We start from the raw sequence: 69,347 nt of genomic DNA, 5'->3' as shown, positions 1-69,347 counted from the left end.
GCAGGTGCCTGTAATCCCAGCTACTCAGGAGGCTGAGGCAGGAGAATCTCTTGAACCCAGGAGGCGGAGGTTGCAGTGAACTGAAATCATGCCATTGCACTCCAGTCTGGGTGACAGTGCTAGACCCCGTCTCAAAAAAAAAAGAAGAAAAAAATTATTGAGCATCCCCAAAGAGTTATCAATACTCACCATATTAGAAATAAAAGCTGGCTGCAGTGGTCACACCTATAATCCCACAACTTTGGGAGGCCGAGGCAGGAGGATTGCTTAAGCCCAAGAATTCGAGACCAGCCTAAGCAATATGGTGAGACTCCCATTTCTACAAAAATTTTTAAAAGTAAAAAAAAAAAAAAAAAAAATTAGCTTGGCATGGTGTCACACGCCCATAGTCCCAGCTTCTTGGGAAGCTGAGGTGGAAGGATTGCTTGAGCCCAGGGTTTGAGGCTACTGTCAGCTGTGTTTGCACCACTGCACTCCAGCCTGGGCAACAAAGCAAGGCCCTGTGTGTTAAAAAAATAAAAAAGAAAAATTAAAAATTAAATGGAGGTGATGTCCTTGATATAACAATAAAAATTATTAGTTAAATCTCAACCTTGGGAACGGGTCTTTTTTTTGAGATGGATCTTGCCGTGTCGCCCAGACTAGAGTGCAGTGGCACAATCTCGGCTCACTGCAACCTCCACCTCCTGGGTTCAAGCGATTCTCCTGCCTTAGCCTCCTCAGTAGCTGACATTACAGGTACATGCCACCATGCCAGGCTATTTTTTTTTTTGAGACGGAGTCTCGCTCTGTTGCCCAGGCTGGAGTGCAGTGGCACAATCACAGCTCACTGTAGCCACGACCTCCCTGGGCTCAAGTGATCCTCCTGCCTCAGCCTCCCAAGTATCTGGGACCACAGGCACAGTATCTGGGATTACAGGTGTGAGCCACTGTGCCCAGCTAAATGTAACATCATTTTTATTTGAAAGAACAACTGATAGCCAAACTGTGGTTTTAAAATTTTCTCCATTGTAACTTTTTTTTTCTTTTTGTTCTTAGAGTCAGGTCTCGTTCTGTCACCCAGGCTGGAGTGCAGTGGTGCTATCACAGCTCACTGCAGCCTCAACCTCCTGGGCTCAATCGATCCTCTCGCCTCAGCCACTTGAGTAGCTGGGACCACAGGCACGTGCCACTGTGCCTGGTTAATTTTTAAATTTTTATTTCTTAATATTTTTGTAGAGGCAGAGTCCCACTATGTTGACCAGACTGCTATCCTGCCCTTAAGTGAGCCTTCTGCCTTGGCCTCCCAGTGGATTGGGATTAGAGATTACAGGTGTGACCCACTGCTCCTGGCCTCAAGGACATTCTTAAGTAAAACTGTTTTTGTTTTTTTACTTTTAGAGCAGGGAGGTGAAGCATATAATAACCACATATGTAGTTTGTGCCACTGCCTTGTCATACCATGGAGCCAGAAATTTTACCTACAATTATTTTGCATCATTAGTTTAAATGTCAACACAGGGAAAAAGACAAATAATATCTTGGTATTATTGTGAAGATAATTTTGACTTTGCAGTTCGCTTGAAAGTATCTCAGGAACCCTAGGAGTCTGCAACCCATACTCTGAGAATTGGTGCTTTAACATTTGGTAGGAAAACATTATTTATATATTTTCAGTTATGTTAAATTTGTTGGTTGGGCCCGGTGGCTCATGCCTGTAATCCCAGCACTTTGGGAAGGAGAGGTGGGTAGATCAGCTGGGGTCAGGAGTTCAAGACCAGCCTGGCCAACATGGTGAAAATCTGTCTCTACTAAAAATACAAAAATTAGCCTGGCATGGTGGCGTGCACCTGTAATCCCAGCTACTTGGGAGGCTGAGGCAGGAGAATTGCTTGAACCTGGGAGGCAGAAGTTGCGGTGAGCTGAGATCGCGCCACTGCACTCCAGGGTGAGACTCTATCTCAAAAAAAAAACACAAAAATAAACAAACAAATAAATAAATAAATAAATTTGGCCAGGCGCGGTGGCTCATGCTTGTAATCCCAGCACTTTGGGAGGCTGATGCAGGCGGATCACGAGGTCAGGATATCGAGAACATCCTGGCTAATACAGTGAAACCCCGTCTCTACTAAAAATACAAAAAAATTAGCCAGGCGTGGTGGCGTGCACCTGTAGTCCCAGCTACTCGGGAGGCTGAGGCAGGAGAATGGTGTGAACCCCGGAGGTGGAGCTTGCAGTGAGCTGAGATCGCGCCACTGCACTCCAGCCTGGGCAAAAGAGCAAGATTCTGTCTCAATAAATAAATAAATAAATAAATAAATAAATAAATAAATTTGTTGAAGTTTGTTTTATGAGGCAGGACATGGTCTATTTTTGGTGAATATTGCATATGCACATAAAAACAATGTGTATTCTGCTTTGCTTGTGTACTTGAAAATAACGTGTATTCTACTTACTGTGGAGTGTTCTGTAAACATCCATGTCCATTAGATCCAGTTGGTAGCTGGTGGTGTTCAGTTTTTCTATATTCTTGCTGATTTTTTTTCTACTTTTCTATCAATTGCTATAAAAGGAGTGTTGTAGTCTCATTATAATTGTGGATTTGTGCATTTTTCCTTTTAATTCTGTCAGTGTTTTGCTTTATATATTTTGAAGCTCTGTTGTTAGGTACATACACATTTAGGATTGTTATGTCTTCCTGGTGAATTGACCCTTTTGTTGTTAGGTAGTGTCCCTGTTTATGCCTGCAAATTTGACTTGTTCTGAGACCTAGTTTGCCTGATATTAATATAGCCACTCTTTCTTCTTTATTTTTTAAAAGGAATAAAAAATAAAATAAGGCTGGGTGCAGTGGCTCAAGCCTGTAATCCTAGCACTTTGGGAGTCCGAGGCGGGCAGATAATTTGAAGTCAGAAGTTTGAGGCCAGCTTGGCCAACATGGTGAAACCCCATCTCTACTAACAAAATACAAAAATTAGCCGGGTGTGGTGGCGCGTGCATGTAATCCCAGCTACTCGGGAAGCTGAGGCACGATAATCACTTGAACCTGAGAAGCGGAGGTTGCAGTGAGCTGAGATCACACCACTGCACTCCAGCCTGGGTGACACAGTGAGATTCAGTCTAAAAAAAAATAAAATAAATAAAATAAAATGGAGATGAGGTCTTATTATGTTGCCCAGGCTGGTCTCCAATTCCTGGGCTCAAGCAATCCTTCTACTTTGGCTTCCCAAAGTGATTGGGTTATAGTCCAGCCACACTCTTTTTACTAGTGTTTTCACAATATGTCTTTTTCAATCCTTTCACATTTAACCTACCTACATCATTATATTTAAAGTGAGAATGTTCCCCCCAGGTCCAACTTTGACTTTAAAAGTGAGAATTTTTTTTTTTTTTTCTGGTAGACAGGGTCTCACTCTGTTGCCCAGGCTGGCGTACAATGACATGATTATAGCTCACTGTAACCTCAGATTCCTGGGCTCAAGCAATCCTCTCACTTCAGTCTCCTCAGTAGCTAGGACTACAGGTGCACACCACCACACCTGGGTAATTTTTTTTTTTTTAATAGAATCAAGGTCTTCTATGTTACCTAGGTGGGTTTGGAATTCCTGGCTTCAAACAATCCTTCTGCTTTGGCTTTCCAAAGTGTTGGGATTATAAAGATTATTGATAGGGCATGGTGTTTCACATCTGTATTTCCCTCAATGGTTTTAGCATCTCTAGGTGATCCTTGACTGACTCAGTTAGAGATTACAAAGGGATGAATTTCTGCTTTTCCTCTATATTTATCAGGAGGGCAGCCATCGAGTGTTTTGTTTTTAATAACTATCTTATTCCGTTTGGGTTGCTATAACAAAATACTATAGACTGGATGGGTTATAAGCAACAAAAATGTATTTCTTGCAGGTCTGGAGGCTGGGAAGTCAAAGATCAAGCCCCAGCAGACTCAGCATCTGGTGAGGCCCATTTCCTAATTCCACCTGGTGCCTTCCCACTGTATCCTCGCATGGTGGAAGCGAGCAAGGCAGCTCTCTCTGGGGCACTAATTACATACACAAGGGCCTCCCAAAGGCCCCACCTTCCAAAGGCAATACTGTCAGAGGTATGTGAACCAGAGCAACTCCATCTTGAATACGGGCTGGGTAAAATTAGGCTGGGACCTACTGGGCTGCATTCCCAGATGATTAAGGCATTCTAAGTCATAGGATGAGATAGAAGGACGGCAGAAGATACAGGTCATAAAGAACTTGCTGATAAAACAGGTTGCAGTAAAGAAGTTGGCTAAATCCCACCAAAACCAAGATGGTGAGTAACCTCTGGTGGTCTTCACTGCTATGCTCCCACCGATGCCATGAAAGTTTACAAACGCCATGGCAAAGACAGGAAGTTACCCTGTATGGTATGTAAAAAGGTGAGGCATGGCCGGGCACGGTGACTCATGCCTGTAATCCCAGCACTTTGGGAGGCCGAGGTGGGCGGATTACCTGAGGTCAGGAGTTCGAGGCCAGCCTGGCCAACATCGTGAAACTCTGTCTGTAGTAAAAACACAAAATTAACTGGGTGTGGTGGTACACACCTGTAATCTCAGCTACTTGGGAGACTGAGGCAGAATTGCTTGGACCAGGGAGGTGGAGGTTGCAGTGAGCTGAGATCACACCATTGCACTCCAGCCTGGGTGACAAGAGTGAAACTCCATCTCAAAAAAAAAAAAAAAAAAAAAAAAGGCTGGGCGCAGTGCCTCACGCCTGTAATCCTAGCACTTTGGGAGGTGGGTGGATCACCTGAGGTCAGGGGTTCAAGATCAGCCTGGCCAACATGGCAAAACCCTGTCTCTACTAAAAATACAAAAATTGGCCAGGCGTGGTGGCTCATGCCTGTAATCCCAGCACTTTGGCCGGCTGAGGCAGGCAGATCATCTGAGGTCGGGAGTTCGAGACCAGCCTGGCCAACATGGAGAAGCCCCATCTCTATTAAAAATAAAAAAATTAGCCGGGTGTGGTGGTGCATGCTTGTAATCCCAGCTACTCGGGAGGCTGAGGCAGGAGAATCGCTTGAACCCGGGAGGCGGAGGTTGCGGTGATCTGAGATTGTGCCACTGCACTCCAGCCTGGGGAACAAGAGCGAAACTCTGTCTCAAAAAGAACAAATAAATAAAAATACAAAAATTAGCCAGGCATGGCGGCCGGTGCCTATAATCCCAGCTACTCGGGAGGCTGAGGCAGGAGAATCGCTTGAACCCGGAGGGTGGAGGTTGCAGTGAGCCGAGATTGTGCCATTTCACTCCAGCCTGGGTGAAAGAGCAAAACTCCATCTTAAATAAATAAATAAAAAGTAAAAAATAAAAAAAATTTTAAAAAGGGGAGGCATGAATAATCCACCCCTTGTTTAGCATATAATTAAGAAATAACCATAAAAATGGGCAAGCAGCAGCCCTGCTCTGTCTATGGTGTAGCTATTCTGTTATTCCTCTACTTTCTTTTTTTTGAGACGGGGTCTCGCTCGGTCGCCCAGGCTGGAGTGCAGTGGCATGATCTCGGCTCACTGCAATCTCTGCCTCCCAGGTTCTGGCCATTCTCCTGCATCAGCCTCCCAAGTAGCTGGGACTACAGTCGCCTGCCACCAGGCCCAGCTAATTTTTTGTATTTTTAGTAGAGACGGGATTTCACCGTGTTAGCCAGGATGGTCTCTGTCTCCTGACCTCGTGATCCACCCGCCTCAGCCTCCCAAAGTGCTGGGATTACAGGCGTCAACCTCCGCGCCCGGCCCATTCCTCTACTTTCTTAATAAACTTGCTTTCACCTTACTCTATGGACTCACCCTGAATTCTTTGTTGTGCAAGATCCAAGAACCCTCTCTTGGGGCCTGGATCTGGACCCCTTTCCCGTAACAATACCATTGAGGCAGAAATTTAAAAATAAATATGCATTCATTCACTCTAAGAAAAGTAACAGGCAAGGCAAGGGTTAAAAGGAAAATAAGTTTTCCTCTGCCTAGCAAAGGAAAGTACAGCAAGCTCACTTCAAGGACAGTTATATGATAACACTGTTTGAGAAGCCAAGGCCAAAGGAGTGGGCTCCAGACACCTCTCCTCCAGAGCAAAGTTGAAGGAAGAAAAAGAGAGAAAGACAAATTCTTTTACTGTTACTCCTTTCCGTGGTTTCTTAAGCATGATTAAGTTTTACAAATGTCTGTATTTAGCCAGTTCTTGTTTTTCTTTCAATGCAGCTACAAAGCCACCGGCTATGCAAGGCCATAAGTTATGCTATGCTATAGATTATGTGACCTATCATATAATTAGCTGCTTTTGTTTTACTTTTGTAAGCCAGCTTATAAAAACTCCACTCTGTCTTTGTTCTAGGCTCAGCTTTTTGGATGTGAGTCCACTGAGCTGGTGCGTACCTGAAATAAACAATCCTCCTGTACTCAGATCAAGACCATCCTGGCTAACATGGTGAAACCCCGTCTCTACTAAAAATACAAAAAATTAGCCAGGTGTGGTGGCGCTCGCCTGTAGTCCTAGCTACTCGGGAGGCTGAGGCAGGAGAATTGCTTGAACCTGGGAGGCGGAGGTTGCAGTGAGCCGAGATCGCGCCACTGCACTCCAGCCTAGCGACAGAGTGAGACTCCGTCTCAAAAAAAAAAAAAAAAAAATCCTCCTGTACTCTCATATCAGTCTCTCCATTCCTCAGTTTACCACAACACCATCACACTGGTGATTAGGTTTCAATATATGAATCTTGGGGAACACAAACATTCAGATGATAGCAACAACATAGCAGGAGGTTCTGGTTGGATTAGAAACATGGGGCTGGGTGCAGCGGCTCACGCCTGTAATCTCAGCACTTTGGGAGGTCGAGGAGGGCAGATCACCTGAGGTCGGGAGTTCAAGACCAGCCTGGCCAACATGGTGAAACCCCTTCTCTACTAAAAAATTACAAAAATTAGCTGGGTGTGGTGGCGTGTGCCTGTAATCCCAGCTATTCAGGAGGCTGAGGCTGGAGAATCTCTTGAACTGGGGAGAGGCGGAGGTTTCAGTGAGCTGAGAACACGCCACTGTACTACAACTTGGGAGATGGAGCAAGACTCTGTCTCAAAAAAAAAAAAAAAAAAAAAGGAAGACAAAGAAACATGGCCCATCACCCATCAGAATTCTAAAAGGTAAGTACGTGGAAGGAGTCTCAGGCCATCTTTTTTTTTTTTTTTTTGAGACAGAGTCTTGCTCTGTCGCCCAGGCTGGAGTGCAGTGGCACGATCTCGGCTCGCTGTAAGCTCTGCCCCCTGGGTTCACGCCATTCTCCTGCCTCAGCCTCCAGAGTAGCTGGGACTACAGGTGCCCACCACCATGCCTGGCTAATTTTTTGTATTTTTAGTAGAGACGGGGTTTCACCGTGTTAGCCAGGATGGTTTCGATCTCCTCACCTCGTGATCCCCCTGCCTCGGCCTCCCAAAGTGCTGGGATTACAGGCGTGAGCCACTGCGCCCAGCCTGAGATGGTGAATTTAATTGATAAACGTGTGTGTTCTGACTCTTCTATTGACTCACCATTTCTCTGTCTCTTTCCCTGTCTATGGCAGCCCTATTTTCTGAGACACAACAGTACTGAAATTAGGCCAGCTGATAACTGCTCAATGGCCTCTAAGTGTTCAAGTGAAAGGAAGAGTCCTGTCTCTCAGTTTCAATCAAAAGCTAGCAATGATTAAGCTTAGTGAGGAGGGCATGCCAACAACCGAGACAGGCTGGATTTAGGCCAGTTAATAACCCTACAATGGCCTCTCAGTGTTCAAGTGAAAGGAAGTGTCACATGTCTCTTGCTTTAAATCAAAAGCTGGAAATGATTAGGCTTAATGAGGAAGGCATGTCAAAAACTGAGATACGCTGAAAGCTAGGCCTCTTCCACTATGCAGTTAGCCAAGTTGTGAATGCAAAGGAAAAGCTTTCGAAGGAAATTAAAAGTGCCACTCCAATGAGTACATGAATGATAAGAAAGTGAAACAGGCTTATTGCTGATATGGAGAAAGTTTGAGTGGTCTGGATAGAAGATCAAACCAGCCACAACATTCTCTTAAACCAAAGACTAGACCGGGCATGGTGGCTCACACCTCTAATCCCACCACTTTGGGAGGCCGAGGTGGGAGGATCACCTGAGGTCAGGAGTTTGAGACCAGCCTGGCCAACATGGCAAAACCCTATCTCTACTAAAAATACAAAAAATTAGCCAGGTGTAGTGATAGGCACCTGTTATCCCAGCTACTCAGGAGGCTGAGGCAGGAGAATTGCTTGAACCCGGGAGGCAGAAGTTGTAGTGAGCCATTGCACTCCAGCCTGGGTGACAGATCGAGACTCTGTCTCAAAAAAAAAAAAAAAAAAAAAAGACAAAGACTAACCCAGAGCAAGGCCCTAGACCCTAGCTGTCTTCAATTCTCTGAAGGCTGGGAGAGATGAGGAAGCTGCAGAAGAAAAGCAGAAGCTAGCAGAGGCTAGTTCATGAAGTTTAAGGAAAGAAACTGTCACCATAACATAAAAGTGCAAGGTAAAGCAGCAGGTGCTCATGGAGAAGCCACAGCAAGTTATCCAGGTCTAGTTAAGATCGTTGATGAAGGTGGCTACACTAAACAGTAGAGTTTCAATGTAGATGAAACAGCTTTATATCAAAAGAAAATGCCAGGAAGTCTTTCATAGCTAGAGAGGAGAAATCAATGCCTGGCTTCAAAGTTTCAAAGGACAGGCTAACTCTCTTGTCAGGAGTTGGTGTAGCTGGTGAGTTTAAGTTGAAGCCAACTGCTCGTTGATAATTCTGAAAATCTGAAGGCCCTTAAGAATTATGCTACGTCTACTCTGCCTGTGCTCTGTAAGTGGAACGCCAAAGCCTGGATGACAGCACATCTGTTTTCCTTTCAAAATATTACTGCTTGTTGACAATACACCTGGATACCCAAGAGCTCTGATGGTGATGAATGTGGTTTTCTTTTTTTTTTTTTTCTTTTGTTTTTGAGATGGAATCTGGCTCTGTCCCCCAGGCTGGAGTGCAATGATGCAATCTTGGCTCACTGCAACCTCCGTCTCCCGGGTTCAAGCAATTCTCCTGCCTCAGCCTCCCAAGTAGCTGGGACTACAGGCAGGTGTAATCCCAACACTGGGAGGCCGAGGCGGGTGGATCACTTGAGGTCAGGAGTTCGAGACCAGCCTGGCCAACATGGAGAATCCCAGCTACCCTGAATCTGTTCTCCACCCGGCAGCCAGGGGGCTCTTACACCACAGATTAAATAGCTTTATTCTACTGATTAAAATCCACCAGTACTAGGGGCCTAGAGGGACATCGAGCTGGGTCTTGGCACATTCCTCCATCTGCAGTTCCTTCCTCCACTGAACTCTTGTTTGTTTGTTTGTTTTAAGACAGTGTCGCTCTGTCACCTAGGCTGGAGTGCAGTGGCATGATCTCAGCTCACTGCAACCTCCACTTCCCAGGTTCGAGCGATTCTCATATCTCAGCCACCCCCATTCACAGGTTGTAGGTGGACATATCTTTTTTTTTTTTTTTTTTGTGACAGGGTCTTGCTCTGCCTTAGGCTAGAGTGCAGTGGTGCCATCTTGGCTCACTGCAGCCTTGAACTCCTGGGCTCAAGTGATCCTCTTTCCTCAGCCTCCTGAGTAGCAGAGGCTACAGGTATGTAGCACCATGACCAGCTAATTCTTAAAAAATAGAGATGAGGTCTTGCTATGTTCCCCAGGCTGGTCTCAAACTTCTGGGCTCAAGTGATCCTCCCACCTCAGCCTCCCAAAGTGTTGAGATTACAGGCATGAGCCACCATGCCTGGCCTTCCATATACATTTTAGAATCAATGTATGAGTCACCCCATCCCCCCACCTCTTGTCCAAATCCCTTGGGATTCTGGTTGAAATTCTAATGACTTTAAAGATTACTATGGAGATGACTATTTTATTTTATTTTATTTCATTATTTTATTTTTGAGATAGAGTTTCACTCTTGTTGCCCAGGCTGGAGTTCAGTGGCACAATCTCGGTTCACTGCAACCTCCGCCTCCTGGGTTCAAACGATTCCCCCGCCCTAGCCTCCCGAGTAGCTGGGATTACAGGCGCCCACCACCACACCCAGCTAATTTTTGCATTTTTAGTAGAGACAGGGTTTCACCATGTTGGCCAGGCTGATCTCGAACTCCTGACCTCAGGTGATCCACCTACCTCAGGCTCCCAAAGCGGTAGGATTACAGGCGTAAGCCACCGCACCTGGCCACAACTGACATTTTATTTTTATTTTATTTATTTATTTATTTTTGACACAGAGTCTCACTCTGTCGCCCAGGCTGGAGTGCAGTGGTGCGATCTCACCTCACTGAACCTCCGGATTCAAGCAATTCTCCTGCCTCAGCCTCCTGAGTAGCTGGGATTACAGGCGCGCGCCACCACGCCTGGCTAATTTTTGTGTTTTTAGTAGAGATGGGGTTTCACCATGTTGGTCAGGCTGGTCTCGAATTCCTGACCTCAGGTGATCTGCCGCCTCGGCCTCCCAAAGTGCTGGGATTACAGGCGTGAGCCACCGCGCCTGGCCTATTTATTTACTTTTTTGGGACACAGTCTCACTCTGTTGCCCAGGCTGGAGTGCAGTGGCATAATCTCGGCTCACTGCAACCTCCACCTCCCGGGCTCAAGCAATTCTCCTGCCTCAGCCTCCCGAGTAGCTGGGATTACAGGCGTGTGGCACCACACCTGGCTAATTTTTGTATTTTTAGTAGAGATGGGGTTTTGCCTTGTTGGCCAGGCTGGTCTCGAACTCCTGACCTCAGGTGATCCACCCGCCTTGGCTCCCAAAGTGCTGGGATTACAGGCGTGAGCCACCGCACCCGGCCACAACTGACATTTTAAAGACGTGTCAGGCCATCCATGAACTGGTGATGTCTCTCCATTTATTCAGGACTTCTTTTATGTCCTTTAATAGAAAAGAGGTGGCCGGGCGTGGTAGCTCACGCCTGTAATCCCAGCACTTTGGGAGGCCGAGGTGGGTGGATCACCTGAGGTCGAGAGGTGGAGACCAGCCTGACCAACATGGAGAAACCCCGTCTCTACTAAAAATACAAAAATTAGCGGGGTGTGGTGGCGCATGCCTGTAATTCCAGCTACTTGGGAGGCTGAGGCAGGAGAATCGCTTGAACCCGGGAGGCAGACGTTGTGGTGAGCTGAGATCGTGCCATTGCACTCCAGCCTGGGCAACAAAAGTGAAACTCCATCTCAAAAAAAAAAAAAGGAAGAAGGTTTTGTGCACTATTTGTTCGAGTAATTAGAGGGGGAAGAGCATGCTACAATTCATAAACGACACTTTTTTATAGATCCCTTCTCCTCAGAGTCCTATTATCTATATTTTGCAGGAAAGGGAACTGAAGCTGAGAAGGGTGAAGGAACCTCCGCAAGGATACACAGTAGTGACAGGGCTGAGACTAGGTCCCCCAGCCCAGCCCCTGGTATGCATGTGTGTTGCATACTGGGAACCACCCACCTTGCCCCTCGGCCCAGTAAAAGCCTAAGTGGACAGATCTGTCACCATTTTATCTCCCCCTGACAACGCTAGGCAGGGAGCATACCTGGGGCCGGGCCACAGTTAATCGCTTTATTTTAAGCTCTGCATGAAGAGAGACGCGGCACAGATATACAGAAGAATGATGAGGAGACAGGTCGTCTTGAGCTGCTGTGTGAGGGCCTGCTTGGATGAAGACTTCAAGGCCATCTTGCTTGTCCTGCTGCTCCGGAACCTGGTGCTAAGGGATATGTTGGTGGCCCCATAGCCACAGCCTTCTCCCTCGCTCATCCTTGACCCCAACCACTATGCACAAGCTCATGGAGGCTGGCGAGAGCCTACTCACGGTGGCCGGGTCAGGTCCGGGGAAGCGCTGGCTGAAAGGGATGGTGGTCGCTGGGAGGATAATGGTGACTGCATCCAGGTCTGTGGAGGCTGCCCGGCACAGCCTGGCCCTCTCCAGGGGTTGAAGGCCATAGCCCCGCATGGCCTGGGCCACCGGTCCCATGGCCACCCACAGCCTGTCCAGGCAGCAGGCCAGCAGGGACATGGCCATGTGCTGTAGCACGGCCTGCAGCAGTAGCTCCAACACCTTGCTGTTATCGTGGCGGAAGCCCACCAGGCTGTAGTAGGCCCAATGGGCCATGGAGACCACGGCCAGGCCAGCCTCCCATCGCAGGTGTTGCAGGAGTCGCGAGATGCAGCGGCAGGCTCCATGGATCAGGGTAGTGAACAGCTGTAGGTTCCAGATCCACACAACAGTCAGCTGCTGCCACAAGGCCCGCTGGACAGGCAGCATCACCTCTATGCACAGTCTCCGGGACAGGATGAGGATGAGACCCCCACCCACTGGCAGGCTGCTGCACCAGTGAATGCAGACGCCCAGCATGGAGACCGAGAGCCAGTGGGAGGCTGGATTTGCCATCTCCACCTGCAGCCCCAGCAGGGATGCATAGGAGTTCACCAGGCCTAGGCCACACAGCAGCAGGAGCGGGAGCAGGACCTGCCAGACCTCCCTGCCCAGCCAGCTCCCATTCTGTGGGGCATTTCCCCCACAGCTCCTTGTGGAGAAGCACAGCAAGGGGCCTTCACGACCCAAAGGCTGTGTACCCAGGCTCCTGCCCCAGGGACATGAGGCTGCACTCACGCCCCAAGCTCATATTAGCTGACCCTCTGGACCAAACATCCTGTCACCTGGGCAGGGTAGTTTTGCAACAATCAATGACAGCACAAAAGATCAGGATATGAACTTATGTCAAAGAGAGGGCATAACTTCTTTGCCCATAATAGGCAAGGCAGGCAGTCATTGAGAATGCAGCTGTAGGCCAGGCACAGTGGCTCATGCCTGTAATCCCAGGATTTTGGGAGGCAGAGGTGGGAGGATCACCTGATGTCAGGAGTTTGAGACTAGCCTGGCCAACATGGCAAAACCCCATCTCTACTAAAAGTACAAAAATTAGTCAGGCATGGTGGCGGGTGTCTGTAATCCCAGCTACTCGGGAGGCTGAGACAGGAGAATCACTTGAATCTGGGAGGCAGAGGTTGCAGTGAGCTGAGATCGCGCCATTGCACTCCAGCCTGGGCAATAAGAGCAAAACCCTGTCTCAAAAAATAATAATAAGTCAGGTGCAGTGGCTCACACCTGTAATCTTAGCACTTTGGGAGGCCGAGGTAGGAGGATCACTTGAGGTCAGGAGTTCGAGACCAGCCTATCCAACATAGCAAAACCCAGTCTCTACTAAAAATACAAAAATTAGCTGGGCGTAGTGGTGGGCACCTGTAATCCCAGCTACTCGGGAGGCTGAGGCAGGAGAATCGCTTGAAAACGGGAGGCGGAGGTTGCAGTGAGCTGAGATTGCGCCATTGCACTCCAGCCTGGGCAACAAGAGCAAAACTCTGTCTCAAAAATAAAGAAAGAAAATGCAGCTGTAATGTCCTCGTTTGGGTCCACTATTTTCATGCCCTCATCTGACAAACGCGACTCAGCATCTTCTTCATGCTAGGCTCTGCCTCCAGGCAGAGCACATGGGGAGGAGACATATGCTTTGCCTCCAGGCTAGTGGGGGAACACAGACCTTTAAACACCATCAAGGCAAAACTGTCCCACCCAACTTCTCTCTTCTCCTCCTGCTTCCTCCATTCTCCTCCTCCTCAAGTCCTCCTAATCTTCCACAAAAGTTAGAGTACATCTTGGGTTTTACCTGGCAGCAGAGACCATCTGCCCTTCCAGGTGTGTGAGCAAAATCTTGGAGTCTTTTCTGCTGCTTACTACAAGTTCCATTTTGAAAAAAAAAAATCAATGGGGGACTCTTTGTAAATAAAGTTAACCCATTTCTTTTCAGACTCTGGATTTGATTTTTGCATTAAACTGGCAATCAGTGATCATATCATTCAACCCACTCGTTTTAAAAGGCCTCTTGTAGACAGCTCACACGGATCAGCATGTCGCTGTGAGTTCTTTGGTCTGCACTGAGCGTACATAGCCATTGTGTGTTCACTGTGGGCTGATGTTCCAGGCATCATCGGCTGTACGACCCTGGCCCCTTGAGGAGGACCCCTGGGGAGAAATGTCTTTCAATCCTTATTTCTGGAACAGCAGACTCCTTCTGGCCACTGGTTTGCTTTTATCATGTGGATATTATGAACCATGTTTAGCCATATTCATCTTTTTTATTTGGCTACACAGAAACTCTGAACCAAATGAGAGGACCACCTCTGGCACAAACACAGAGATCCATAATGTGTATTTTAGATGTGATCCCACTTCCGGCTTCCTCTTATATCCCTCCATCATGCCCTTAGCTTTTTTTTTTTTTTTTTTTTTTGAGATGGTGTCTTGCTCTGTCACCGAGGCTTGAGTGCAGTGGGGCAATCTTGGCTCACTGCAACCTCCGCCTCCCGGGTTCAAGCGATTCTCCTGCCTCAGCCTCTTGAGTTAGTTGGGATTACAGGTGTGCGCCACCATGCCAGGCTAATTTTTGTATTTTTAGTAGAGACACGGTTTCACCATGTTGGTCAGTCTGGTCTCAAACTCCTGACCTCATGATCCACCCACCTTGGCCTCCCAAAGTGCTGGGATTACAGGCGTGAGCCACCACACCTGGCCATGTCCTTACTTTTACCTTGATGTATTGCATATGTCTTGATATGTAGCCTTACATCTGTACTTGAAAGGATATAGTTAACCCCATAAATGAATCCATCCCTACACATATAAATCAAACTCTCCCTTCTAAAATAACACCACATACCCAATATCCAAAATGGGCATCCTGATTCCCATACTCGTTGCTTCCTGTCCCACCCACCCTGAGTCATACAAGTAGTTTCCAGAGCCAGTCCAGTCTCAACATCTGATTTATCCCCTTTCCTTTCTTCCTTTCCTTTCCTTTCCTTCCTTCCTTTTTCTTTCTTTCTTTCTTTTTCTTTCATTCGTTCTTTCTCTCTCCCTTTCCTTCCTTCCTCCCTCCCTTTTTCTTTCTTTCCTTCTTTCTTTCTCTCTCTCCCTCTTTCTTTCTCTCTTTACTTCCCTTCCTTCCTTCCCTTCCTTCCTTCCCTCTCTCTCTCCTCCTCCTCCTCCTTCTTTCTTCTTCTTCTTCCCCCCCTTTTTTTTTTGAGACAGAGTCTTGCTCTGTTGCCCAGGCTGGAGTTCAGTGGTGTGATCTCGGGTCACTGCAACCTCCACCTCCCAGGTTCAAGTGATTCTTGTGCCTTGGCCTCCCAAGTAGCTGGGATTATATGCCTGCACCACCACGCCTGGCTAATTTTTGTATTTTTAGTACAGACAGGGTTTCGCCATGTTAGCCAGGTTGGTCTTGAACTCCTGAGCTCTGCGATCCGCCCACCTCAGCCTCCCAAAGTGCTGAGATTACAGGCATGAGCCACTGCGCCTGGCCACTCATCCCTTTCTTCTGTATATTCACCTTCAGTGCCCTTTGCCAGGTGCCTATGTTGGTGGCTTACACGGAACAGTGAAAACTCCTTCCATCCTCTCCTAATCCAGCTGGCCCCGTAAAGTCACCCTTCTAAAATGCACAGGTGCTGATCTGGCATGGTGGCTCACGCTTGTAATCCTAGCACTTTGGAAGGCTGAGGCAGGAGGATCATTTGAGACCAGGAGTTGGAGACCAGCCTGGACAACATAGCAAGAGCCTGTCTCATTATAAAAATAAAAATAAATGCATAGGTGTTCATAGGCTTTCAATGCATTCCACTGGCCTCGGGATGATGTTTTCCAGCTGGAAACTTTAGGTCTGAACCCTACCTATCTTCTTAAACCGGCCTCCTGCCACTGTCTTCCAGTTGGGCTGTGCCAAATCACAGCTAGTTCTGCAGGCCACACTGTCTTTTATCCTTTCTGCCTTTGCACACATTGTTCCTACTGCCTGGAGAGCTGCCCTTTTTCCTGGACAAATAAAAATCCTTTGAAGCCCAGTTCAAATGACATCTCTGTGGTTGAGGCTTCCCTGATGACCCTGCCCATAAATTGGGAAATTCACCAGTTCTTTTTGCACAGGCCTCTGTTTCATAGCTATGATGTAGGCAGACTGATCTCTTCCAGGGAAGGGGTCCCAACCCCATCTCTGTTTTATTCCGTGTTTCAGAGCCCTGCATGGGGCTAGGCAAAGCAGGCTCAGTACATATTTGTTGAATGAATGAATGAATTCCTCATTTGACAGATAAGGAAACTGAGGCCTAACCCAATGTTGTGCTGAATCCCTATTTTTATTTTTATTTATTATTTTATTTATTTATCTATTTTTGAGATGGAGTTTTGCTCTTGTTGCCAAGGCTGGAATGCAATGATGCGATCTTGGCTCACTGCAACCTCTGCCTCCTGGGTTCAAGCAATTCTCCTGCCTCAGCCACCTGAGTAGCTGGGATTACAGGCATGTACCACCACGCCCAGCTAATTTTTGTATTTTTAGTAGAGACAGGGTTTCTTCATGTTGGTCAGGCTGGTCTCGAACTCCCGACCTCAGGTGATCCGCCGACCTCAGGTAATCTGCCCGCCTCAGCACTTTGGAAGGCTGAGGCAGGCAGATCACCTGAGGTTGGGAGTTGGAAGTGCTGGGATTACAGGCATGAGCCTCCATGCCTGAACAAAGTACACTACCACTGAATCCCTATTAACCTCAATAGGGAAGGCATCAGATTCGAGACCAAAGAAGAGACCCAGAGCCAGCAAGTGAGACATGAGTTTGTTTGTTTGTTTGAGACGGAGTCTCACTTTGTTGCCCAGGCTGGAGTGCAGTGGCACGATCCCGGCTCACTGCAACCTCTGCCGCCCGGGTTCAAGTGATTCTCCTGCCTCAGCCTCCCAAGTAGCTGGGATTACAGGCACCTGACACTGCGCCTGGCTAATTTTTGTAATTTTTCAGTAGAGACGGGGTTTCACCACTTTGGTCAGGCTGGACTTGAACTGACCTCGTGATCCACCCACCTTGGCCTCCCAAACTGCTAGGATTACAAGCATGAGCCACCACGCCTGGCTTGTTTGTTTTTTGAGACAGGGTCTCACTTTGTCGCTCAGGCTGGAGTGCAGTGGTGGGATCACAGCTCATTGTACCCTCAACTTCCTGTTGGGCTCAAGGGATCACCCCACCTCAGCCTCCTGAGCCGCTGGGACCACAGGCATGCACCATCACACCTGGCTAATTTTTGTATTTTTTGTAGAGACAAGGTTTCACCATGTTGCCCAGGATGGTGTCGAACTCCTGAGCTCAAGCTATTCACCAGCCTCAGCCTTCCAAAGTGTTGAGATTACAAGCATGAGCCCCTGTGCCTAGCCAACATAGGGTTTTATTAGGGGCGTAGAGGAGAGAGTCCAATGGCGGCAGGCTGGACAACATATCCGCTGTACATACACTCCAGTGGTGGTGTGCTAGACAGGAAAACTGCAGCTGGTTGCAAACAGCATGCAGTTTATACAGCATTTTCACTTAACACCTTCCCCTTAATGACCTCTCTCTGGTAGCCTTCATTTAACCCAAAACTTAGGGCCTCAATTCCTGGTAGAGTCTGTATTCCACAGGACTGGCTGGGGGCTCAGGTGTTCCTCATAGACAAGGAACCAGTCTTCGGGTTGGCCACTCCCAGATTCCTTAGCTCGGAACACACATTCAGGTGCATCTGCTATACAAGGTCATTCTAAGGGTATGCTTGTTATTGCTATTAGGTGCGTTTACCCTACACCTGGTGAGCTATTTGTATGTTGGCAAGGCAATTCAGGTCTACTGATGTCTTTTCTTTCTTGACTGGAAAGGGAATTCTTTCCCTTTCCCGATCTCGGCTCACTGCAACCTCTACCTCCCGGATTGAAGCAATTCTCCTCCCTCAGCCTCCGGGGTAGCTGGGACTACAGGCATGCACAACAACTGCTAATTTTTGTATTTTAGTAGAGATGGGGTTTCACTGTGTTGGCCAGGCTGGTCTCAAATTCCTGACCTCCAGTGATCCACCCTCCTCGGCCTCCCAAAGTGATGGGATTACAGGTGTGAGCCACCGTGCCTGGCCTGTATCCTGAAATTTTAAAAACCTTAAATTATTTGGCAGCAAAAAGTAAACTGATGCATTTTTTGAGCAGCAAAGTCAGCCTTTAACTGATGTGTCTATTTATATTTGTCCCACTCCATGTGAATATTCATGTTTCCTTACGGAATATTGTTTTTCTTTAAAAAGTGCTGGATTACATAATATACAGTATGTGCACCATATTACCTTTTTAAAACTCAAAAAATGCCGAATTTTCAAACATATGTGGCCCCCAGGGTTTCTAATAATGGATTGAAGATCTATCAGTTATGTCCTTTGGGAAAGGTGTGAGGATTAAGTGAGATAATTTTTTTTTTTTTTTGAGACGGAGTCTCACTCTGTCGCCCAGGCTGGATTGCACTGGTGCAATCTCAGCTCACTGCAAACTCCGTCTCCCGGGTTCAAACGATTCTCCCGCCTCAGCCTCCCAAGTAGCTGGGATTACAGACGCACACCATCGTGCCCGGCTAATTTTTGTATTTTTAATAGAGACGGGGTTTCGCTATGTTGCCCAGGCTGGTTTCGAACTCCTGACCTCAGGTGATCCGCCCGCCTCGGCCTCCCAAAGTGTTGGGATTACAGGCGTGAGCCACCGCGCCCGGCCGAGAGAATGCTTTTTAAACGACGGTGGGAACAAAGGCCAGGCCCAGAATTAAAGAAGATGACAGGGTGGGACAGAGGAAGCAGGTGATATGAGAGCGTGTGCTCTGGCACAGCCATGAGGCTGAAGTAGACGGTTAGGGGAGCGTCTTTGGTGGCCGCTGAAGTTGATGCTTAATTCCGAGGAAACAACGAGGCGGCCATGGAAAGTAACGAGATAAAACTTGATTCTTAGAAAGATTTGTAGGGGGCCAGGCGCGGTGGCTCACACCTGTAATCCCAGCACTTTGGGAGGCCGAGGTGGGCGGATCACGAGATCAGGAGTTCAAGACCAGCCTGGCCAACATGGTGAAACCCCGTCTCTACTAAAAAAAAAAAATAATAAAAAAAATAAAAATTAGCCGGGCATGGTGGCGCATTCCTGTAATCCCAGCTACTCGGGAGGCTGAGGCAGGAGAACTGCTTGAACTGGGAACCGGGAGGCGGAGCTTGCAGTGAGCCGAGATCGTGCCACTGCACTCCAGCCTGGCCGACAGAGCAAGACTCCGTCTCAAAAAAAAAATTTGTAGGGGACGAGCCTGGAGGCAGGGAATCGGTCAGGATCCGAGTCACCCTAGGCAGAGATCAGCGAAAGCCCTCGCTGATGCAGAGGTCTGGAAGGCGTGGGGCTCCGGGAGGCTGGGCAGCTGGACTAGGCATGACCCGAGGTCGTGAGGCCGTTCCGCAGGCTTGGGACGCTCCTGAGACCCTCAGAATCAAGCGCGGGCCACTGCATTAGCATGGGAGAAATGGCAGAGATAGGGCTTGAGGGAGGGATGCCCGAGATTAAAGGTATTAAAGGTAAATTGGTGTCGCGGCAAAACCAGCGTGGGAGCCAGGAAACGAGAGTTTCAGTCTTTCTTCGCTAATTCCAGACATAGCTGCATATCACAGGAAGAGAAGCGACCCAGCCATTTTTCTTCGTTGTTATCAAAATTGGCTGCTGCTGGACGCCGTAGATTTGTGGCGCACCAACCCTTAGCCCACGTCTCCGCGGCTTTTCACTAAGTTTGAACCCGACCCTTCGCCGTAGAGTGTGTAATTTCTGTCTCCGAAGCTGACGTCAACCTCCGAACGAAAGCTAGGAGCGGAAGAGCGTGCGTGGAAATGGCGCTCGGTACGTGCCCCCGACGCGACGTCTGCCGCGGGGGCGCGCTCGCACGCCGGAAGGGGCGGGGCCAGATTTGGCTTTATATAGCGGACACTAAAGGCCGACTGGCCTCTACCGGCGGGATTTGATGGCGTGATGGTATGTGTTGTAATGGCGGCTGTTTCATTGTCATCCGCGTCGGCATGGCTGAATCCGAGACGCATCGCCGCCATCCCGTCTTGGCCGGCGCCGGGGGCTTGCTCTAGGGGCACGGGCGACCCAGCGGGGATTTCAGTCTGGCCTATTTTCTGTAAAGTCGAGAGGCTTGTGGAGAAGAGCGCTTGGAGGACTGGCTTTGGGCCTGCAGGTCGGCCAGAGAGAGGCCGTAAGGGTGGGAGCAGGCTTGGAGGCCCGGCATTTTTAAAGCCATGAGTCATTTCTGAGTTTCGACCTCACCAATTCTATCATTAGTTGGGATTAGGGCTCATGAGCTGCTTGTCTGGGTAGAAGGACCTTGGGTGGGGGTTCTCGGCGCCGTTCTCATTGGGAGGTAAAGAAGCTTGGGGGAGGGGAGTGTTGTGGAGTCCTCCTGAATATCTGGCACCGCTAGTGCACTCCGAAGGCCTCTGGAGCTCCCAGAAACCACAGATGATGAACTTATTGACGGGCGGACAGAAACTGTGTGCTGATTGTCATGTTCTGATTTGGCTCTGTGGAGTTTTCTGGCCTACGTGTATCGGTGTGATTAGTGTCCGGGCGCCGGAGGCAGCCCATAGCGTAGCATTGCTAGCTGCTACCCAGCGTTAGTCCCAGGAGTCCCTTTCTTTAGTAGTCAAAACCTTGCTAATTGGTACATAAAGCTGCTTGTTAAGCAGTTTTTAGTGCTACTACTTAGTGTATTTTTGTGTGGGTTAGAGAAAAAAATGGGTGGCTCGTTTTCTTACAGGTTGAGAGGATTTGAAATAAAATTCAGCTTAAATTTTGTCGAATACAGAAGCATTCTTGACACGTGCGAGCCTGGAAGAGATAATGACCTTTTTACTCGGCTTTCTGGGTGTCTGGTCAGGATTCAGTATTGCTGAGATTTGGAACTTAGGCAGCTGAGAACTAGAGAAGGGGACACTGCTTTGGTTTGGGTGCTGACGGTGATTTTCCCCCCGCCCAGTCTCACAGAAAGTTCTCCGCTCCCAGACATGGGTCCCTCGGCTTCCTGCCTCGGAAGCGCAGCAGCAGGCATCGTGGGAAGGTGAAGAGCTTCCCTAAGGATGACCCGTCCAAGCCGGTCCACCTCACAGCCTTCCTGGGATACAAGGCTGGCATGACTCACATCGTGCGAGAAGTCGACAGGCCAGGATCCAGTATGTACAGGCATCCTAAAAGTTGGGGGAATAGGAGTGGAGGGGGAGGGAAACTGTAGAGATGGAGTCAAGCTGTTAGCAGAGGGCAGACTTTTTTTTTTAAGCAGGAGTTACAGGTTGTCAGAACTGCTGTGACAGCAGAATGGGAATGCTCAACTTCAAGACTAATATTCCAAGGCTACAGATGGCTAGCACTGTTTGCTTTAGGTGCGGTGTGGGGTATTAATTTCAGAGCATAGTAAATTTGCCAGGAACCTTAGCAAAGAGAAGTAACACTAGTGTGGGGGGTTGGAGCTGCTGAGGCTGACATAAGAACTGCCTCATTCATTTTTTTTTCACCTGAAAGCTTAAATAATGGCCACTTGTGTGTGTTCTACTTAGAGATGTCTAACAGCACTGCTTGCTAGCTATGGAGACATTGATGTTAGGCAGTTGATATTGACTAATCTCTGAGCTCAGAGCTATTGTTAGGACATTGAATTTTCCAGATAAATAGCAATCTTGTGTGCCTCCAGAGGTTTCTGTAGAAGAGATTTGAAGCTGGACAGGTATTTGGCTGTCTAGGGTCCTGATATTTTTTGTTTAAATAACATAAATGTGCTTAGAATGAGAAATAGGTAGTAAGGACAGCCCTGTGAGTCCATACTGCAGGTGTGGGGCCCAGTTGCCCTTCTGGCCTAAATGGGCACTTTGCATTTTCCTAGAAAACATTACATCCCTTGCTTGGGCTCCTGCCAAGTCTGACTACTGTTTTTTTTTGCAGAGGTGAACAAGAAGGAGGTGGTGGAGGCTGTGACCATTGTAGAGACACCACCCATGGTGGTTGTGGGCCTTGTGGGCTACGTGGAAACCCCTCGAGGCCTCCGGACCTTCAAGACTGTCTTCGCTGAGCACATCAGTGATGAATGCAAGAGGCGTTTCTATAAGAATTGGTAAGGGAGGAGGCCATGCAGTCCCTAGCTTGGGAGCTGGAGAGCAGGGAGCAGCACGTGCGTGGTTTCTCAGCTCTGTAGCAGGCAGGGAGCTGCTGTCTTGGGTTTAGTTTGCCTCTTGAACAGAAAAATACCTGGGATCAGACTTAGCCAGCCATCTGGTTTCAGCCGGAAGCTAACACCCTCATTCTGAGTCCAGGCTAGTGGGTGGTGGCTGAGGACCAGTTGGTTGAAGAGTCCAACTAGAAACCAGGAGAGGTAGCAGAAAAATTCAACCCCTATAGGGGTGGCAAGGGCCTCTGGCCCTGGGTGGAATGTCCCATTTCCTCTATCACTGAGTGGGTGCTTCCCCAAGGCAGAAAGGTTGCTTTCTCCCGGAGCAAGAATTTTGTTTGAATGCGTGTAACTTAAATTAACCTTGTGGACCTTTGCTCAGCTCCGCTCGGCTCTGCCCGATGAGCTCCATCCAGGCTCCGCTTGCCGGTGGAAAAGGCTCCTTAGAAGCCGGCAATGAGCCCCATCCCCACGCGGTGCCAGTGTGCCTTCCGCTCACCCCTTGGAGGGGTGATGAAGGCCTGCACCTGGTCCCCTCCCCAACTCTGCTCTGCTCCTGAAGGCATAAATCTAAGAAGAAGGCCTTTACCAAGTACTGCAAGAAATGGCAGGATGAGGATGGCAAGAAGCAGCTGGAGAAGGACTTCAGCAGCATGAAGAAGTACTGCCAAGTCATCCGTGTCATTGCCCACACCCAGGTGAGCCCAGTGCCCCAGGGTGGCTTGGCCTGCCACTTAGTAGAAGTGACCTATGTGATCATGGGGGTCCCGTGCCCGCATGCATATGGGTAGGCTTCTCTCTTGCCAGCAGAGGGCACTGTGTCGTTACTGGCCCTTAGCAGGGGAACCATTCTCCTTTAAAATTCCAACTGGCTGACCCAACTGGTGACTCACCAGTAACACTGAAATGCCTGTCTGAAAGTCGGTTGTGAGGTACTGGCTGCTCTCCTGGAAACCTAGTTGGTGAGCTGAGCAGGCTCTTTATTGACTTGGTTAGAGTGGGTCCCTCTTGCTGTCCTGTTATTGGTTATCCTGGCTGATCTCAAGTGCTGAGTACAACCCCATGTGGTGAGGGCCACCACGGATGAGAGTGCATGTCCACCATTGAAATTCTGTCAGGACATTGCCAGGCTGTCCTTGAGTGAAAGCTTTATGCTTAAATGCATTTTTTTTTTTTTTTTTTTAAGAGACAGAATTTCGCTCTTGTTGCCCAGGCTAGAGTGCAATAGCCCTCTCGGCTCACCGCAACCTCCGCTTTCTAGGTTCAAGCTATTCTCCTGCCTCAGCCTCCTGAGTAGCTGGGATTACAGGCATGTGCCACCACGCCCTGCTAATTTTGTATTTTTAGTAGAGATGGGGTTTCTCCATGTTGGTCAGGCTGGTTTTGAACTCCTGACCTCAGGTGATCCACCTGCCTCGGCCTCCCAAAGTGCTGGGATTATAGGCGTGAGCCACTGCGCCCGGTGATGCATTTTCTTACTTAGAGCTTGTGCTCTCTCAAAAACAGGCTTGTCACTAGGGCAAGTGTAGGTGGCTGAGGTAAAACCACTGCAATACCCCAAAAGGAACTGACCCAAAGGACAGCCACAGGAACATTGGGCTGGTAGGTGCTGGGATCTGGTTACCTGTGGTGTGGGCCTTGTCCGCTCATCCTGACAGTAACTCAGGCACCAGTATCCAAAGTTAAGTTGTTGCTGTTGGCAAAAATGAAAGTTCCTTCCTGTTGGTGAGGTTCAGTGACTTGTTCAGAGTTACTGGCTTTTTGCCGTGTGCTTGACATCAATCAGGCCGCATGGAGCTGCAGTTCCTCTGCTGTGGGAGGAGCGTTGGCAGCTGGAGCTGAGCTGTGTCTACCTCCTCCTAGATGCGCCTGCTTCCTCTGCGCCAGAAGAAGGCCCACCTGATGGAGATCCAGGTGAACGGAGGCACCGTGGCTGAGAAGCTGGACTGGGCCCGCGAGAGGCTTGAGCAGCAGGTACCTGTGAACCAAGTGTTTGGGCAGGATGAGATGATCGACGTCATCGGGGTGACCAAGGGCAAAGGCTACAAAGGTGAGCTTTGCAGTGGCTTGAGTTTCTGTGCAAACCTGGGGGAGAAGTGGTTTCAGGCCCAGCTGTTCAGTGATGAGGCTCAGAGTGAGCGCTGGGTACAGCGCCCGAATCAGACAGTGTAGAACCATTCTCTACTGCCTTCCTTCTGAGAACAGCCTTGTGGTCAGAAGTAGCTGGGATAGCGGAGTGCCAGAGGACAACTTCTTAACATGTTCCTGGACCCTTTGCTCTTTCTAGCCTACTGATAACTGGAAAGGGGAGCTTGGAATTAATGTCAGTCAGTCCCTGCGGATGGGGGAGCTTAAACTGATGGATTCCTTAAAAAGCACCCATTCAGAATTGAGTTCAGGGTTACACCCTCAGAGCCTATCCAGCTTGACAGGGGAGACCTGTGGGTAATGCACATGAAATAATCTTTATCACTCCCTCAGATGACCCAGCCATGGTTGGTAATTATTGAGTAGCAGGAAGGGGTCAGTGGGAGGTGCTGGGCGCTGAGGTGCAGTAATGTGTATCCATTCCAGGGGTCACCAGTCGTTGGCACACCAAGAAGCTGCCCCGCAAGACCCACCGAGGCCTGCGCAAGGTGGCCTGTATTGGGGCATGGCATCCTGCTCGTGTAGCCTTCTCTGTGGCACGCGCTGGGCAGAAAGGCTACCATCACCGCACTGAGATCAACAAGAAGGTGAGGTTCTGAGTGGCTCCCTGGGGGTGGGAAGATGACCACATGGTGGGCAGTGGGGTTTCTGTGCCTGTCAGCGCTGCTTCATTGACTGTAGCTTACGCATCATGTGGACATGCTTCTCATGGGTCAGTTCTGGCCCATCTTGATGATTTGTAAGGTGCCATCCTGTGAAGTGGCTGTGGTGGGGCTGACTTGGTGTGGCTGGGGATGCTAGCCTTATTGGTCCCTGATCCCACCACCAGGGGGGTGACAGGCCTCCTGTGTTGTACAGCAGGATCTTTAGTTTTAGCCCAGCCACCTTACAGAAAGGAACCTGGAGGGCCAGCCAGCTTTTTGCTCTGACCTTGGGATACGCTGTGACTGGGACTGAGGCCTCAGGTGCCTTCCTAGAGTGCTTTGCAGGTCAGCACACTGGCGTGTCTGGGTTATTTGTCCCTAATGCCCCAGCCTTACACCCTTCTTGCTCATTCAGATCTATAAGATTGGCCAGGGCTACCTTATCAAGGATGGCAAGCTGATCAAGAACAATGCCTCCACTGACTATGACCTATCTGACAAGAGCATCAATCCTCTGGTAAGTAATGGGTGTTCTGCTCCGTGAGGCCACCCCAGGCCTCGTGCTTTTGGGGATAGGCTGCTTCCTAGGGGCTGCTAGCAGGATCATTAACTGAAGCCAGCACAGCACCTAGCTGTGTCCCTTGTAAGTGGCATATTGTCATTTGAGTTCACTCGTTGGGGTTGGCTGGTGAGAAGTGGGGTCTCAGGCTCAGCTGTTCAGTGATGAGGCCTGGAATGTGCGCTGGGCACAGCGCCCGAGACAGACTGCGGAACCGTTCCTTGTTGCCTTCCTTCTGAGAACAGCCCTGTGGTCAGGGAGGGCCTGAACCTGGAGGGGTCATCTGCACAACAATCCCCTCCTGGGCCTGGTGCTGGGCCTGTGCTGATCCGATGCTCTTGTTTTCCAGGGTGGCTTTGTCCACTATGGTGAAGTGACCAATGACTTTGTCATGCTGAAAGGCTGTGTGGTGGGAACCAAGAAGCGGGTGCTCACCCTCCGCAAGGTGAGGCAGGTCCTGCCTCGTCATGGGGGGGGCTCTTGTAGAGGGAGGGTCCAAGGCCACAGACGCTGGTGGCTCTGTGATGGGAGAGGAAAGGAAGGAGAGGGTGTTGGCAGTCCTTTCACACTGGCTTTGAAGTCCTGAGATGAGGAAATTCCCAGTCTGGCCTTGCTGGGCTGTTTGCTGCTTTGAGTGTGTCCTCATCTGCCGGACGGTGGGGGAGGCTGAATTGATCGTGTGGCTTCCCAGATGCAGGGGCGCAGTGAACAGTGCTGAGGAAAGCCTGGCTTCTCGTAATCCTAAATGCCTTCCCCTCTTGGCCCACAGTCCTTGCTGGTGCAGACGAAGCGGCGGGCTCTGGAGAAGATTGACCTTAAGTTCATTGACACCACCTCCAAGTTTGGCCATGGCCGCTTCCAGACCATGGAGGAGAAGAAAGCATTCATGGTGAGCACCTCTGCCTGCCCCCCTCGCTGGGTGTGGTGGCTTGGCCAGCCGTCTGCCTTTGGCTCCAGCCGGGGTAGGGGTGGTCTTGATGCCTTAGGCCTCTCTTGTGGCTGTGGAGACTGGCCCAGAGTCTTGGTCCCCTCTAGAGTGGGCATCTGCTGTCACCTGCCATCTTCTACCTCTGACCACTTCCTCTCTCCCCACAGGGACCACTCAAGAAAGACCGAATTGCAAAGGAAGAAGGAGCTTAATGCCAGGAACAGATTTTGCAGTTGGTGGGGTCTCAATAAAAGTTATTTTCCACTGACATCTTGCCTCTTTCTTCAGGAGAGAGGCTGGGACTGGGGAGGCAGATGGGGGCCCTTGAGGTGCCTTGTCTTCCCCAAGGCCACTGCCCTCCTTTCTGTAGCTTCGCTGGGTTTGCCCTCTGGCCTCCCACTCTGTCCCCCACCCTCAGTTCCTGGAGGGAGGTGAAAACTGGGCCTGGTTGTGCCGCTGAGCTGTAGAAATCCAGCCTGGAGCAGTGGGCATTGTGCAAATGTTTGTCACCAGGGCGAGGCAGCTGGGTCTCTGCTGTTTGCACAGCTTGGGTGATGCCAGTGCTGTGGAGACGGGAAGGAGACAAGGAGGCCTGGATGTTCCCTGGCGCCTTTGATCCTGATGTGCAGGCAGACCCTGGGTCTGTTACTTGTTTAAAAAGTTCATTTGGTTTTAAATTAATCCAGGGAAGGGTGGCTTCCAGTTAAGGCTTGTTCAGGTTCTTTTGTAATCTGCACCCCAAGTCTGGTACTGGGAGAACATGAACACAGGCACAGAGGTTAAGGGACTTCCCAGGCTTGGCAGCTGGAAGCCTAGTTGGAACGTGTGGCAGAGGGCTGTGTGTCCCCTCTGGGCTGGGGTCTGTCTTCTGGGACTTGGTTGGTGCAGTCCCTGTTCCCACTGGAGATGGCCCCTCTACCCCAGCCCCCTCGGGCATGGGACTTATTTGCTTTCTGGACTTGCATGTTGAGTGCCTGCTGCCCTCCTGGAGCCCAGGATGCTGGGGTGCAGCTGCTGCTGTAAGCTGAAGGAAGCCTCCAGGCTCTGAGCTGACCCCTGTGACCTGGCCTGGAGTCCGCTGATCTTGGTGAAGCCCAGCACGGACCCTGGTGCTTGGACCCACTTGCTGACTCCCCATCTTTGCTCAAGCTGCACCTAGGCTCTACCAGGACGGGGTGTGGAATACAGGTGCCCTGATGCTGTTGAAGCTGCTCCCTCAGACTCAGGTGCTGTGGCTGTGTGCAGGCGCTGTGCTGTACTCCATCCCTCACTGAGTTATTTGTGGATAGAGTCCCCAGCTGTGCCAGTTGACTGTCCACCCAGCAGTGTCTGGCAGGCCTGCTAGTCACTGGGGCCCTGACTGCGTGTCTGAGTCTGTTTATTCGGATGGATTGGCAATACCTGGGATCTGAGGATCAGCGTTCGGGGTGCACCTGTAGGCTCGGGGCGTGTGTGGGACTGCAGGAGAACAGTTGGGGAGATTCCCAAGTTGTCGCTGCCTCCCTGTGGACCTGAGGGTGCGGGGTGGAGCACTAAAATATCTTGAAGTCAGCCGGGCGCGGTGGCTCACACCTTTAATCCCAGCACTTTGGGAGGCTGAGGCGGGCGGATCACAAGTTCAGAAGATTGAGACCACGGTGTTTCACCCGTCTCTACTGAAAATACAAAAAGTTAGCTGGGCGCGGTGGCAGGTGTGAGGTGGAAGCTGAGGCAGAAGAATGGTGTGAATCCGGGAGGCGGAGCTTGCAGTGAGCTGAGATGGCGCCACTGCACTCCAGCCTGGGCAACGGAGCGAGACTGTCTCAAAAAAAAAAAAATATTGAAGTCATCCAGGTGCAGAGTGGATAAGTGCCATGTGGGTCCTGAGGCAGGGGCAGGTCAGAGTTGAGTTGTGTGTAGCAGGAACCTTCCCCACGTGTGTCCCCCCTCATGTCTCCAGCCCCTTCTGAGCTTGGCTTGGGGCAGTTTGTCTCAAGGCAGAACCCTCCTTCCTGCAGCCCCTCCCATCCTTGGCTCTGCAGTCTGGGCCTAGGTGACTGGAGCTGCACTTCAGGTTGGAGCCACCAGGGGGTGAGTGCGCGGCACATGCCCTGCAAGAGGGCCCTGCTAGGGGTTTTGGATTGGGCAGGGTTCCTTTCTGCATCGGGGTCTTTGGATGCCCCGCAGTCATGGGAGTCAAGTGCACAGCTGGAATGGGTCAGGACCTATTGTCCCAAGGCCACCAGGCACCTCAGTGGCAGGGCCAGGTGTGAGACCTGGTTGCCTGGTCTCCTGGATAGTGCCTCTTGTCAGTCTCCCTGGTTAGATCTCGTCCTGGTGGGGTTGCTGAGTGGCCTGTCCCCTCCCTTCCCCATCCCTTAGGCTGGGCCTGGAGCCCCGCTGCCCACCAGCCCAGAAAGGAAAGGGTTTGCTGGTCTGAGATGTCCTGGCTGAGCCTTGCTTCCTGTCCAGGGCTCTGTACCCAGTTGTGGGTATGGCAAGGATGACAGGACGCAAAGAACAAAGGCCCCTAGGGGTAGTCTGTCTGCCCGCCCCCAGGCTCAGGACACACACACAGGCACCCCGTACCACAGACACACCTGTAGGCTGCAAGTGGAGGCTGGCATCACCCGTACCTGTCCACATGTGCCCAAGTGCACAGAAAGCCTTTTTCACGGGCAGCCTGGCTTGACTGGGGGCTGAGCCTTTGCTGTTGACGGCCCCACAGCCCTTCCTTGCCTGCCGTGTGTGGTGGCTCACGTCTGTAATCCCAGCACTTTGGGAGACTGATATGGGAGGATGGCTTGAGCCCAGGAGTTTGAGACAACATAGTGAGACCTGTCTCTACAAAAGATTTAAAAGTTAGCTGGGTGTGGTGGCGCGTGCCTGTAGTCCCAGCTACTTGGGAGGCTGAGGTGGGAGGATTGGCTTGAGCCTGGGAGGTGAAGGCTGCAGTGAGCCATGCATGATTGCACCACTGCACTCCAGGCTGGGTGACAGAGCAAGATCCTGTCAAGAAAAAAGGCAGTTTAGAAGTGAAGACGGCTGTGAGGAAATAAAACGTAACTGGGATGGAGTCACGTGGGTGGGGTCGAGGAGGCCTCTCTGAGATCTGAAAGGTATCAAGGATCCTGCCCGTGGAGCCCTGTGCTGGAACACTCACTCCCGGCAGGGAACGGTGAGTGCGAAGGCCCTGGGGTGTGACAAGGCTCCTGGGCTCCAGTATGAGCTCCTGAGGGAGGGGCTTCATGATAGGGGCTCGTTCCCAGCTGGATCTCTTGTCTCCTTAGCATGGAGTAGGTTCGTTGGGGGTCTCTGCGTCTCTGGGCCTCGTCTGTATTGTGTGTGTGCCCGGCTGTCCCGAGCGGAGGCCTGTGGTGGGTGGGGCGGCTGCCGTGCCTGTGCATGTCACCGAGGGTACATCTCCAAGTGCCTGCTGGCATGTGCTTCCTGTCACGCTTTTCTCTTACCAGAACCCCTAGACAGGCCTCGCCGGAATCCTGCGGTGACAGAACAAGAAGTCTCATTCCATTCTCCTGAAAAAAAGAAAAAATACCTGCTGGGAATTTCTGAGCAAGTGGGAACAGGGAGGTGGTGGCGGGAGCTTCCTTTGCCTTAAAAGGTGTGATGGAGCCAGGGACTTCGCTCAGCTCACCTGGGGATGGCCACGGGGTGTAGAGGGGTGAGTGGCTGGCCGCCACCTTGTGGGCTCGCCCCAAATTGCTCTCTGCCTAGATCCTCGTTGACAGCCTTGCTGGTGGGGGCTGTGCTGCTCTGTCTCTGTCCCCCCACCCAGATGCAGCTGGCAGCTCACCCTCCTCCCCTTGGTTCTCAACCTCGTAGCTGAGAATGCAGCTACTTGCTGCAGCTTCTGGGGGTCCCCCTGCCCTGCCTCCTGGGCAGTTCCCAGGAGCCCAAAGTCCCTTTCCCTTTCAGGAGCAGTCTCAGGAGCCCAGGCCAGGCCACCAACAGGAGACGGCCTGATGCGAACCTCACGGGAGGCAGGAAATTACAGTAGCCCCCCTACCCTCCAACATCCCCAGTGGATTCCTGAAACCACAGATAGTACCGAACCCTCTGTGGATTAGGCTTTTTCTCTCTGATCACCAAGAGGGCTACAAAGTGACTCACGGGAGGGAACGCCTGCAGTGCGGAGACGCTGGACAGAGAAATGAGTCACGATCATCGCTGCACGATTTCATCACCCTGCTCAGAATGGCATGTAATGTCAAATTATGAATTATTTCTGAAATTTTCTCTAATATTTTCGGGCTGTGGCTGGCTGCTGGAAACTGCAACCAAGGAAAGTGAAACCACAGATAATGGGGGCGCTGCGGTAACTCCACGGGCCTGAGAGTGAGGGAGGAAGGGAGCATCCAGGAACCATCCAGAGCCCAACCTCACCAGCTGCTCACCCACAATCAGCAGCACTCACAGGTCAAGGCAGTGCGCAGGACAACAGGCAGCAATCATTGTGAGCATCTTGCTCTGTATTAGGCACTGAGCATTTCACACAGAGAAAAAGTCATCAGGCTCACTCCTTGAGGCAGGTTCTGTTATGATCACATTTTACAGTAAGAAACTGGGGCTTGTGGATGAATAACTTGCCCAGGGATGCTGTATGATTGGTGGGGTTGGGATGTGAGCCCAGGCATCTCTTCACCCTCACTCTAGGCTACCAGGGGTGGGTAAAGCCAATGAATGCTGGCTCAAGGGAGAAGGAGAGGGCTTATTTGTTGAGCACCTACGGTGTGCCAAGGTTTGTACTCAACTCTTTCAGAGTTACCTTATTTTTATTTTTTGAGACAGGGTCTCACTGTGTCGCCTAGGGCTGGAGTGTGGTGGTGTGATCACAGCTCACTGCAGCCTTGACCTCCCAGGCTCAAGCAATCCTCCCACCTCAGCCTCCCGAGTAGCTAGGACTACAGGTGTGTGCCACCATGCCTGGCTTATATTTGTATATATATTTTTTTTTTAGATGGAGTCTCGCACTGTGGCCCAGGCTGGAGTGCAGTGGCGTGATCTCGGCTCACTGCAAGTTCCACCTCCTGGGTTCACGCCATTCTCCTGCCTCAGCCTCCCGAGTAGCTGGGACTATAGGCGCCAGCCACCACGCCCGGCTATTTTTATTTTTTTATTTTTTAGTAGATACGGGGTTTCATCGTGTTAGCCAGGATGGTCTCGATCCCCTGACCTTGTGATCCGCCTGTCTCGGCCTCCCAAAGTGCTGGGATTACAGGCATGAGCCACCGTGCCCGGCCTAATATTTGTATTTTTTGTAGAGATTGGGTCTTATCATGTTGCCCAGGCTGGTCTCGAACTCCTAGGCTTAAACAATCCTCCCCTGTCAGCCTCGGAAAGTGCTGGGATTAAAGGCGTTCAGCTACCTTGCCCAGCCCAGAGTTACCTTATTTATTTATTTATTTATTTATTTATTTATTTATTTATTTTTGAGACAGTGTCTCACTCTGTTATCCAGGCTGGAGTGCAGTGGCGCGATCTCAGCTCACTGTAACCTCCACCTCCCGGGTTCAAGCAATTCTTGTGCCTCAGCCTCCTGAGTAGCTGGGATTACAGGCGCGCCACCAGGCCTGGCTGATTTTTGTATTTTTAGTAGGGACAGGGTTTCACCATGTTGGCCAGGCTGGTCTTGAACTCCTGACCTCAGGTGATCCACCCACCTCGGCCTCCCAAAGTGCTGGGATTACAGGTGTGAGCCACTGAGCCTGGCATCACTTCTGTTTTCACAGGGAGGAAATTGAGGCTTAGCAAGGTTAAGTCACAGTCTCTGAGGTCAGACTCTTAGGAGTCGCGAGGTGGGGATATAAAATCCAGGCTCCACACACGAGCGCACAACCATCACACCACGCTGTCCTGGTGCAGGAGGGCTGCGAAATCTCTGGGTGAAGACTGGAGGGACACTTTCCCAGCAGCCACTGCGAGCCCCAATGCTCCTTGGCCCCCTACCCTCTCCCAGGATCCTACAGTTGGCCCCTGCTTCTTTACGGATGAGGTCTCCTGGAGCCCGGTACCACAGCCAGCCCCACCCTCGCTGGGCCCTGAGCCTGCACAGCTGGCCTCCAGGTCACTGGGCTTCATGTGACTATGGAGAAGTGACCCCTCCCCACCCGGTCCCCACCAGAGTCCTGCTTAGCCCGGCAGAGGAAAACGGCTGTGAGGGAAGGCACTAAAGATAGCTGCCTTGCCAACTTCCCCATCCTACTGGCCGCCGTCTCCTCCCCAGTGGGCTTCTCCAGCAGGCCTCCACCCCAGGCCATCCTTGAGCCTGGTCAGCCAGCCCCGGGGCATGAGCAAGGACCCAGGCGATGGTCACCACCATGGCCGTTGTTACTGAAGACTCACGGGCCCCAGGCACTGGGCCAGACAGGACTGTGTGCCTTATTGCACAGAAACCCCTCAACAGGGGGCAGCAAGGAGCTGCCTGTCACCCCCACCTGACAGATGGGGATCCAAGCACAGAGGAGGACCAGCTGGTGTGAAAGCCCCAGCTCATCCCCATGCCAGCACCTGGGAACACACCTGGACATTGACACGCCACGCCATCTTCCCCCATGGCCCAGGGCCTATGGACACACTGGCATGGCAACACCAGGGCCTATGATGAAGACACCATGTCATCCCCTATCCATCTGTGACACCATCTCTACCCACAGCAGGAATATTTACACCAGGGAAACAGACAGACACTAGAGATCAGGGCCGTTCCTCCAGGGAGCTGCTTGTTAGACATCTACCAGCACAGCACTGACCCCAACCTTCTGTTCTGCTGGTGACACCAATGGCTGAACCCAGCTGGAAGTGGCAAGGGAGTTGGGTTGATACAGTCCCCAGAAGTCAGCATCCTGGGGCACAGAGCAGTAGGTGAAGGGCGGCTTGAGGATCTGGAGTGACAGACACAATATCCAGCCCAATGCCCAGTGCTTCACTCCTGCTTCCTGGGAACCACTATTCCCAGCATTTCTCATATACATTTAATCAGAGGCAGGACCTCCCACCTCAGCAGCTTCCCTGGCTCCACATTGCACATTCATTTACAGCTGACCCGTGAACAATGTGGGGATCGAGGCAGTGACCCCCCATGCAGTAAAAAATCCAGGTATAACTTTTGACTCCCCTAAAACTTAACTACCGGCCGGGCGCGGTGGCTCACGCCTGTAATCCCAGCACTTTGGGAGGCCGAGGCGGGCAGATCACGAGGTCAGGAGATTGAGACCATCTTGGCTAACACGGTGAAACCCTGTCTATATTTAAAAAATACAAAAAAATTAGCTGAGTGTGGTGGCGCGCACCTGTAGTCCCAGCTACTTGGGAGGCTGAGGCAGAATGGCCTGAACCCAGGAGGCGGAGCTTGCAGTGAGCTGAGATCATGCCACTGCACTCTAGCCTGGGCGACAGAGCAAGACTCCGTCTCAAAAAAAAAAAAAAAAAATTTAACACTCAATAACTTTGTTTGTTTGTTTGTTTGTTTTGAGATGGAGTTTTGCTCTGTCGCCCAGGCTGGAGTGTAGTGGCGCCATCTCGGCTCACTGCAACCTCTGCCTCCTGGGTTTAAGAGATCCTCCTTCCTCAGCCTCTCGAGTAGCTGGGACTACAGGCGCCCGCCACCACACTTGGCTAATTTTGTATTTTTGGTAGAGACAGGGTTTCACCATGTTGGCCTGGCTGGTCTCAAACTCCTGACCTCAAGTGATCCGCCCGCCTCAGCCTCCCAAAGTGCTGGGATTACAGGCGTGAGACATTGCACCCGGCCTTAACTACCAATAACTTACTGTTGACTGTGAAAACAGTTGATTAACACGTTTTGTGTGTTATGTGTATTATATACTATAGTCTTATAAAAAAGTAAGGTAGAGAAAAGAAAATGTTATTAAGATAATCCGGCTGGGCATAGTGGCTCACGCCTGTAATCTCAGCACTTTGGGAGGCCAAGGCAGGTGGATCACTTGAGCCCAGGAGTTGGAGATAAGCCCGGGCAACATAGACCCTATCGCTACCAAAAAAAAAAAAAAAAAATGCCAGGCGCAGTGGCTCATGCCTGTAATCCCAGCACTTTGGGAGGCCAAGGCAGGCGGACCACCTGAGGTCAGGAGTTCGAGACCAGCCTGGCCAACATGGTGAAACCCCGTCTCTACTAAAAATATAAAAATTAGCTGGGCATGGTGGCGCGCGCCTGTTATCCCAGCTACTCAGGAGGCTGAGGCATGAGAATCGCTTGAACCCAAGAGGTGGAGGTTGCAGTGAGCCGAGATCGCGCCATTGCACTCTAGCGTCAGGGACAAGAGTGAGACTCCATCTCAAAAAAAAAAAAAAAAAAAGAAGTGAAAACTCCAAGTCCAAACCCCTGTTGTTCGAGGGTCAGCTGTATTTTTTTTTTTTCTTGATCCAGGTTCTTGCTCTGTCGCCCAGGCTGGAGTGCAGTGGTGTAATCTCGGCTCACTGCAACCTCTGCCTCCCAGGTTCAAGAGATTCTCCTGCCTTACCCTCCCGAGTAGCTGGGATTACAGGCACAGACCACCAAGCCCAGCTAATTTTTGTATTTTTAGTAGAGTTGGTGTTTCACCATGTTGGCCAGGCTGGTCTCGAACTCCTGACCTCAGGTGATCCACCCGCCTTGGCCTCCCAAAGTGCTGAGATGACAGGAGTGAGCCACTGCGCCCAGCCTTGAGGGTCAATTGTATTCATATGTCACCGTTACCCACCTTTATTAAGCACCAACAGGCATTCAAGGCTCTTCACTAGGCAGCTGCAGCCTGCCAGCTCATCCCAGGCTGCTGTGCCTCAGCTGTGCGGGACCACCAGAGTTGCCCTTCCTCCTGGCTGTGCCTTGGCGTCCCTGTCTACAATCCTGGTGTGGTGCGTGGAAAAGAGCTGCCTGGGCTGGCAATTGGCAGCTCAAGGGCCAGCCCAGCTCGCAGTTATGCTTTGTTTGGTCCTCAGAGTTGCAAAAGAAAATTAAAGGGAACTGACCTTTGCTTTCACGCAGAACTCACATTTCCAGCTTCTTTAGGCAATAGGGTGATCTGGCTGCAACAGGCTGGCGCTGCAAAGCTGCTGCCCTCCCACCATGGCCCCTCCCCAGCCTCTGTCTCAGGGTTACCTCTGCAGGCCTGGCAGCCAGCAGGGTCCAGCACACAGTAGGTGCTCAGTGAAAAACTGGGAGGTGGAAGAGACTGGGAAAGAGGGACGAATGAAGCGCCTACCGGCCGCTCCTATGAAACCCGTTTGGGTGAGCTTGTTTTACACGAGGCCTTGAATTCAGGAGTTGGCAGATTTTGACCTTTTTTTATTTTTTATTTTTGAGACGGAGTCTTATTCTGTTGCCCAGGCTGGAGTGCAGTGATGCAATCCTGGCTCATCACAGCCTCAACCTTCTGGCACAAGTGATCCTCCTGCCCCAGACTCCCAAGTAGCTGGGACTACAGGCGCATGCCACCACGCCTGGCTAATTTTTTTTTTTTTTAGACGAAGTCTTGCTCTGTTGCCCAGGCTGGAGTGCAGTGGTGCAATCTCAGCTCACTGCAACCTCTGCCTCCTGGGTTCAAGCAATTCTTCTGCCTCAGCTTCTTGAGTAGCTGGGACTACAGGCGTGTGCCACGACGCCCGGCTAATTTTTGTATTTTTAGTAGAGACGGGTTTGACTATATTGGCCAGGCTGGTCTCCAACTCCTGACCTCGTGATTGACCCAACTCAGCTTCCCAAAGTTCTGGGATTACAGGCGTGAGCCACTGTGCCCAGCGCTATGCCTGGCTAATTTAAAAAAAATTATTTTGTAGAGACAGGGCCTCACTATGTCACCCAGGCTGGTTTTGAACTCCTGGGCTGAAGCAATTCTCCAGCCTCGGCCTTCCAAAGTGCTGGGATTACAGATGGATGCCACCACACCTGGACACTACACTTTGATCTTTAAAAACCTGATCAATAGCACGAGCCTGGAAACCATCCAAAAGTCCACTGGCCCTGAGACCATCATGCACAGCATTGTCTCCTCGGCCTGGGAGCGTCATGTGGCAGTGCAGGTGGAGCTGGAGTCACAGGCGCCCCTCACGGAGGGACCTCTCAGGGCAGAGCAAAAAGGGCAAGTTACAGAGAATCTCCCATGTTGCAGCGAGATAGCTGTTCCCTTCTTTCGGCATGTGTGAGGGATTTTATAATTCATTAAAAACATGCAAATGGGGCCAGGTGCAGCGGCTCATGCCTGTAATCCCAGCACTTTGGGAGACTGAGGCAGGTGGATCACCTGAGGTCAGGAGTTCGAGACCAGCCTGGCCAACATGGCGAAACCCCGTTTCTACTAAAAATACAAAAATTAACGGGGCCTGGTGGTGGGTGCCTGTAATCCCAGCTACTCGGGAGGCTGAGGCAGGAGAATCGCTTGAACCCGGGAGGTGGAGGTTGCAGTGAGCTGGGATCGCGTCACTGCACTCCAGCCTGGGCGACAGAGCGAGACTCTGTCTCAAAATAATAATAATAATAATAATAATAATACAATAAATAAATAAATAATGAATGAATGGCAAACCCAGTCTGCACTGGCTGCGTGGCATAGTGGACAGTGACCGGGCTGGGCACTGGGGTGGCCTCCTGTCCCAGCTCTCCTGAGAACTCATGGTGCAGGCTTGGTGAGGCCTGTCTGGGCCTCAGTTTCCTTGTCTGTGGCATGGGGCTCAGGCTGAGGGAGGGCAGGGTTGCACAATTTCTCAGAGCCCTTTCAGCTGTGAGGCTGGGACTCCAAAGCTCAAAGGAAGTGCAGAGTGAAAAGACTGACAAAGAGAGATGCTGTGGGCTCTAGCAATCAGGGAAGGCTTCCTGAAAGAGGGGGGCTTGAGCTGAGCTGTGAAGGCTGAGCAATGCCCTGCCAGGGCTAACCTGAATAGGAAGGGTGGGCATTCATGATGCCAAGGAATTGATTGATGCAGGAAAAGAAAGGGCTAGCCAAATTAGGGCTTAGCCTCAGAGTGTTCTTGGCTTCTCCCAGGAAAGAATTCAAGGGCAAGCAGATGGTGTTAAACAGCACCCTTACAGTGTACAGTAGCAGCAGAGGTCTCACTCTTCCTGGAGCAGGGGTACCCCATAGACAGTGGGCCCAGACCAGCAGCTCAGAAGCAGGGTTGCCCTCTTATTTATACCTACTTTAATTATATGCAAATGAAGGGGCGGGTTATGCAGAAATTTACAGGACAAGGGGGCAACTTCTGGGTTGTTAGGTCAATGCTATGGAAGAGGTTGGCAATTTCAGGGAGTTGCCATGGCAATGGTAAACTGATATGGCACACTGGTGGGCGTGTCTTAGGGGGAGGTGCTTCCCCCGACCTGTTTTAGCTAGTCCTCAATTTGGTCCAGTATCTGAGCTGTGCCTCTGGAGTCAAGTCCGACCTCCTACCTCGGAATGAGTTTGTGAGAGAGACTTCAGGCACAGCAGGCAGTGAGTTAGGGAGAGATTTGTGGGTGGGCTGTGGGAGGCCTTCCGCGAGATCCTCCATTGGACCTCATCCCGGGGGGCTCACTTCTCCATCCTGGATGGGTGGGTGGGCGTGGGAAGTGGATCTCATGGCTCGTCGTGCCCCATGAGCCAGGCATTGCACCTGCTCTTGTCACGCATGGTCCATTTGCTCCTCACACCTGAGGAAGGGGGCGGCAGGCACAAAGGTCACCCCCATTTCACAGGAGAAGAAACTGGGCTCCAGAGCCAGTCTCCTCCGGGCTCGTCTACCTGGGGAGGTAGAGGAGAGGAAGCCCCTTGGGGAAGCAGGAGGCCAATGCTCAGAGCTCCTGTGTGGCCGTTCTCCTTGCCCAGAATGCCATTCCCTCTTGTCTGTGGTGGGAACCCCAACTTTCCCTTCCGGGCTTGGCTCCAATGTCACCTCCTCCTGGAAGCCTTCCCTGACCCTCACCTGCATCAGGGTTGCCTGATGTTTGCTCTTTTGCACTCTGTGCTTCTCCCTCCCCACTTTGTGCTCCATGTCCATCTTCCCAGCCAAACGGGGACCTCCTTGGGTCCCAGGTTGTGTCTGTCTTGCTATTCTTGTACCCTGTGCACCTAGCACAGTGCTGAGCACATCGTAAGAGTTCAATGAACATTTGTTGAAAGACCCATTGCCTGAAGGCACGCACGCATAAATTAAGAATGAATGAGGTGACTTGCCCAGGGTCACCCAGATAGTCAGGGCTGTATGGCCCTGGTGGAACAGCAGCGCCCAAGCCCCTCTGGCCTCCTGCCTGGTTTCCCGCTTCTGTCCTTTTTTTTTTTTTTTTTTTTTGAGACGGTGTCTCCCTCTGTTGCCCAGGCTGGAGTGCAGTGGCACAATCTTGGCTCACTGCAACCTCAGTCTCCCGGGTTCAAGTGATTCTCCTGCCTCAGCTTCCGGAGTAGCTGGGATTACAGGCTCCTGCCACCACACTTGGCTAATTTTTTTTGTTGTTGTATTTTTAGTAGAGACGGGGTTTCACCATGTTGGCCAGGCTGGTCTTGAACTACTGACCTCAAATGATCCACCTGCCTCGGCCTTCCAAAGTGCTAGGATTACAGGCGTGAGCCACCGCGCCCAGCCCCACTTCTGTTCTTGATGCTCACATCTATCCTCTACCCGGCGGCCAGAGTCGAACAAACCCCCGTCAGATTGCACCCTGCCTCTGCTGCACACCCTCCATAGCTCTGCTGGATGCAGAGTGAGAGCTCAGGCCACCACAGTGCCCAGGACCCGCTCCTCCCAGGCTTCACGGCCACACAGGTCTCCTCTCTGTTCCTGCAATGCGGCAGGCTGGCCCTCGCCTCGGGCGCCTTTGCACTGGCTCTCCCCGATTCTTGGAATGCTCGTCCCTAGAAATTTGCAGAGGCCACTTTCTCAGCTGCAACCTTGCTGCCCCAGGGCTCCTGACCCTGCACCCCACTCTGCCTCCCTCTGTTCTAGGCACTGTCACCTGCCACCGGCAGCAGTATGCACTTCTGTGTCATGGTCACTGCGTGTCTCCGCGACTCCCGCTAGGGCAGGGCCCTTTATTTGGGTCTCTGTTCTCCAGGCTTCCAGAGAAGGGAGGGCGGGGGAGATGTGGTCTGGAGCGCGTGAGAGACCGGGGAGAACTCCAAGGTGGCAGCAACTTCCTCAAAGCAAATTTAGGAAAAGCTGAAGTGAAAAAGGCTTGGGCAGCTGCGTGCTTCCTGCAGCCGGTCCGGGGCCCAGGGCATGTGTCTGGGTCTGTGTGTGACTTGTGTGTCTGTATGTCTGTCTGTGTGAGTGTATGTTGTGGGGTGGGGGGCAGTGGATTCTGGAACCAGGGACCTCTCAGAGCCTCAGGGGGCAGAGCTAGGTGGTCTCTGGCCCAGGGGTTCCAGACATGGGTTCCCCAGAGCCATGGGGCTGGGTGCTTCTGTCCTTTTCCCCTGGGGCAGAGTGACCTAACAGGACAGGATGCGTGTAAACTCTGGAGCAGACTTTTAGGGTTCCATTCCCAGCTGCACCACTTCCTGCGTGACCTTGAGGAAGTGATTTAACCACAGTGTGCCTCAGTCTCATCATCTGAAAAATGGAGATGCTAAGGCTCCCGCCACCACGCTTGGCTAATTTTAATTAACAGGCCGCCTCCTGTTGTTGCCAGGATTTGATGAATGAAGGCGTGTGAGTGGCTGAGACCCACAGTCGGCCCTCAGCTCACATTCACCACGGGTGTCAGTCTAAGATCCAGTGTGAGCGAGACCCAGGCCAGCCTCAGGGAGGGGGCGCCAGGCAGAGGGAGAGGCCGCCAGTGCTGTGCAGTGGTGTGAGGGCTGGGGGCAAGCTGGGGAGGTGTCCCACCCCAGGCAGGGAGTCCAGAAGAAGGCGGTCTCACGGGAGGCTGAACAGGCCAGGAAAGAGGAAGAAGAGAAAGTGGCCACAGGGACAGGGCAGTGAGGGCCAAGCCTGCAGCGGGAGAGATGGACAGGTGAGGGCTGCGAGAGACTCGGGGATACCCATGCCCAGTAGGACCAAGGGATGGGGCTGGAGTGCAGCCACATGTTCCACCTCCCCCAAGTGCCAGGCTGCATTGGACTTTGTCCTGGAGCAGCGCAGAGCCACGGGAAGTTTTTGAGCAGGGGCTCGGGGGCCTCAGCTCATGGTTTCCGACCCAGGCTGATGGGGAGGCACCATCACAGCCCAGGCCGGGAAGGTGAGACACTCATACCAAACACTTAGAAAACAGGGCCAGAGGCCGGGCGCGGTGGCTCACGCCTGTAAACCCAGCACTTTGGGAGGCCGAGGCGGATGGATCACCTGAGGTCAGGAGTTCGAGACCAGCCTGGCCAACATGGTGAAACCCCGTCTCTACTAAAAATACAAAAAATTAGCCCAGCATGGTGGCGGGCGCCTGTAATCCCAGCTACTCGGGAGTCTGAGGCAGAAGAATCGCTTGAACCTGGGAGGCGGAGGTTGCAGTGAGCCAAGATTACACCATTGCCCTCCAGCCTGGGCAACAAGAGCGAAACTCCATCTCAAAAAAAAAAAAAAAAAAAAAAAAAAAAGCCAGAGCACCCAACTCGGTGGCTGAAAAAGTCTTAAGGGGCAAAGGGGCCTGAGGAAGGGTGGCCTGTGAAGGTTTCCTGGAGGAGGCCCTGGAAGTGAGCCTCAGTGGAGCCAGTAAGAGACCTCCTCAGCCTGCTGAGTGACTTCAGGCAAACCACTGCTCTCTCTGGTCTCAGTTCCCACCTGCCCTGGCAGGGACTCACCTGGCCCCACCCCTGTGTCTCTCTTGGGCTCTGACATTCCACGATCACAGATGGGGAAGACTGGAATCCGCCAGAGGCAGATTCAGATTCTTGATTTAGACGGAGACTCTGCCTCGGTTTCCCCCCGCACTGTGCTGGGGGTGAGGCAGGGAGGACAATCGCGTTTGATTGTCAAAGACCTTGCAAGCCTCAGGGGCCAGCTGCCAAGGATTGTTTTCCATTCCTGGGAGGGTGGGTCCTTCCTGCCAGGAGAAAATTCCAAACTCCCGCCAGGAAGGAGAGAGCTCCTGCCACCCCCGGTGACCACACACCCGCCGCCCAAACCCTGTGGCGTCAACTGCGTTTTTTCTCTTCGGCTCCTCTCTCTTGGCCAAGGTGGAGGGAGCCTCCTTGGGCCTGGAGGAGAGGCCCTCAGCACCTCCAGTTTGCTCAGAGTTGCCCTCTCTCTTCCCCTGTCCCTTCCCACCTTCTCTGTTCCAGGCGCAGGCTCACAAGGTACAGGCCTTGTGAATGGCCCCCAATCAAGGCGCCTTGCTCTGCTCCTGGGTGTCTGTTAGTCTGGGTGGTGTGAAGAACATGGGGCTTCTATCCTCTGGGACAATGGGATTTTTACTTGGGAATTAAGAGCCCTCGCTCCTAAAATTATAAGTCCTAGTTTCCATGGTCTGATCTTTGTTTGTAAGATACGCATTCCTGAAATTATTTAGTTCTAAGGATTCTTGGGACTAGAATGGAAAATATCCCAGTAGTCGATGGTCCTGGAATTTTCTGGTTGTAAGAATGTGTCGTTCTAGGATTCTCTAGTTCAAAGGCACTGTGGTTCTGGAAGTCTGGATCCAGCTGTCCAGAGTTCAGATACCACACTGTGGGCCGAGGGCGCCACAAGAGCTGGTGGGGCCCAGGGAGGAGCTGGGAAGGGGGTGGCGGCCGGGTGGCAGGGTGGCACAGGGCAGGCCAGGTGTGCTGGTGTGGGTGTTGGCGGCAGCTCCAGTGCTGACAGCTGGGGAGGGGCCGCTGTCTGAGCCCATCGCACCTGGCCCTGACCCAGGAAGGGGAGGGGGCAGGGACAGGAACGGGACTCAGAAGAGGCCTGGCTGAGAGCCTCCCGGGAGCTCTGCCCTCCCCTGAGACTCGTGTCCTGTTGCCCACTGAACTCCCAGTGGCTGAGCGTGCTGGGACCACCTTGGGCAAGTGGGGCGTCCAGGCCCTGTAGCCAGGGGCAGGGCCTCCTCCTGGTCTCACTGAGAGCTGGGGTAGCCCAGGACTCCCCACGGCCAGTCTGGGGCTCTTTCCATGGGTCTCCTGTTAATTGGCCCTCAAACGCCCCCGCTTCATCCCTGAATGTTTGGTCTCTGGTCACAGCCAACCCTCTCCCCATGCACTACTGGCCACCTCAGGTCTTTGGCCTGGGAGGAGTCAGGAGCTCAGAGTTTGCTGTCAGGAGGCCTCAGTCTTCCCATCTGAGTGCTGGGAGTGGTGGGCCATTAGGCCGGCCCTCGCACCCTGTCGCCACGCTGACTTTTTCCCTTGTCCTGCCGTAGGCTTCCCGTGCCCTGCCGTAGGCCTCCCGTGTCCTCCTGGCTCCTGCGAGGAGGGGCTCCCTGCCCTTCCCCAGCCCTGCCTGCCGGGCTCCCAGCGGCCCGTGCGAGCTGGAATTCGGAGCAGTCCCTGGCGTGTGTGCACTGCCTCCCGCCTGCCTGCCAGGGCACCTCCTCTGACTCGGGGCCAGGAATTCCTCCCGCCTGTTCCCCACCAGCCCCAAGGGAAGGGGTTGCTGTGGGAAGGACCAGGCACATGCTGGAAGTCTGGACTGAGGGAGAGTTGGGGAGGGAGCCACGGCCTGGGGCTGGCAGAGCAGGCTGGGGTGGGCTGGGGGACAACGAGGGATGGATTCTGACCATGCCCCCAACCCTTCTTTTCCTTGCATGGGCACAGATGATAACAGGTTTAGAGTCCTGTGCCCTCCTATGGACTCATTCGCTCAAGTATTTACTGAGCATCTACTATATGCCAGGCACTACACTAGGTGCTGGAGAAACATCATGAGTGGGACAGAGAGAAGTCCTGCCCACACCACACGGGGCTTCCAGTCTAGCGTGAGGACAGACACAGTCTGGAAGATTAGCGCAGAAAGGTTTGTGCAAAGACACAAATCCAGTGGGTGCTGGGTCAGCGAGTAGCTGGGAGATGGGGGTGTGGGGGAGATCGGGAGGGTCTCTTGGAGGAGGCGTCTTGGCAGAGGCTTGTGTAGTAAGAGGCCAAGGAGAAGGGGAGAGGCTGGAACTGACCTGGAGGAAGACAGATCAGCCAGGACGCCCTGTAGCTGCAGGATGGGACAGGGCAGGACTTTGAAGCCAGGCGCAGCATCTTTGTTTTATTGCTTTGTGTCATCTATCATTTATTCTTTTTTTTTTTTTTTTTTGAGACAGAGTCTCACTCTGTTCCCCAGGCTGGAGTGCAGTGGCGCAATCTCGGCTCACTGCAAGCTCTGCCTCCCAGGTTCACGCCATTCTCCCGCCTCAGCCTCCTGAGTAGCTGGGACTACAGGCACCCGCCACCACGCCCGGCTAATTTTTTGTATTTTTAGTAGAGACGGGGTTTCACAGTGTTAGCCGGGATGGTCTCGATCTCCTGACCTCGTAATCCACCCTCCTCGGCCTCCCAAAGTGCTGGGATTACAGGCGTGAGCCACCGTGCCTGGCCTTGTCATTTATTCTTTAAGTTTAGAAAGGTCTTTCTGGACTGGGTGCAGTGGCTCACACCTGTAATCCTAACACGCTGGGAGGCCAAGGCAGGAGGATCACTTGAGCCTAGGAGTTCCAGACCAGCCTGGGCAAAATAGTGAGACCCCTGTCTCTACAAACAAATAAAAAATTAGCCAGGGAAGGTGGGATGTGCCTGTAGTCCCAGCTACTCAGGAGGCTGAGGTGGGAGAATAGCTTGAGCTTGGGAGATTGGGGCTGCAGTGAGCTGTGATCATGCCACTGCACTCCAGCATGGGCAACAGAGTGAGACCCTGTGGCTGTTGAGTGGAGAAAGGGCCTTGGGGAGGCAGAGAGGTGAGCCAGGAGCAGCTGCAACAGTCCAGGTGAGAAAGGGTGGAGGACGGGGTAGAAGCGGGGAGATTGTGGAGACAATCCGGAGGGAGAGCTTTGTGGATGGATAGGACAAGGGCAGAGGCATGTTAGTTAGTGGTTTTTGTTTTTTTGTTGTTGTTGTTTGTTTGTTAGTTTGTTTTGAGACAGAGTCTTGCTCTGTAGCCCAGGTTGGAGCGCAGTGGCACGATCTTGGCTCACTGCAACCTCTGCCTCCTGGGTTCAAGTGATTCTCCTGCTTCAGCCTCCCAAGTAGCTGGGATTACAGGCGCCCACCACCTCGCCCGGCTAATTTTTGTATTTTTTGTAGAGATGCGGTTTCGCCATGTTGTCCAGGCTGATCTCGAACGCCTGACGTCAGGTGATCTGCCCGTCTCGGGCTCTCAAAGTGCTAGGATTACAGGTGTGAGCCACTGCAGCCCTTCCGGTTAATGTTTGACAACTGGCTCTCTGGGCAGGGTGGGGGCTGGCTTAGATCCCTAACTTGCCACATTTGCAAATTCTGTAGTGTAAACATACCCACCACGGGTAAGTTCAAGTTAGAAACCTGAAGTCCCTGCATTGGGGGTTGGGGAGAGGGGCACGTCTCCCAGCACAGATCCACAGATGGAAATAACCTCAAAAACAGATACGTAGGAGAATGTGGTCAAGTAATTGGGGGGTGATGAGTTTTGAATGTTTATTGAAATTGCAAGTTTTTGTTGTTGTTGTTTTGTTTTTTTGAGACAGAGTCTTGCCCTGTCACCCAGGCTGGAGTGCAGTGGTGTGATATCAGCTCACTGTAACCTCTGCCTCCCAGATTCAAGTGATTCTCCTGCCTCAGCCTCCTGAGTTGCTGGGATTACAAGTGTGCACCACCACGCCTGGCTAGTTTTTTTTTTGTTTTTTGTTTTTTGGGTTTTTTTTTGTATTTTTAGTAGAGACGGGGTTTCATCATGTTGGCCAGGCTGATCTCGAACTCCTGACCTCAAGTGATCCACCTGCCTCAGCCTCCCAAAGTGCTGGGATTACAGGCATGAGCCACCACGCCTGGCCCTGAATTGTAAGTTTAAATACTTTGACGTCTAATCATGGCTGTGTTTTTGAAGCCAGTTTGCAAAATTCCTGAAAATGCAGCAGTTGCTGAGGTGCCAGCTCCTGGGCCTGGTGAGGAGATAGGGCTGTGGGTGGAGCATGTTGGGGAGGAAGATGAGTTCTGAGTTGTGCTCCCTCCCCCTCCACCAGCCTGACTCCCTGGAGGCATGGACCATCCTCACAGCCTCAGGGGCCCTTCCTGAACACAGCCCCTGCCTTCTTCCACTTTCCCATCTCTTCCACCACCCCAGCCCAGCAGTGCAGGAGCAGAGTGGCCCTTGGCTGGGCGAGACAGAACTTGGAGGGTAGACAGGACACTGTTGGGAGGGAGGAGGCCTGGGCCCCTCTCCTACGTCCGCCCCTCACTTGCCGTGTAATCCTGGGATAGTCACCACCTGCCTCGGGCCTCAGTTCCCCTACCTGTAAAATGAGGCACTTGGACAGGAGGTGATGGGCCGCCTTCTCCACCCTGATGGCCTCTTGCTCTGGTTTCCAAGGCGTGTGAGGCCCAGCCATCTTCTAGAGGCCATTGGCCGCTGATGGGGGTTGGCCCCGGGCTAGTGACGTATTTCCAACTGCCCACCTGGCCCCTGCCTCAGCTTGCCTGGTCCTCCAGCTGTGTGCCCTGAGCATTCTGGCTTGCTAATGATGTCACTGCTGGGGAGACAGTGACTTCAGATGGGGGTTACCCTGCCCCAGGCTCCTGTGGCTCAGCGCCAGGCCTGCTTCCTCCGGGGAGCCTTCATGGGTTGCTCTCCTATTCTGAACACCTCCCAGCTCACCCAGACCCTCACGATAGGCTATGTCCTGATTTGGGTGTGAGCCCCGCCTCCCCATGCCAACCTGGCGCACCCAGAAGGCAGTGCAGGGGTCTCCAGTGCAGAGCGAGGAGTCCTGGCCCAAACCTACCAGCCGAGTGACTTTGGGCCAGTCATTCTCCCTTGCTAAGCCTCAACTCTGCTTCTGAAATAGGGGTCTGTTTCCAAACCAGTCCTTCAAGCACCTCACAGCGGATAGGGGGCAGAAGGCCTGACCTGTAGCATGTGGTCCTCAATTTTTGCAGCAGCAAGAAACGATTCCATCAGTGGCATGGCCAGCTCAATAGTACTCAAATTCCACGGCTTGAAATGCCGTCGATGAGCTGACGTTTCCTGACTTTCACCTCCAACCCCAGTCCTGGGCCCAGCTGGTCCGCCACACCTCCCAGAACTCTGGATCCCCGCAGCTGTCCCCAGCCCCACTGTCCACCTGCTGCTTAAGGTAAAAGCCCACTGGTCACGCTGGCTACAGGCAGCAGCAGGAGCGGAGCTCATGCCGAGTGCAGAAAGCCCACACCTGCAAAAAAAATCACACGCCGGTCTCATTGACATGGAGGTCCAGACCGGGTGGGCTCCTGGTGACGGGAGAGTGGTTACCCTTGAGGGCAGGGGTGGGTACTGACCAGAGGGAGAGCCAGGGCAGCTTCTGGGGGCCGGAAATATTCTCTGTCTTGATCTTGGAGCTGGTTTTACTGGTATGTTGAGTTAAAATAATCCTATCATCAGTCTTGATTCTTCCCTTATCTACTTCATACAGCAAAACAGATAAAAATCCCAACTCTCATACACCTTCCATTCTAGCGGGGGTGATGGGAGGGCAGACATTAAACATGAAAAGCAAGTAAATAAGTGGGAAATTAGATCATGGGAAGAGCCAGAATAAGGGTGCAGGGTCAGGGGGAGATGGGTGCTGCATGCTGGGGTGGGCGTGGACTTGCTATTTTTATAGGGTGGTCTTGTTTGAACAGGGCCCTGAAGGAAGCGAGGGAGAAGCCCTGAGGCTCTCTGGGGGAAGGGTGTCGGCAGTGGGAGGGAACAGCGGCTGCAAAACCTCTTAGCCGGGAAGTTCAGTAGAGTGACTCTCTACTGATGGGCACAGAAGTGGATTAGAACTGGCCCCGTGTGTGCTAAGGAGAGATGGAAACCAGGAGTGGGGAGTGGGAAGGAAGGGGCGCTTGATATTTTAGACTCAGCGGCACCCTGTTTTTTTTTTTTTTTTTTTTTTTGAGATGGAATCTTGCTCTGTTGCCAGGCTGGAGTGCAGTGGCGCAGTCTCAGCTCACTGCAACCTCCTCCTCCCGGGTTCAAGCGATTCTCCTGCCTTAGCCTCCCAAGTAGCTGGGACTATAGGCGCACGCCACCATGCTGGGCTACTTTTTATGTTTGTAGTAGAGATGGGGTTTCACCATATTGGCCAGGCTGGTCTCGAACTCCTGACCTCGTGATCCCCCGCCTCAGCCTCCCAAAGCGTTGGGATTACATGCGTGAGCCACCGAGCCCGGCTGACCCCCTGGTTTTATGACCTGGGGAGTGCATATTATCTGACCCATCTCCCTGAAGGCAGGCTGTCCTGACTCCTCACCCTGTTTCTTACCTGTATCCTAGCCCACTGCCTCGTCTAGGGCTTGGATCCACATGCTGGGTGAATGAGCAAACGAAGGCCTACCCGCTTCAGCATACCAGCCCGCCTTTGTGGAGCAGGGCCTTTCCCCTCAAGGCTTTGTTTGGACACCACTTTCTCCCCTGGACACTCCCTCGGTCCCTCCCACCCCGGCAGGCTCTGCCCTGTACTGTTCCCTGCAGGAGGTGGAAAGCGCGTGGGCCGGGCTGGATCTCGGCTCACTGGCTTCCTCGCTGGGTGGCCTTGGCAAACTCCTCCCCGCCCTGAGTCAGCTTCCTGGTCCTGTGTGATATTGGGGAAATTCACACCCAGCAGGGCTGCTGGGCCCCGTGAGGGAGGCAGGGTTGTAGGGGCCGGCACAGGGCCTGGCCCACAGCAGGTGCTCGGGAGGCAGGGTCTAAGCTGTTGAGCCAGGGTGCCCCTCAGCCCAGGGGTGTAGGGTTGGGAGGAGGAAGGGTTCTTAGGGAAGAGTAATTCACTAGGGGTCCAGGGATTTGGATTTGGATTTGGATTTGGATTTGGATTTGGATTTGGCCTGTGTGACTTGGGGCAAGTCACTTCCCTCCTCTAATCCTTGCTTGGTTCCAAGAAAAATGGCAGGTGCCCTTCAGGGCTGGGGACTGGGAGAGGGGTGCTTGGGCTTGTGGAGCCCCACCCGGGAATGGGAGGCGTGGGGATATGGCAGAGGCCGGGGGCGGCGGCAGCTCAAAGTGTCTGGGCAGACAATGGGCACTGTGTGCGGGGAGCAGGCGGGGCGGTGCGGGTGGCAGAGTGGCTCCCTGGCAGGAATGTGCCCGGGAATGTGCCCGTCTGGGAATGCACACGTCTCCCCTGTGGTGGGCTCCCTCAGCTGGCAGCCTGCCCACCCCACCACGCGGCAGCTCAGAGCCTGGAATGGCCCAGGGAGGTGCTGGCTGACCGAGCCTTCCTGGGTCCCCACCCCCTGCAAGCCTGAGCAACCTCTGTGGGGCCTTGGAAGAGTGATGGGGGCGGGCATCGGGGTTCCCTGTGCCACCAACTGTCGGGGCCTTGTCTGTGTAAGGGGTCTCTGATCACCCTGTAGGGTTTTCCTTGGATTAAAACATCTCTCGTTGCCCAATTCACCTCCTTCACTCTCCCTCTTTCTCTCCTCGTGGAATGGGGTCTTGGGCTGTCTTGGGCACCACTGTGTCCCCAGGGCCCAGGACGAAGCTTGGCTGTGGCTGTGCTCAGTAAGAGCTGGCTGTGAAGGCATTTTCATCAGGCCCCTCCCCGCGGGCTGTGCCCTGAACTGGGCTCTCTGGGCAGTGGGGTCGGCCAGGGGGAGGCGCTGCAGACGGGGGCCATGGGGAGAAGTGGGGGTGTTCCCTGCTCCCTCCTCATCCCAGCTGGCCCCTACAGCTGTAGCTCCTCTCTCTCAGCCTTCTTTCTGCCTCCAACTCTCGCTGGCTGTCAGAGCCCTCGGCTCCGGGATGGAAACAACTCCTGCCATTAGTACAGCTTGGATCTAGTCCCCTCAGCCAGGTCTCTAAGATCTTTTCCTCGCATCCCCCATGTCTGTTTCCTGCTGGGACACTGATTTTGTCCTCCGAGCCACCAGGCCAGGCAGCTCTCACCAGCTCCTTTGACAGATGAGAAAACTGAAGCCTAGAGAGGGGGCGTGAAGGGGTCCAAGCCTCAAGGCTGGGGAAGGTCAGATTTGAGCCTGTGTCACTGTTCCTCCAGTGTCTGGGGCCTTGGGTCCTGGGCAACACCATTTGTCGCCTTTCTGATGAGCACAGTGATGAAGCTTTGGCTGCTCAGGTGGGTGCCCCGCAGATCATACAAATGATCACAGTGTTCCCTGACTCCTTCTCCAGCCAAGCCCTGGGCCGTGCGCCAACACCGCGTTCGAGGTGTCTCCTTCACTCTTCTCCATGGTGGGGCCGCGAGGAAGGCGCTGGGTGGGCCAGGGGCCTGCTCCTCTGAGGCCTGCAGTTGGGGCCGACGGCGTTGAGCCAAGGGCTGGGAGCCTCTGAGGTCATGCTCCATCCACACCGGCGGCTGCCTCTGTCCTGCAGCCAGGGGAGCAGACAGCTGGGGAACTCCCAGGCTGGTGAGACCAGAGGCCAGGACAGCCTCAGGAGGTGGCCCTGGCCGCTGGATGACTTCACGGGTCTTTCCCGCCCTGAGTCACTGGGGCTCACTGACCCCTTGGGCACCTTTGGAGGGAGGGGCGATGGCCGGCTCAGCTGGGTGGGCTGGTGGGAGGTGGGGCTGGGCTCTGTTACCTAACAGTGGAGGAGCAGCTGGGGAAAGGAGCAGGGTCGTGGCTCCCTGCCTGTGGTGTTGCCTCTGGGGTGCTGTGCGAGGGCATCCATGTTTGCTCCTCTCTGGGCCTCGGGACCATATCGCCCCTTCTGGGGGTATTGGTTCATCTTGAATCCCTCCCCCTTCCAGCTCAGGCCTGCTGGAATGGGCTGCCCCAGAGCGAAGGGAGGAATAGTCTCTGTCTCCTTCCCACCTGTACTCCACACAGGTGTGAATCAGCCCAGGTGAGGAAGCTGACTCACCTTCCCCACCTGGCCCTGGAGGAAAGGGACCCTTTCCTTTGCCTGGGGGTTAGAATGAACTTGACTGTTATTCTCGGAGGAGAGTGGCTCTGACACGAGGGGGCACAATGCAAAGACTTGGGGTGTCGAGTCTCTGGGAGGAAGTCCTGAGCACCTGCAGTGCGCTGAGCTCGTGGACAGTGCAGACATCCTCTCTTCCAATCTGCAACCACCTGCTGTGAGTGCCCTCCTCTGAAACGAGGTTCAGAGTGGGCAGTGACTTGCCTAAGGCCACACAGCCCAGCCAGTGCCTGTGGAGGGAAGCCCAGCTGGGGCTGGTTCTTGCTCCTGGAACTTTCTGGCCCCATCTTATATGCCTCAGGCCCCTCACTGTGAGCTCAGAACCCCTCCTTGGGGACCAGGAGAGGCTGGGGATGGTGGGCGGACGGGAAGGAAGAGGTGGGGGTGCAGAGCCAGCCTCCATACCCCTAACCCATGTCACAGAGTCCAGGGGTCGACAGGGATAGGGAAAGCTCCCCTTCCATGCCCCTATCATGAGTTAAGCCGTTCTCCCACCATTCTGCTGTTAATCTTTAAACGGCCCAATGATTAATTAATTACCCAAGACCCACAGGGATTCGGTTGAGTGCCCCTGGTATCTGCGACCAGGGCACCTGCTCTGCAGTACCCCGGTCTCCCAGCCCCTGATGAGAGCAAGAAGAAACACAGACGAGGCCCGCCAAACTCACAGACACAGGCAAGGATGCGACTGTCATCGGTCCAGCAAACCCTGCTCTGTCCTGGGCCCTGGGCCACAGCACAGCCTGCAGGAGACGGGCAAGGCACCGTCAGGAAAGAAGACAGAACCCCAGAGGCCAGGCGGGGCTCGGAGGGCTCCTCCCAGCCCCAGTGGACCCTGCTGCGGCACACTGGGGGGTCTGGTGTCTCTCTGTGTCCTTGGGGCACTGGCGGGGGGATCTGAGCCTAGTGTCTGCTGACTGGTTCTGACCCTCTCTGCCCCTCCGCCAGCCTGAGTCTCAGTTTCCCTCATCTGTGCACAGGGCTGGTCATTTCCTGCTCTCCTCGCAGGGTGAGCTGGGGAGAATGAAGAGCCGCTCTGGCAGAGGCACTGGGGCTGCCCTAGCGGGTGTGGAGGAGGCTGGGGAGGTTCTTGCTGAGCAGCAGTGGGACAGGCCACATGGTTCCTAATTCAGGAGGTGACCCTGGCCAAGCCCTTTCTTCTCTGTCAGCCTCGGTTTCCCTATTGATAAAACAAGGGGTTGGAGACCCGGTGTGGTGGCTCATGCCTGTAATCCCAGCACTTTGAGAGGCTGAGGTAGGTGGATCACTTGAGGTCAGGAGTTTGAGACCAGCGTGGCCAACATGGTGAAACCCCGTCTCTACTGAAAGTACAAAAATTAGCCGGGCGTGGTGGCGGGCGCCTATAATCCCAGCTACTCAGGAGGCTGAGGCAGGAGGATCACTTGATTCCAGGAGGCAGAGGTTGCAGTGAGATGAGATTGTGCCACTGCACTCCAGCCTGGACAACAGAGCAAGCCTCTGTCTCAAAAACAAAACAAAATAAAACCAAACCAGAAATGAGGGGTTGGGATCTGTGACTGCCCAGGACCCTTGAGGAGCCTGTCATGGGCAAGTGGGCTGCTGGTACCAGGCAGAGCCCCCAGTCCACTGTCCCCCACTCCCTGGCCCCGCCATGCTCCAAGGTGCCCAGCTCCTGCCTGGAGCAAGTGCTGGGCTGGGAATGTCGGCCATCACCTCACCGTTGACTCAGGGAGGCTCACCATCTGGAGGCCTGAGGATGCCACGGCAACTTCCAGCCTGGTCAGCAGGGCAGGTGTCAGAGGCGTCCACCCTGCCATGCTGACCATTTCCACCTCATTGCCGAGGGGCCCCCCTGGGCCTCCCAGAAAACTGGAGACATTGACCCTGGGAGGCAAAGGATCTTTGAAGACAACTTGTCTTCTGGGATTTTAGAACTTTTTGAAAGTTAAAATGAGGTCAGACACAGTGACTCATGCCTGTAATCCCAGCACTTTGGGAAGCTGAGGTGGGAGGATCGCTTGAGGCCAGGAGTTCGAGACTAGAATGGGCAACATAGTAAGACCCTGTCTCTAAAATAATTTTAAAAATTAGCCAAGCGTGGTGGTGCACACCTGAAATCCTAGCTACTTGGGAGGCTGAGGAGGGAGGATCGCTTGAGCCCAGGAGTTTGAGACCAGCCTGGGCAACATAGTGAGACTCCATCACTACAAAAAATAAATTAAAAAAAATTAGCCGAGTGTGGTGGCGAATGTCTATAGTTTCAGCTACTCAGCAGGGCTGCGGTGGGAGGATCATTTGAACCCAGAAGGCCAAGGCTGCAGCGAGCCATGACTGTGCCACTGCGCTCCAGCCTGGGTAACAGAGACCCTGTCTCAAAAAAAAAAAAAAAAAAAAAAAAAATTAACCCATTTATGCCTTAGGTTGAAATTTTTAAAACTTTTGCAATCAGACCTTGGCAATGACCTTGAGCAGTAGGATAGAAATAACTCCCAATAATGGAACACTAGGCATAAATTAAATGGTACACAAATAATACACAGGTCCAGAAACATACCCTCCTTGCAGCAGGACCAAATGATGGAGAAGACACATTGGCCTTCCACATTGTTGTGGGTTGAACAGGGTCTCCCCAAAATTCACGTCTGTTCTGCACCTCAGAACATGACCTTATTTGGAATAAGGATTTTTGCAGATGTAATTAGAGTATGGATCTCAGAATGAGGTCATCCTGGGTTGGGGTGGATCCTAAATCCAGTTAGAGTATTCTTACAAGAGAAAGAGATGGGAGATTTGCAAACAGAGACTCAGGAGAGGAAAGGGCCCTGTGAAGTCAGAGGCAGGGATTGGAACAGTGTGGTCACAGGCCAAGGAACCTGGGAGTCCCCAGAAGCTGAAAGATTGCCCCCTGGAGCTGTGGAGGCAGCATGGCCCTGTAGACACCTTGATTTTGGACTTCTAGCCTCCAGAGCTATGAGAATAAATGCCTGTTATTTCCACCACTGAGTGTATGGTAATTTATTACAGGAAACCAGTAGCCACCTGCCCCACGGCCCTGCTCCGTCTGCAGCTCCTCCCTCCAGGGTTCCTCTCTGCTCTCCACACGTGACTGTGGCATGCTGAATGCAGAAGTTTTGTTTTGAAATGTGGTGTTTTGAATGAAGAAGTTTTGTATGTTGAATGCAGAAGTTTCATAGGCACATACCAGACGCGGTGTTCCGTAAACGTTCCATAAATGGCTCTGGCCGTTGGTGCAGGTGGGACAGCTCCCAGTTTTCCTTGGTTACACAAGAAGCCACTGTGAACACTTTTGCCTCGTCTCTTCTGCACATGCTTGATGATTTCTTGAGGCTGGAAGATTCCTTAGAAGGAGAATTGCTGGGTCAAAGGGTAAGCCCGTTTGCAATTTGACTGATGCTGTCAAATTGAGTCAAAACAGAAAGTCAGAATCTTAAGAAGGAGAGGAGGCTTGGTGCAGTGGCTCATGCCTGTAATGCTAGCTCTTTGGGAGGCCAAGGTGCAAGGATGGCTTGAGCCCAGGAGTTTAAGGCCAGTCTGGGCAACACAGGGAGACCTCGTCTCTACAAAAAATACAAAAGTTAGCCAGGTGTGGTGGCGCATGCCTGTAGTCCCAGCTACTTGGGAAGCCGAGGTGGGAAGATCACTTGAGCTCAGGAGTTCACAGCTGCAGTGAGCCATGGTTGCACCACTGCTATTCAGCCTAGGTGACACAGTGAGACCCTATCTCAAAATAAATAAATAAATAAATAAGAAAAAGAGAAGCAGGGAAACAGACTTTTGGATTTTACAGTATGGGACACTTCCAACCCCAGAATTATAAAATTTTAGGAGAGGGGACCTCAGGAGAACATCTATTCTGGGGTCTCACTTCAGGACCCAGGAGTGACATCTTCCAAGCCCTGTCTGGGTTTCTGTTTCCCTGGAATGGGCTTGGAGAAAGCAGAGGAGATAGGAGCCAGGAGCCTGGAACTCTGGGGCTCCAAGGGAGCTCTGGCGGGGGGGAGTGAAATGCCTTTCCCACCTGGACACCCAGCTCTTCTACCCAGAGGCTGCCCCTTTCCAGCCGAGGTGCCAGGCCAGCTGGCCCTCTGTAGCTGCACACAGTGGCCCCTCTGTGCTTGGCACACACACAAAAAAATGTGAACAGAGCCTGTAATCCCAGCACTTTGAGAGGCCGAGGCAGGTGGGTCCCTTGAGACCAGGAGTTCAAGACCAGCCTGGAGAACATGGTTAGACTCCTTCTCTACAAAAAAATACATGAAAAAAAGAAATTAGCTGGGTGTGATGGTGCATGTCTATGGTTCCAGCTACTGGGGAGGCTGAGGTAGGAGGATTGCTTGAGCTGGAGTGGTTGAGCCTGCCATGAGCCAAGATTGTGCCTCTGCCTTCCAGCTTGGGTGACAGAGTGAGACCATCTCAAAAAAAAAAAAGAAAGAATAAAGAAAGATAGAGAGAGAAAAAAAGAAAGAAAGAAAAAAGGAAAGAAAAGGAGAAGAAAAGAAAAGAAAAAAAGCCAGGTACGGCGGCTCACTCCTGTAATCCCAGCATTTTGGGAGACCGAGGTGGGCAGATCACAAGGTCAGGAGTTCAAGACCAGCCTGGCCAATATAGTGAAATCTCATCTCTACTAAAAATACAAAAAAAAAAAAAAAAAGAAAAATTAGCCGGGCATGGTGGTGGGCACCTGTAATCCCAGCTACTGGGGAGGCTGAGGCAGGAGAATCACTTGAATCCGGGAGGCAGAGGTTGCAATGAGCCGAGATAGTGCCACTGCACTCCAGCTCGGACAACAGCGTAAGACTGTCTCAAAAAAAAAAAAAAAAAAAGGAAAGAAAAAAATGTAAAGGAAACGAGCAGGGGTGGGTAGGGTGGTCTGTGGTCTGTACTAGGCTGACTCGTGGCCCTGGCTGGAGTTCTGAGGTCTGGAACAGGGCAGGAGGCTCTGCATTAGATACTGGTTGCCTGCCTTAGAGTCCCCTCCATTCTTATTCTGGTGGTTTTAGAACATGCTCTTCCCCCAATTATTTGACACTCCTCTTCTTGAAAGATGGGAGTCTATGTCCTTTTTCCTTGAATCTGGGCTCTGTGGATGCTTGATCAATATGTTGCCAGTGAGGCTGTGTCAGTTTCTGGACCCAGGCCTTAAGAAACTGCAACTTCCACTTCCCATCTCTTGGGACTCAGCCACCATGCTGTGAGGAAGCTCAACAGCCCCATGCAAAGGCCGGTGTGGGAAGGAACAGAGGACCCTCCACCCCTGCCAGCTGTCAGCCCCAGTAGAGCCAATGGGACCTCCAGCTCCCACTCAAGTTGCCCCAGCTGATGCCTCATAGAGCAGTGCTGTGCCTTCTTGCAGCACCTGGCTTGACTTGCAGATCTGTGAGAGAAACAAATGATTGCTCTTGTTTTAAGCCACTAAATTTTGGGATCATTTGCAGCATAGCAATGGATAACTGGAACACCCTCCATGACCAACAAAGTCGCTACCAGTGCCTGCAGGCTGGGTTAAGAACACGGGCTTTGGGATCAGACTCACCAGCCATGTGTCAAGGCCCGTCTTTGCCTCAGGGGCTTCATCTGCACGTGGTGACTGTAGTAGGACTCGCCTCATAAGGTTGTCATGAGGATGAAATGAGACGACACACATGGAGCCTGGTGCCGAGGAAGTGTGTGGTAAATGGTAGCTGTGACAAGGGTTTACCGCCATGGTTATTATTTCCCTAAGCAGAGAAAACTACTCAGTCTAAGCTGGGTTCATTCAAACAGACAGATCCTTCCCTGCTTGTTCCTTCGAAGACCCCCTCCTCCAGGAAGCCTTCCCTGACCACCTATGCCAGGCTGCCACTCCTCTGTGCACCTCCAGCCCTCTGTGCTATGCCTGAAAGAACAAGAGTCCCATTGTGCTCGTTGCCTGTTTACAGCTGCCAGACTGGGGCATCCCTGAGGGCATCATTAGCAGAGTCAGCAAGGAATGGAAGTCTCTAAAGCTGGCACTCGGTGTGTGCACACACAGGCGGGGACCCGGGGCTGCTTATGTCGCTGAGTGACCCTCAGCCAGCTGGTGTCCCCGAAGTGTACACCTGGGTGGGCCTTATGTGCAGGCCTCTGTGTATGTCGGCATGCCTGTGGGAGGTGGGTGTGCACGTTTGTACACAAGTGAATAGCAGTTGGTGTATCTTCGTAAAGGCAGGTGGAGTGAGCATGTCTCTCTGTACACGGATGTGGGCACATGCTCATGTGCACACCACTGCACATTCACGCTCATGTGTATGCTCGTGCAGTTGTAGGAGTGTTCTTGTGTATGGGTGTGTCCACATGTGTGTGCCTTCATACTGGGTGCGTGCCCTGTGTGCCAGGCCGGGCTGTATGGTAGGAATGTAGGGTACCAGCTGCTACATCTGGGGCCCACTCGGGAACTAAAAATAGCCCATGCCCAGCCCTGTCCCGCTGGGCAGGGGGCTGCCGGGCAAGCTCCACGGGGGCACCCCAGCCAGGCTGTTGGCCTCATCCCTTCTTGGGCCGCCGCCCTGCCTGCCCTGCCCTGCCCTGCCCTGCCTGGGGCTCCCATGAGCTCATGCACACTCTGCCCAACCAGGGCAGGGAGGGGGTTGGGAGGTCCAGAGTCGTGCCTGCTAGGCCGAGGCCCTGCCCACGTCCCAGCGGCTGGACACCAGCAAGGCCTGATAAGGTCAAGTGTGGAGTAGGGTCCGCCCCCTCCCTCCGGCCAGGGACAGCCGGGCGGACATGAGTCAGCACAAGGGGCATCAGGCAGCCCGGGCCTGACCACTGGCTGGTGATGGGGCAGGCCTGGGGGTGGGACCGCCTCCCTGGACAGGCCAGGGGCTGGCCAGGAGGAATCACCTGCCGGGTCGGCCAAGCCCTGACCTCATTCTCCACCTTGAGGAAACCCACCTCCACTTCCGCCCAGAAAGCCCCTCTGGAGTCCCCTGGCTGGCTTCCTGCCCTGGCCTGGTCATTGCTGGGCCTCAGGAGGGCTGATGGCCACTCCTGCAGAAGGGCATTTCCGGGCTTAGCTGCACGGCCCCAAGGGTTCCATATGCCCCTTCCTCGGGAAGTCCTCCCTGGTTCTCCAGGCTGGATGGAGCGGGGGTGGGGCTCTGAGATCCCAGCTCCCTCTTGGAGCCCCTCTCTCTACAAAGTCAAAGCCTGTTTACTCGTGTCCAGACCTGAGCTTCTTAAGGGCCAGGAAGTGTGTCATTTCCATCTCTGTTTACATCTTGCTCCCTCGCTGGGTCCCCAGCACAGCCCAGGAGGGGTCATTGTTGTCTTCCTTTACAGAGGAGGACTCTGAGGCCTGGCGTGGATGGTGACTGGCTCACAGTCCCCAGCCAAGGGGTGGCCAGTGTGGAGGCTGTTCCCGGATGTCCTCCTGTCCCCATCACTGTGCCACTGTGATCCTTCCTCCTGGAGCCCCTGACCTCAGAGGCTCTGATGACCCAGCCCAAGCACCCATGACTGATTTTTCATTCTGTGAACCTGGTGTGCGTGCAGCTTGGGCTGGGCCTTCCCTGGAGCTCAGCTCCACAGGGCAAGCCAGGCAGGGCCTGACACGCTGATCACAGCTGAGCGTCAGGGTGGAGTCTCCCGTTGTGTCCCTTGGCCCCCCGCAGGGCCCTGCCAAGAGGAGAGGAGAGGGCACCAGCTTGGCATAGGGAGAGCGCGTTGTGAGGGAGGGACCATCAGATGCTCCATTTAACAGACGAGGACACTGAGGCTCAGAGAGGGGATGTGATGTCCCCGAGGTCCCACAGTGAGGAACGGCCTAGGCAGGTCTTAGGAAACACTCCCTCGTGCTCATGGACACACTCGTGGCACTGTGTGTCATAGTGAAAGAGGAAAAATGGTCCTGGATGCCTGCCAGGACTCTGTGAGCACCCTCTACACAAAGGGACACGCAAGAGGGGTCTGGATCCATGTTGACCAGGTAGGGCTCCAGACCAATGAAGAAGCACACTTTCCAACACTTCAACACGGTCGGGCACGGGGGCTCACACCTGTCATCCCAGCACTTTGGGAGGATGAGGCAGGCGGATCATCTAAGGTCAGGAGTTTGAGATCAGCCTGGCCAACATAGTGAAAGCCTGTCTCTACTAAAAATGCAAAAAGTAGCCAGGTGTGGTGGTGCACACCTGTAGTCCCAGCTACTTGGGAGGCTGAGGCAGGAGAATCGCTTGAACCTGGGAGGTAGAGGTTGCAGTGAGCCGAGATCACGCCACTGCACTCCAACCTGGGTGACAAGAGCAAAATTCCATCTCAAAAAAAAAAAAAAAAAAAATTAGCCAGGCGTGGGGGTGCACGCCTGTGGTCCCAGCACTCAGGAAGCTGGGGTGGAAGGATTGCTTGAGCCTGGGAGGTCGAGGCTGCAATGAGCCGTGATCGTGCCACTGCACTCCAACCTGGGTGACAGAGTGAGACTCAGTTCAAAACAAAACAAAACAAACGTAAATTCAGAGGAAAGTGTTTTTGAGCCCACACTGTAACTGCGTTAGTTTCCTATCAGTTTCCTATGGCTGCTGTGAGGAATGACCACAAATGTAGCGATTTAAAATAACAGGGATGTGAGCTCTTACAGCTCTGGAGGTCGGAAGTCTGAAGTGGGTCTTGTGGGCTAAAGTCAAGGTGCGGGCAGGGACTGTGCCTTCATGGGCTCTCCTTTGCCTTTGCAGCTCCTAGAGGCCGCTCGCATTCCTTGGCCTGGGGTTCCTTCCTCCCCTCAAAGCCAGCAGCACAGCGTCTTCCACTCCCTCTGACCCTGACACTCACTCTTCTGCCTCCCTCTTGCACATCCAGGGATTCTTGTGATCATGCTGGGCCCACCCAAATCATCCAGGATGATCTTATTTTACGTTCAAGGTGCTGGGAACACAACACAGTGGGTAACACAACAGACACTGTCCTTGTCTGGTGGGAGACAGACAGTAATTCACATGTAGCCCTGTGACACGTCTGGAGGGGTAGATGCTAGGGAGCAAAGTGAAGCAGAGGAGGGGGATGGAGAGCAGTGGGGAGCCTCATCTGCATAGTATGACTTGTTTCCAATGAGAATGGATTTGCTGTATTTGCATATTTCTTTTTCTTTTTTTTTGATATCGCTTTGTCACCCGGGCTGGAGTGCAGTGGTGCGATCTCTGCTCACTGCCTCCTGGGTTCAAGAGATTCTCTTGCCTCAACCTCCTGAGTAGCTGGGATTACAGGCCTGCGCCACCACGCCCAGCTAATTTTTGTGTATTCTTATTTTTTATTTATTTATTTATTTTAATTTTTTTTTTCCAAGACAGAATCTTGCTCTGTCACCCAGGCTGAAGTGCAGTGGCATGATCTCGGCTCACTGCAACCTCTGCCTCCCAAGTTCAAGCAATTCTCCTGCCTCAGCCTCCCAAGTAGCTGGGATTACAGGCGCCCGCCGCCATGCCCAGCTAATTTTTTGTAATTTTAGTAGAGATGGGGTTTCACCATGTTGGCCAGGCTGGTCTCAAACTCCTGACTTCAGGTGATCTGCCCATCTTGGCCTCCCAAAGTCCTGGGATTCAGGTGTGAGCCACCACGCCCGGCCCTATTTGCATATTTCTTCTATAACCCAAAGCAGGTCTAGGTGACTCTGAATAACAGCACAGTTTATCTTCCTGCCCATTGGCTGTGTGACTTTAACCTAATGGTCTAATCTCTCTGGGCTCTTCACGGGAGGAGTCAATGGGGTGCCAAACTCCTCCTGGCGATGCTGTGAGATGCCCGAGGGGACACCTTGAATTCTCTGGGTATCCTGCCTGCAAATCTCACCTTGGGCAGGAAGTACCCAGGGATTCCCAGGCACAGGCTCCATGGGGCCGGCGGGGGTATGTGTGCAGCCCCCAGCTGCACCGGAGGTTCAGGGGTGGAAATGCCTCTGGATGGAGCCCAGATGGTCTTTGGACCTGGGATGGGACCAGATCCCAGAAGGAATCCAGCTGCTCCAAGCCCAGCTGGGTAGGCAGGAGTGTGGTGGTACCATTGGGGCCAGAACTGCCCCACTAGCTCACCAGAGGGAACTGGAGAATGAGCCTGGGGCCTGGGGCCTGGGGCCTGGGTTGGGCTGTGACAGATCCCAGGCTGTGGATCCTCAGCTGAGAAATGGGAGGGCCTGGGGAGGAGCAGGGGTGGGCCTAGGACCTGGCCCCCAAGCTCCAAACAGCCTTCCATAACTTCTGGTTGTGTGACTCAGTTTCCTCATGCGTAGACGGGGATTGTAACTGTTTCCCATTCTGGAGTGGTTGTGAGGACCAAGTGTACTTGTGCACACAGGGGTGGGTGGGGATTTGCAGGGTGGTTGGCACACAGGGGGTCCCATCCAGGCTTAATTCCCCTCCCCAATTCTCTCCAGCTCCCAGGGAGTTGGCCCTGGGCCCCAGAGACACCTGCAAATGCCCCTTCCTGTCCCAGGCTCAGAATGAATTGAGGGAACAATGAAAAACAAACAAAACAACCATTTACTTGCTCAAGAGCAAATATGTTCACATGTCCAAATAATCAAAATACTCAAAGGATATACAGTGAGAGAGAAGTCCTCCTCCCACCCCATTCCCCTGCCGTTTCTTGAGTATTTGAGTCTATTTTTCCAGAGATGCCCTAGGCGGGTACGCGGGGAGATGCATTTGTATTCTCTTCTCCGCCTTAAACACACCCTGTGAATGGCGGAGTTTTTTCTTGGAGAATGGCAGGCATCAGCACAGAAACAGCTTCCTTGAGCTGCGGTGTATGGGTGGGTGTTCCATTGTTATTTGACGAGGCTGTAAAGGGAAGGGTTGTTTTTTTTTTCAAAGCAAAGGAATAGCTTCATGGAAGCATCCTTCCTGGAATCTGGAATTCAGAGACGGGCTTGAGTCTGAGCTGGGCTACTTACCACTTGCGGACTGCACGTGTTGCTTCCCCCGAGCCTCAGTGTTCTCATCGGCAAGATGCTGCTTGTTGCTGGGCACAGTGGCCTATGCCTGTAATTTCAGCACTTTGAGCTGCCGATGCACGAGGATCGCTTGAGGCCAGGAGTTCAAGACCAGCCTGGGGTCAGGCGCAGTGGCTCATGCTTGTAATCCTAGAACTTTAGGAGGCTGAGGCAGGAGGATCACCTGAGGTTAGGAGTTCGGGACCAGCCTTGGCCAACATGGTAAAACCTTGTCTCTACTAAAAACACAAAAATTAGGTGGCATGGTGGCACGTGCCTATAATCCCAACTACTCGGAAGGCTGAGGCAGGAGAATCGCTTGAACCCAGAGGTGGCAGTGAGCCAAGATCACACCATTGTGCTTCAGCCTGGGTGACAGAACGTGACTCCATCTCAAAAAAAAAAACAAAAAAACAAAAAAAAACAGCCTAGGAGACATAGTGAGGCCTCATCTCTACTCCTGACCATCCCCCCCAACACCCAAAAACACAAACTTAGCTGGCCATGGTGCTGTGTGCCTGTAGTCCCAGCTACTCGGGAAGCGGAGGCAGGAGGATCCCTTGAGCCCAGGGGGTCGGAGCTACAGTAAGCTACGATCACACCACCATACTCCAGCCTGGGTGACACAGCAAGACCCTGTCTCTACCAAAAATAAAAAAAAGTAAAAGATAAAAATAAAAAAGGCAGTGGTTGTACCCATCCAGGAGATAATGTTGCCCATGGGTAGCCTGTGGGCTGGTCTCGTTTGTAGATGTGTTTTGCTCATAAAACTTTTCCAAACTCTGGAGATTTCAAATTATAACCTAGATTTCTGGCTTCTCTTGAAAAATCAAAAGTCTGGCCATTGCAGGCTGGAGCCAAGTAGCCACTGCCCGCTTTGGAAGGGCCAGGGTGCTCCATTTGGCCTCAGGCCTCACCGCTCCCTGTTGCTCATGTACATCCCCCAACCTGGTAGTCCTCCTCCGCAGAAGGGTGTGCTGGGGTTAAATTCATGCAAACAGAATGGGCAGAGTCCCCAGCGCTCGGCACAGGCCCAGCTTCACTCTCTTGCTGGATACTTGGGGTATCTGGGACTCAGTAGCCACAGCCATGGACGATCAGTCCTGGAAACCCAAGCCCTGAGCAAGCGGCTCCAGAGTGTCTCCTCCACTAGAAGGGAAGCTGAGATGCCGGCACCGTGTCCGGGAAGGGCTCTGGGCTGCAAGCCAGGCGGTTTCATCCCGGGAGGCGGCGGCCGATGCTTCTTCCTAGGCTGGAGCCGGAAGCCGGGCTCCAGGCACCTGGAGTTCCCATCTCCGGGTCCCCAGGATGTAGATTCCTGCGCACAGCCCCCCACGCCTTCCTCTTCCCTACCTACCTTTGGCAGCCACATCCTGCCTTTCAGGGGTGGACCAGGACTGAAGGGGACGCAGGGAGGTGGGTGGGGTCCCAGGAGGACCTTGGGGACATCCTCTCTTCAGGGTGGTTGCAAACTCTTCTTGGCCCCAGGGTGCCTTGGAGCACAGTTTGAAAACCACTGATGGAGCCCTTTTGCTAGCTGGGAAAACAGAGGCCTGGAGTGGGAGAGGTAGGAGGGTCAGAGGCCTGGAGACCTTAGAGTCCCCCCTCCCCAAGTCTACTACAGAGCCCCGGATGTGGAATCAAAGCTCACTGAGCCCCCAGCCAGCCTCCCCGGGAAGGCTGCCCCTCACCCTGCTGTTGTCTGTCCAGAAGACCAGGGAAATAGTGGGGCTCCTCCTTCTCCGAGACTCGAATTGCCTCCTCTGCCAAGTGCCCACCTTACAGGGTGGTTGTGAGGAATCAAAGAGATGAGAGTGCAGATAGCAAGAATAAGAACCACAGTAGCTCCTGCCTCCTGGGCTTGAACCGCAGGCTGTCCAGCCTGGACTTGGACGAGCCCATTTTTTACAGCACTTTCTTGGGAGATAATTTACATACCCTAAAATTTACCCACTTAAAATATATGAGTCAATGGTTTTGAGTATATTTACAGAGTTGTACAACCATGGCCACAATCTAATTTTAGAACATTTACATCATCCCGCAAAGAAACCCAACACCCATCAGCAGCCACTCCCTGTTCCCCTCCTCCAGCCCCTGGAACGCTCCTCTGCTTTCTGTCTCTAGAGAGTTCTCTGTTCTGGACATTTCGTATAAATGGAATCATACAATGTGTAGCCTTTTGTGACTGGCTTCTTTCAGTGAGCATCATGTTGTGGCATGTGTCACTCCTTCATTCCTTGTTGTTCGTTGTTATTTCTTCCACTAGAGCAGCCAGAAAGAACATTCCTTTTCATGGCCAAGTAATATTCCATTGTAAGGACATACCACAATTTGTTTGTCCACTTATCCGCTGATGTACATTTGGGTTGTTTTCACCTTTTGACTATTAAAAATAATATTTCCGTGAGCATTCTTATACGTATCTTTGTGTGGACGTATGTTTTCATTTCTCCTTTGTGAATATCTAGGAGGAAAATTGCTGGGTCACGTGGCAGCTCCATGTTTAACATTTTGAGGAACTGCCAAACTGGTTTCCAGAGCGGCTGAATCATTTTGCATTCCCACCAGCAACCTGGGAGGACTCCAGTTTCCCCACATCCTCATCAACGCTGGCTCCTGTCTTTTTGATCACAGCGATGCTAGTGGGTGTGACATGGTCCCACCACTGAAGGGACAGGTTTCCATTTTCATTTCCCTGATCAGCAGTCATGTTGAACATCTTTTCATGCACTTATTAGCCATTCGTAGATCTCTTTTGGAGAAATGTCTACGCAAATGACAGCCTGTCATTGAATCCTCACAGCCACACGGTTGGAGGAAACTGGAACTATGGTCAGCCACACTGACGATGAGGAAACTGGGGTTCCGAGGAACTCTTGAGAGATAGTGGAGACAGGAGCCCCATGCTGGGACACTGCGCCTGGGGGGCGGGGTGTGGGTGATGGGGGAAACAAGGAGATATGAGGACCCCCTCAGCACTGCAGGCAGGAAGAACTGAGCCTTGATTCCTATTCCTCTCTGCCTCTGTCTCACTCTGGGACCTTGGGCAAGACACTTCCTACCCTGAGCCTCAGTTTCCCCACCTAACAATGATTTCATCCTGCCGTGGGAATCAGATTTGGTGCTACATGTGAATGTACTGAAGGCCAGAGCAGGGCCCTGGTGGTTTCAGACCTGGGAATCACTCACCCTCCAGTCGCTGGCCCTCCAGGGCTGCCTGTGGGTGAGGCCTCTGCTCTGGGTCTCAGGCCAGCCTGCACTCTTGGCCACCAAGCGCTAAGAGTTCTGGGCCGGCAAGGAAGGCTTGCTCAGGCTGGGGCTGGGCAGAGAGCACACAGGCAGTGTCTGGGCTGCTAGTCCGTAGAGCAGCACATTTGTCCCTGAGCAACAGCCTCTTCTGCACTGGCCACCTGCAGCCCCGGCCACCTGCTGCTTCTACCTGGGGCCAGGGCGGGTGCGGGGCATAGAGCTATCAAGGGAGCAGAGGCAGGGAAGGGCTGGGAGGAAGCTAGGCTGAGAGCCCCTCCACTGGGAAGAAACTGGGCAGATGGATTCATTCATTCGTTCATGCACTCACTCACTCATTTATTCATCCAGCCGTGTGTGCTGGCCTCTCGTGGCCCCCGTGCTTTCCTGATGGAAGCGCTGACTGCAATGCAGCCATTCCTCAGGAAACTTGCTGAAGGAGTGGACACCATGAGCGTGGGACCTGTGTTGAGAGTCGATACCTCCAGCCCCTGCCTTCACCGCCTTCTTGGTGGAAGAGGAGGGACAGGTGGCGTAACAACGGCAGCACCTTAGAGTCTCTGCTAGGGTCCAGCCACTCCCCCAAGTCCCTTAATCAAATTAAGCCGTTTAATCCACTATGCAACTCTTATGGTAAAACCATTTTTTTTTTTGAGACAGAGTCTCGCTCTGTCGCCCAGACTGGAGTCTGGAGTGCAATGGTGCGATCTCGGCTCACTGCGACCTCTGCCTCCTGGGTTCACGCCATTCTCCTACCTCAGCCTCCTGAGTAGCTGGGATTACAGGCACCCACCACCACGCCCAGCTAATTTTTGTATTTTTAGTAGAGACAGAGTTTCACCATATTGGCCAGGCTGGTCTCAAACTCCTGACCTTGTGATCTGCCTGCCTTGGCCTCCCAAAGTGCTGGGATTACAGGCGTGAGCCACTGTGCCCGGTGATAAAACCATTCTTTTTTTTTTTTTTTTTTTTTTGAGATGGAGTCTCGCTCTGTTGCCCAAGCTCTGGAGTGCAGTGGCGCAAACTCGGCTCACTGCAAGCTCTGCCTCCCAGGTTCACGCCATTCTCCTGCCTCAGCCTCCCGAGTAGCTGGGACTACAGGTGCCCACCACCACGCCCAGCTAATCTTTTTGTATTTTTAGTAGAGATGGGGTTTCACTCTGTTAGCCAGGATGGGATAAAACCATTCTTATCTCCTTTTCATATATTGGGAAACTGAGGCTCAGAGAGGAGCAGAGACTGGGTCAAGGTGTCACGGTGGGTTACTTGCAGAGCTGGAGGCAGAAACCTGGTGTCTGGTTCCCAGCTCCAGACTCTCGACATGATTCTGCCTCTTTCTCTGCACTCCCCAACCCACCCCTCTGGAGTTTAGACCTGGTGCTTTCCAGCCTCCTGCCCCCTTCTCTTAATATTTGACCCATATTTGAGAACAGCAGTCTGGTGTGCTCCCTGCAGCAGCCGGGAGATGTGGGTTCAAGTCCTCCCTCAGACATCAAAATGCTGTGTGACTTGGGCAAGACCCCCAACCTCTCTGTTTTCAGCTTCTTCATTGGTCAGCGAGAGGGCTGGACCGGGCGCTTTTGAAGGCAGCTAGGCTGAGGCCATGTCTTAGGGCAGCTCTAGGGAGCATGGGGCGGGTGATGGTGGGCTCCCCGGGGCAGGTTTGAGTGGCACCAGGCTTGCGGAAGGGGCAGTTGCAGCCTGCAGGCCTTTTTCCAGAGGACACTGAGTGGCCCAGCTTATCACCTGCCTGTCTTGGGTCACTCTTCCGAGCGGCTCCTCGGGTTTCAGCCCGGAGTCTGTGATAGCAGGGACAGTGGGAGACCTGGGGGGCAGGTGGGTGGCCCTGTTGCTCGCAGGGCTCCGGGCACCCCGTCTCCTCCAGGTTATCTCTGCTCTGGAACAGGCTGGGAAAGTGAGAAGCTGTGCTATCTCCTCCACTTCCCTCCGGAGATAGGGCTGCCTCAAAGCCCTCTTGTTCTGCACCCTACAGTCCCCTCACATCCACTGGCCCCAGAGGAAAGGGGGGCAGAACCTGTAGTGCTGAGGTGCCACTCCCTCATGGGGGCTGCAGTGGGAGCACAGAGTGAGGCTGAGGAGTCACTTTTCCAGCTCGCTATGCCCACTGAGTGCCTACTGTGGGCCAGAACAGGGGAGAGCATTTCCCACCCAGCGGGGCTGGTGCTGATCAATCGGGTGGCCTGGGGAGCCCCTGCTGCCACAAGCAGTGACCACTAGTTACTGGTTCATGAGGAGGCCTGGGGGCTCTGGAGGGTCCAGGCAGTGCGAAGGGCATTTGGAGGCCTGAGGCAGAGATTAGTTACCATTGGTTCAGGTGTATTTCACGATTTCTTTTTTTCTTTCTTTCTTTCTTTTCTTCCTTCCTTCCTTCCTTCCTTCCTTTCTTTTTCTTTCCTTCTTTCTTTCTTTTTTTGAGACAGGGTCTCATTCTGTTGTCCAGGCTGGAGTGCAGTGGTGCCATCTTGTCTCACTGCAGCCTCCATTTCCCTGGTTCAAGCGATTCTCGTGCCTCAGCCTCCCGAGTATCTGGGACTACAGGCGCCCAACACCATGCCCGGCTAAGTTTTGTATTTTTAGTAGAGACGGGGTTTCGCCATGTTAGCCAGGCTGGTCTTGAACTCCTGAACTCAGGTGATCCACCCGCCTCAGCCTCCCAAAGTGCTGGGATTACAGGCGTGAGCCACCGTGGCTGGCCTGTATTTCAGGATTTCAACAGCAAATCCTGAAATGGCTTCCTGGTGACTCCCACCTAGGGGCAGGGACAGCTACATGCAAATGTAGGTGTGGCTGTGGGACTTCATTCACCTCTCCGGGCCTTGGTTTCTTGTCTGTAAAGTGGATTTGAGGGTGGCTTGTTCTTCACAGACTGTTGTTCGGGGGGGCGAGGTCCCCTGGGTAAGCTTCGGCGTGGTGTGCCCCGTGCAAGTTAGGGTGGACCTGATGAAACAGAGATTGACCATTTTTCACAAGAATGGCCGTTTCCCATGCCCAGGTTAGAGTAAGTGCTAACACATGTTACAATTCAGGTGTCTCAGGCCTTGTTCTAGGCACTGGGGACATAGCAGGGATGGAGGCTGGCCTAGCCCTGCCCTTGGGGAGCCCAGATCCAACAGGGACACAGGTGATTGCGGATGTGAGGTGGCTGGTGGCTTGAAGGAAGGTAGACAGAATAACAGCTCCCTAAAGACACCCATGTCCCCAGTTCCCAGAATCGGTGACTATGCCATCTCACATGGCAAAAGCAATTCTGCAGATGTGATTCAGGTGCAGGCCTGGAGATGGGGATTATCCAGGCAGGCCTGCTGTGATCACAAGGTCTTTCTAAGAGGAAAGCAAACTGAACTTTAACTTAAAAATGGTAAAATAGGCCGGGTGTGGTAGTTCATGCCTGTAATCCCAGCACTTTGGGAGGCTGAGGCAGGTGGATCGCTTGAGGTTAGGAGCTCCTGACCAGCCTGGCCAACATGGTGAAACCCCGTCTCTACTAAAAATACAAAAATTAGCCAGGCGTAGCGGCAAGCACCTATAATCCCAGCAACCTGGGAGGCCGAGGCAGGAGGATCGCTTGAACCTGGGAGGTGGACGTTGCAGTGAGCCGAGATCATGCCATTGCACTCCAGCCGGGGCAACAAGAGCGAAACTCCGTCTCAAAAAAAAAAAAAAAAAAAAAGGTAAAATAATAAGGGTTACATTGCATATACTTTACCATAATTTAACAGGTTAATAATGTAATAAACCAAACCTACTGAATTCTACACTTTAAATGGATAAATTATGTGGTATATGAGTTATATCTCAATAAAGCTGTTTTTAAAAATCCAAAAGGGGCTGGACATAGTGGCTCATGCCTGTAATCCCAGCACTTTGGGAGGCCGAGGTGGGTAGATCACCTGAGGTCAAGAGTTGGAGGCCAGCCTGGCCAACATGGTGGACCCCCGTCTCCACTAAAAATACAAAAATTAGCTGGGCGTGGTGGTGTGCGCTTGTAGTCCCAGCTGTCCAGCTATTCAGGAGGCTGAGGCATGAGAATTGCTTGAACCTGGGAGGTGGAGGTTTCAGTGAGCTGACATAGTGCCACTACACTCTAGTCTGGGCGACAGAGTGAGACTCTGTCTAAAAAAATAAAATAAAATAAAAAATCCTAAAGGAGGGAACTTCTACCAAATACCCAACCACCACCCACCACTCCTGAAAGTATCAGGATCAGGAGAGTCTGAGGAGCCATCACACTTGGGAGGGGACCAAGGAGACTTGATGACCTGATGCCACGTGGGATCCTGGCCAATCCCGAACAGGGACAGGACATCAGTGGGGAAGCTGGTGATGTCTGAATACAGTCTGTATCTCAATGCTAACTCCCTCACTTTGATAAAGGCACCATGGTTATGTAAGATGTTAACATTAGGGGAAACTGGGAGGCAGGTACATGAGAAATTTCTGAATTATCATCATAACTCTTCTATAAATCTAAGATGATTTCAAAATGAAAAATTAAAAAAAAAAAGAAGGTGGCTGGGCGCAGTGGCTCACACCTGTAATCCCAGCACTTTGGGAGGCCCAGGTGGGTGGATCACCTGAGGTCAGGAGTCCGAGACCAGCCTGACCAACATGGTAAAATCCCGTCTCTACTAAAAATACAAAAATTAATCGGGCATAGTGGTGAGTGCCTGTAATCCCAGCTACTCAGGAGGCTGAGGCAGGAGGATCGCCTGAACTGGAATTGGAAGTTGCAGTGAGCTGAGATTGCTCCAGTGTACTCCAGCCTGGGTGACAGAGTGAGACTTCGTCTCGAAAAAAGAAAAAATAGAAGGAGGGCAGAGAGTCAAAGTCAGAGAGGAAATGTGGCAGAAGGAG

The 69,347-nt window shown here is 52.6% G+C and overlaps 1 protein-coding gene, 1 long non-coding RNA gene and 4 other non-coding genes across 7 annotated transcripts; 5 read left to right on the top strand and 1 right to left on the bottom strand.

Annotated features, from left to right (window-relative positions):
- The first annotated feature begins 19,126 nt into the window (after positions 1-19,126).
- RPL3 (ribosomal protein L3) lies at positions 19,127-26,839 on the top strand. 2 transcript variants are annotated; one of them, XM_054469415.2, is made up of 10 exons: positions 19,127-19,925; positions 20,932-21,124; positions 21,888-22,056; positions 22,673-22,808; positions 23,974-24,160; positions 24,685-24,845; positions 25,318-25,419; positions 25,811-25,906; positions 26,231-26,350; positions 26,557-26,657. In XM_054469415.2, the coding sequence occupies exons 1-10, from the start codon at positions 19,923-19,925 to the stop codon at positions 26,599-26,601; spliced, it is 1,212 nt and encodes a 403-aa protein (XP_054325390.2). In that variant the 5' UTR covers positions 19,127-19,922; the 3' UTR covers positions 26,602-26,657. The 2 variants fall into 2 exon arrangements, with proteins under 2 accessions (XP_054325390.2, XP_063519150.1); XM_063663080.1 differs by having other exon boundaries at positions 19,262-19,925; positions 26,231-26,839.
- LOC129023759 (small nucleolar RNA SNORD43) lies at positions 20,410-20,473 on the top strand. The gene has a single exon (XR_008496906.1). It is a non-coding gene; the product is annotated as a small nucleolar RNA SNORD43 (small nucleolar RNA).
- On the bottom strand, positions 20,932-24,195 carry LOC134739295 (uncharacterized). The gene is made up of 2 exons (XR_010125917.1): positions 23,735-24,195; positions 20,932-21,177 (listed from the first exon to the last, which is right to left on the bottom strand). It is a non-coding gene; the product is annotated as an uncharacterized LOC134739295 (long non-coding RNA).
- LOC129023770 (small nucleolar RNA U82P) lies at positions 22,618-22,672 on the top strand. Its single transcript, XR_008496916.1, has one exon. It is a non-coding gene; the product is annotated as a small nucleolar RNA U82P (small nucleolar RNA).
- LOC129023765 (small nucleolar RNA U83B) lies at positions 24,222-24,316 on the top strand. The gene has a single exon (XR_008496913.2). It is a non-coding gene; the product is annotated as a small nucleolar RNA U83B (small nucleolar RNA).
- Positions 25,615-25,707, top strand: LOC129023764 (small nucleolar RNA U83B). The gene has a single exon (XR_008496912.1). It is a non-coding gene; the product is annotated as a small nucleolar RNA U83B (small nucleolar RNA).
- Positions 26,840-69,347: the final 42,508 nt, after the last annotated feature.

This window comes from Pongo pygmaeus, chromosome 23, assembly GCF_028885625.2.
Source record: "Pongo pygmaeus isolate AG05252 chromosome 23, NHGRI_mPonPyg2-v2.0_pri, whole genome shotgun sequence".
Taxonomy (NCBI): domain Eukaryota; kingdom Metazoa; phylum Chordata; class Mammalia; order Primates; family Hominidae; genus Pongo; species Pongo pygmaeus.
Note: the sequence above shows the minus strand (reverse complement) of the source record. Positions and strands in the feature narration are given on the sequence as shown.

Coding starts and splice junctions, on each gene's coding strand:
- RPL3 (XM_063663080.1), top strand. Junction 22,057..22,672: donor AGGCGTTTCTATAAGAATTG/GTAAGGGAGGAG, acceptor CTGCTCCTGAAG/GCATAAATCTAAGAAGAAGG. Junction 24,161..24,684: donor CAAGGGCAAAGGCTACAAAG/GTGAGCTTTGCA, acceptor TATCCATTCCAG/GGGTCACCAGTCGTTGGCAC.